This window comes from Ursus maritimus, unplaced genomic scaffold (genome assembly GCF_017311325.1).
Source record: "Ursus maritimus isolate PB19 unplaced genomic scaffold, ASM1731132v1 scaffold_35, whole genome shotgun sequence".
NCBI classification, from domain to species: domain Eukaryota; kingdom Metazoa; phylum Chordata; class Mammalia; order Carnivora; family Ursidae; genus Ursus; species Ursus maritimus.
The window spans coordinates 5,252,734-5,317,067 of NW_024426119.1; the positions used below are offsets into that span (position 1 = coordinate 5,252,734).

Genomic DNA, 64,334 nt, shown 5'->3' on the forward strand with positions numbered 1-64,334 from the left:
TTGTTCCGAGAAATGTTAGCTTGGTTTGTAAAATGGAGAACAGCAAGAAGATAAACTGGAATTACTGCATTTCGTGGTGAGGGGGGAGGGAGAGGTACGGGAGATGGGCTGCATCCTCCCCCGGGGGGAAAGAAGACCGGCAAGGAACCCCCAGGGCTGTGAGGGGGGCATTTACAAATCTGCGTTTGATTTCATTCTCTCCCTCTGCCTTTCCCACTGGGGATTCCTGGGTTTCTGTTGACATGTCCATTCTTCTTGCTCTCAGGAATCAGAACCAAGAAGTCAGGAGGCTGCCTGTTAGGGGACCCCTTACTGCCCCCACCTTTCTCCTTTCTTTCTTGGGACATAACACCCTTGACTCCCTAGACGTGGTCCTTACTCTCAGACAATAGGCGCCAGCCTGGATTTTTAACTCGATCTTTCCTGGTGAACCAAGCTGGACAAGCTGGAAGGAAAGGTGGTGCAAACTAAGCCGCGTCCCTCAGACGCCTCTCCCTGGGCTTCACCCTCTCCAGGTGCGCTTCTAAATGCCTTCTCTTCACACGAGTCTCTCAGAAGGCCCAGTCCTACCAGCTCTCTGATATTCACAACCCCTCACGTCCCGTACGGGCTCCACTCCCTGATATCTTGATGGCTTCATGTTAGAAATGCGATGTGGGGAGGCTTAAATCATATGAGCTCCTGCAGCCTCTTCTCCCCGAGCTATTGTCTCATCTACGTCTAGGTTATCCGTGGGGAAGTGAGTACTACCCACGTTGCTCTGCTCGGGGAGAGCAGCCTCCGCCATCACTCTGTGCTACGATGTCCTGATGACCGGGTCTTCACCCAGAGGAGGTTGGAGCCAGGAGAATAGGCTTGGTAGTGACCAGTGTCACATGTGTGACTTTGGAAAACTCCAAACTCTGGAACTGACACCTCTCTTGCAAAATTCCCAAGCGCTCTTTAGTTTAACAAAAAACGGTGCTACTTCATCTGTGATTCTTCCTCCTTCCTTTCCCTCCTATTGTATCAGTGGTCACCTCTTCCCCCATTTCAGTAAGTACATTAGCTGTCCCCTGCCCTTGCCTTCCTGCCTCTCCGAGGCTCATCCACAACTTCGTCACCTCCCGTGTAGACAATAACAACAGGATCCAGTGTTCTCCATTTTCTTCCCCAGTCAGGAACTTCAAATTGCCAAATACGTTTTTCTAAACACCTCTTTTAGTTTTGCTATTACTCTAATCAGAAATCTACAATGGCTTGCCAATTCCTACCAAATAAGACATTAATCTTTTGTCTGGTATCTCAGAGTCTCAGCAGACTGATCTGAACTTTAATTTCCAAACTTATGTTCCATTCCTCTCCCATGAGGCGCTCTTCTCCTGGTCCAAACCGTTCTAGTCATTCTTTCCATAATTGTTTTCACCTCTTCCTCTGAATCTCTTCCAAAATCTCTTCTTTCTCACCCATGATTAAATCTTACCTTCAATAAAGCCCAGCTACCATCCTGTGCTCGATGGAAAGTTCCCCCCACCTCTGGCAGTCTGTAATGGTCTTTGGTCCCACTGAAGTGCTGTTAAGTCTCGCTGCCCACATGACTTTTGGCTTTGACTAAGACTTACTAGATAACTATATCTTTGAAGACCTGGATGATATTGGATTATTATTCCTCCTCAGGGCATAGTTCAGTACCTTCTACAAAATGTGTACTCAATTAACATAATCTGTTGACTATTGGATGCTTATTTATTGGTTACTTAGAAATACAGCCACATGTAAATGTCAGGCGTATGTGGATTGTAATGATAATTCTACACCAAAGCGAAGCATTGCACGTACTGTGAAATGCACACCCGTCTATGCACGTGTGCATGCATACACACCCATACACACATGCCCACACACGCACAGACTGCAGGGGTCTCTCTGGGGTCAGGTNAAAGAGTGTCAAGAGATCAGTCTGATTTGTAGAACCTTAGGAAAAGTTATTAGTCAGGAGTAGCTCTTAAGGAGTAACTTAAAGTATATGTATTGGCCTCTGTGATGGGGAATTCAAAAGAGAGATTTCAGATGCAGCTGAATTTAGGGATTCCAGTGTGTCCCAGCCCTGATTTAGTCCATGTCGATTTCTTCTTCGGAGAAGTTCTTTCCACATTATGATAAAATCACCCTTGGCAATTCCAGGCTGAAGCAGTCTTAAAATGAGCAGTCTCCGAGAACAGCTGCTTTCCAACAGCACAGTGATCTGCTCTTTGACCACGGCTTTCTTAGCACCGATGCCCCTGGACCTGCCTCACTACCCTCATGTACAGCAGGGGACAACTCATGATGGCACCCAAACACTTGGCAATCCCCATTTTTCCTAGTCCCACCTCAGATACAGCAACCAATCTAGAACTCACTTCCTAGACCAGCGTCAGAATCCTGTAATGGGACCCATACCTTACATAAGATGTTTTCTTGCTGAGCAGCATGTCACAATTCCTGTGATGGTTCATTTTATTAGTCGATTTGGCTGGGCTAAGGGATGCCCAGATAGCTGATAAACCATTATCTCTGAGTGTGTCTGTGAGGGTATTTCCAGAAGAGATTAGCATTTGATCCAGTAAACTGAGTAATAAAGATGATCCACTTTCACCAATGTGGTCAGGCCTCATCCAATCCATTGGACACCCAAATCGAACAAAAAAGCAGAAGAAGGGCCAATTCTCTCTCTCTCTTTTCTTCAACTGGGACACCATCTTCTCTAGCCCTTGGTCATCAGATCCAGGTTCTCAGGTCTTCAGATTCAGACTGAATTATACCACTGGCTTTCCTGGTTCTCCAGTTAATAGGCAACAGACTGTAGGACATCTCAGCCTCCACGACTGTGTAAGCCAATTCCTGTAATAAATTTTCTCTTCTATGTATCCACATAGAAATCCTATTTTGTTTTTCTGTAGAATCTCGACTAATACCGTTCTTCTGCAGTGCACTCCCTCATTGCAAATCCATACATCTGATTTTGTCAGACTATAAGTTTGTGCTTTGTGGTCTCTAGCTAATTAAATTTTAACAGAGACATGGGAGGAACGGGTCTACGTCAATAACTTTTACCCTAAATTAGTTCTTAAAGGATGTTTTCTGATTATATTTTCTTGTGGGACTTTGACTTCTTGTGTTATGCAGCATCTATCCATTTTTACTGGAAACTCTCCACATGGATCTGAATGCTTTTAACCTGTGTCACCAAGGACATCTCCCCTTGATATCTAGCCTCATACAAAAGCCAAGATTACATTGTCCTACGAGTCCCAATTTTATATAACTAATTTTCAACACAAAAACTAATGTATATAGGAATGTGGAAAGGTAGGTATTACAGGTCAAATGAAAAGTGAATATGGCAGACTAAGAGTGACTGTTGGCAGCCCACTATATCTTATCCATTTGATTATCTTTCTTCTAGAAGGTTTTCCTTTACTACTAAGTTCAAGTTATCTATCCTGCTTATCAAACCAATTTAGCAGCTTAAAGTAATTATTTCATCATCTTTATAAATTCTGTGCATCAAGAATTAGGAAAGAATACAATGTGAATGGCTTATCTTTGTTCACAGTATTTGGGGCCTCAGCTGAGATGACTCAAGAGCTGGGGGTAATGATTCTAGGGAGCAAACATCAGCTGCAGGTTTGTCATTCACACGTCTGGCAGTCAATGCTGGCTCTTTGCTGGAACATCTGCTGAGGCTCTAGGCCAGAATGCCTCTTCAGGTGAACTATGCTCCCTTTTACCGTGATGGCCTCAGACTTCTTACATGGCAGATGAGAGCACTAACGTTCTGTGTCTCAAGAAGACAAGTCATGAACTGTGTTGCCTTTGATGGCCTAGCTTAGAGTATATCGCAGCATTCCTTCCAGTGGGCACTATTGGTCTATCGGTCACATGTCCTCCCACATGCAAGGGAAAGCTATAGATTCCACCCCTTGGTGGTACAGATGTCAAAGAATTTGCGGGCATGTTTTAAAATTGCCACAATTAATGACTAAGATAATTATCTCCCATCCCTTCACCCCACACCTCCACCTTCTATGTGTATCCTGGTGATTTCTATCATGTTCAATACATGGTTAAATATACTATGTAAATTACAGTGGTATTGTGGTGTCCATCCAGGGATTCCTTCTGGAACCCATGACTCTTTTGGGACATACAGACCATAGTTTGCATATTTTTACATTTAGATTCAGCTAAAACTGATTTTACTGAGAAAAGTATTCTTTCAAAGAGTTGAATTTAATTCACATTAACTTTAACTGGGGACTGAAAAACAGAGTTGTGTCCCATAGAGCAACTTGAGTAATGGCTTTGGCTTCCATTGCGAGCTGCTGCAATGTCTTTTTAGTTGAGCAATGGGATGCAGTTTAGGGAAAATGAAAGTCTATCTTTGTTTTTAGAAAAGTACTAATGAAAGAGAAAAGTGCTTACCTACCAGTAGCTCTGACAATGGGAATCTCTGCACAGTGGGAGAAGATTTTTCAAAGATGGAACCAGTTAATAAGTGGTTTTGGACTCTGATCACACAAGAAAAAAAGAACAGTAACTAGATTCCAGCAGAGACAAATGAGATTGAGTCTATTAGTCCAAGTATATTTATAATGTCAGAAAATTTTTTTGAAAAGGAATATTTGGTGAACTTTCTAGGGGAGTGTTTTACTGGGAGACTCCACTTTAGTGTTAAAGGAATTTTTATTGGTCTTCATCCAAAACTTTTGGAAGCATAAGACTAAGCAGTTTGGTGGCAGCAGAAATGACAGACTTTTGTTTTTACAAAAATAATAAAATTATTTCCTTCTGGGAAAACCAAATATTATCAGATACACTATTTCTGAAATTGTTTTCCTTTTTAAATTACTTGTTAGTATTGCTCACAAGATCAGCATCACAATTCACCAAAGTTCCTCGTGGAAGGGCAGTTACACAACATAGTCTATGAAGATTTTTTTCTGAAGTTGAACCAACACAGGGAAGAATATCATTCACTATAAAGGCAGTGTTGAGATTTGGAGCCGGAGCAAATTATGTGAATTAAAATACCAGGTCTTCAAATACTTTATGTGTTTTACGATCATGAACATGACCTTCTTCCTCAACATTGAAACTAAAAACCAATCCAGTGTTAAAAAATTAGATATCTAATTTAGCATTTTTCTTTCCACAAGAAGAAAAAGTTTGTAACTGTTTTGTAATGAATGGTAATTCAGCTTATTGTGGTAATCATTTCATAATACATACATAAATGATTATGTTGTACACCTAAAACTAATACAATGTTTTATATCGAATCTCAATTAAAAAATACAGTAAAATGTTTAAAAATTAAAAATGGTACTATTTCCATGATCCAGCAATCCCACTTCTGGGTATTTATCCAAAGGAAATGAAGACAGGATCTCGAAGAGATATCTACACTCCCATGTTCATGGCAGCATTATTCACAATAGCCTAAATATGGAAATAACTTAAGTCTACATCAACAGTTGAATGGATAAAGAAGGGGTGTGTGTGTGTGTGTACATACATATGTATTTCAATATTATTCAGCTGTGAGAAAGAAGGACATCCTGTCATTTGCCACAAAATGAATAGACCTTGAAAGCATTATGCTAAGTGAAGTCAGTCAATCAAAGATAAATCCTGTATGATCTCACCTATACGTGGAATCTAAAAAAGCCTAGCACATAGAAACACAAACTAGAATGGTGGTGACCAGAGTCTGGGGGGTGAGGGAAATATTGGTCGAAGACTACAAACTTCCAGTTATAAGATGAATACGTTTTGGAGATTTAAAATACAGCATAATCATTAGAGTTAATAATACTGTTATATACTTGAAGGTTGCCAGGATAATAAATATTAAATGTTCTTATCACAAAGAAGAAAGTATTTAGGTGATATGATGCAGGTGTTTGCTAATGGTGTGGTCATAATTACTTTGCAATATCTAAGTGGATTAAATCAACACATTGCACACCTTAAACTTGCACATTATAGTATGTCAATTATATCTCAATACAGACGGGGGAAACCTACAATTACCTACATGATATTTACTCATGTAATGCTTGCCTTCGTGTATGAATATCTATCTATATATATATATATCCTATATTTGCACTATAATTTGACAAAAAAAAAAAAGAGTAAAAATGATACCATCAAGGTGAATCTTTGGGTTGCCCAGTATTTATTCTCCTTCCTCTCAGGAACAGTTCCCTAGTTGTTTGGGTCTCCCCTTTCCATGTCCACACAGCCCACGTGCTCAGAGGAAGCTAACTCTACTGTCAGCTTCAGGGGTTGTGCCTAGTAGGTTTAAATCAATCAGCACAACCTGTCTGGGCTCAGGGATTAGGACAAGAATGGGCCCAGGACCCAGATGGGACCAATCAGAAGCAAGGAGATAAGGCTGAGAAATACTCTTTCACGGGGCACTTCGCCTTTCTGAGAGCATCCCCAGAAGAAACCCTCCTTTGTGATGGAAAGAGGCAAAAAAAGGAAGCTGAGGACAAAGCCGCCCTCACAGAGGTCAAAACAGAGCAATAGAGCTAAGTCCTCAATACAGCATAAAGCCTCTGGTTCGACCCATCCCCCAAACCTTGGACTCTAAATTTAATTTAGCCAACACATTAAGCCAGTTTGGATTGAGATTTTTGTTTCTTGTTCCACAGAGTCCTAAATATGGCCTGGGCTAAAAAGTTCAGTAGAAGGAAGAGCAAGATATTTTGCTGAATTGATCATTCTATTTAAATAGAACGTTCGTAAGCTAGAACTCATAATATTTCAATTATCATCTTACACAGGCAGCTTTCATTCCTCCCATCCCTTGCCTTTGTTTGCTCTCACAGGTTGACAGAGCTCAGAAAAGGAGCTGTGTTAAGAATGATGAAGTCTACCCTAGGCTTAGACGGGGTGACGGTCCACTCCTGGGAAAGTCATAGGTGCGCAAAGAGGGCGGTGATAGCTGCCATGCTATACCTGTGTCACCTAAATTAATTTGTAAATACAGTTTCATTAAAGTGTAATTGACAGAGTAAATGGCACATGCTTGAAATATACAATTTAATCAACATTGACATATTTACACGTATGTGAAATCATCACCACAATCAAACGTTTGTGTTCCTCTGTAATCCTCCATCTCACCCCACCCTGACACCCCTACCAATCTCTAGGCAACTAGTGATGTGCTTCCTGTCATTCTAGATTATTCTGCATTTTCCAGAATTTTATGTAAGTGAAATCATACGCTGTGTATTCCTTTTTTGTCTGGCTTCTTTCGTCATATTTATTTTGCGATTCATCCATATTGCTGCGTGTATTAGTGGTTCATTTCTTCATGCTGAGTAGTAGTCTATTTTATGGGAGTATCACGATTTGTTTATCCGTTCTCTTCAACTGTGGATTGACATTTGAATTATTTCCATTTGGGGGCTATTACAAACAATGCTATGAATATTACCCTGCAAATGTTGGCTGTACCTATGTTTGCCTTTCTAGTGGGTAAATGTCTAGTTGTGGAACGGAGGCTCAGATGGCAGATATATATTTAACATTTTAAGAAGCCACCACACTGTTGTCCAAAGTAATGGTACAATGTTACATTCCTACTGGTGGTGAGAGTTCTAGCTGCTCCACATTTGGTACCATCAGTCGTTTGTTTGTTTTATTGAAATTCAATTTAGTTAACATATAGTGTATTATTAGTTTCAGGAGTAGAATTTAGTGATTCATCAGCTGCGTGTAACACCTGTTGCTCGTTATATCAAGTGCCCTCTTTAATGCCCATGACCCAGTTACTCCATCCTCCCACCCTTGCTCCTCCAGCAACTCTGTTTGTTTCCTATAGTTAAGAGTCTCTTATGGTTTGCCATGATCAGTCTTGTAAATATTAGCCATCGTCAAAGATACAGAGTGGTATCTTACTGTTATTTTAATTTATATTTGTGACAATGATACTGAGCATAATTTTATGTACTTATTTGCCATCCATATATCTTCTTTGGTGAGGTACCTATTCAAATCTTTTGCCCATTTTTTTAAAAAAAGATTTTATTTATTGGGGGGGGGCGCGCACATGAGCCTGTGAGGAGGAGGAGGAGGGACAGGCAGAGGGAGAGAGAGAATCCCAAGCAGACTCCATGCAGAGTGAGGAGCCTGACTCAGGGCTCAGTCTTACATCCCTGAGATCATGACCTGAGCCGAAATCAAGGGTTAGACATTGTCCTAACTGAGCCCCCCACGTAGGTGCCCTTTGCCCATTTTTTAGAAGTTTTTATTTTAATTCCAGTTAACATACAGTGTTATATTAGTTTCAGGTGTACAATATAGTGATTCAGCAGTTCCATGCAGTACCCAGTGCTCATCACGCCAAGTGCACTCCTTAATCCCATCACCTCTTTAACCATCCTGCCACCCACCTTCCCTCTGGTAACCATCAGTTTCTTCTCTATAGTTAAGGGTCTGTTTCTTGGTTTCTCTCTTTCTTTTTTCTCTTTGCTCATTTGTTTTGTTTCTTAAATTCCACATACGAGTGAAATCATATGGTATTTGTCTTTCTCTGATTTATTTCACTTAGCATAATACTTTCTAGTTCTATCCATATCATTGCAAATGGCAAGATTTCATTCTTTTTTATGGCTGAATAATATTCCATTATTTGTGTATATGTGTATGTATATACACAGACAACCTCCCCACATCTTTTGTATCCATTCATTTATCAGTGTCCACTGAGATGTTAGGTTGCTTCTATATCTTGGCTATTGAAAATATCTCATTTGTGTTTAAGATTTGCATTTCCCTAATGACTAGTGATGCTCAGCATCTTTTCATGTATCTGTTGGTCATTCATGTATCTACTTTGGAAAAATGTCTGTTCAAGTTCTTTGCACATTTTTAAAGGATTTTTTTCTGTTGAATGATATGAGTTCTTTATATATGTTGGATATTAACTCCTTATCAGGTGTATGGTTCACAAATAACTTCTCCTATTCCATATGTTATCTTTTCACTTTGTTGATGATTTCTTTTGCTGTGGAGAAGCTTTGCAGTTTGAGGTAGTCCCACTTGTTTAATTTTGATTTTGTTGCTTGTGTTTTTGACATGATTTCCAAAAAAATCACTATATATCAGGGTCTTTTGTGGTTCCATACATTTTAGGAGGGCTTTTTCCTATTTTTGTAAAAAATACCACGAGAATCTTGATAGAGTTTGTGTTGAATCTATAGATGGCTTTTGGTAGTGATTAACATTTTAACAATATTAATTCTTCCAATCTATGAATATGGAATACCTTTTCATTTATTTGTGTCTTCTTTTATTTCTTTCATTAGTGTCTTATGGTTTTCAGAGTAGAAACTTCCTTGGTGAAATTTATTCCTTGGTATTTTATTCTTTTTGAAGCAATTGCAAATGAGACTGTTTCTTAATTTTCTGATAGTACGTTATTAGTGTATAGAAATGCAACATATTTTTGCATGTGGATTTTGTATCCTGCAACTTTATGAATTTGTTGATTAGTTGTAACAGTTTTTTGGTTGGGCGTAGGATTTTTCTATCTATAAAATCATGATCTGCAAATAGAGACTACTTCTTTCTTTCCAATGTTGATAACTGTTATTTCTTGTCTAATTGCTCTACGAAGACTTCCAGTACAATGTTGAATAAGAGTGGTAAGACTGGACACACTGTCTGGTTGCTATATTAGCTGTGTTCTTTCTGAAGTTGTTTTGGCTATTGGTCCTTGTACTTCGTATGGATTTTATAATCACCTTCTAAACAAAAACACCTGCAGGGATTTTGCTTCAAATTGTATTAAATGTACAGATCAATTTGGAGAGAATTAACATATGAATGATATTGAGTATTATAACTCTTGAATAGAGTATTTGTTTCTACTTACTTAGGTCTTCTTTATTTTCTGTCGGAAATATTTTGTAGTTTTAATGTACAGATCTATATACTTCTGTCATATTTCTGTCTAAATATTTTATATATTTTAATGCTATACAAATGGTAGTTTTAAATTTTAATTTCTGATTCTTGTTATAGAAATATAATTGATTTAAAAATTGTTTTTATTGACATGTTAGTTTCAGGTGTACAATGTAATGATTCAATATATGTATATATCATGAAATAGTTACTATAAAGAGTCTGGTTAAGTTCCATCACCAAACATAGTTACAATTTTTTTTTCTTGTGATGAGGACTTTTAAGATTTACTCTCTTAGCAACTTTGAAATGTACAACACAGTATTATTAACTATAGTCATCGTGCTGTACATTACATCTCCAGGATTATTCATTTTATAATTGGAAGTTTATACCTTTGCATCACCTTGACCTATTTTGCCCCGCCCCCCACCAACACCCACCTCTGGCAACCATGAATCTATTCTCTGTATCTATGAGTTCATTAAAAAAAAGTTATATTCCACATACAGGTGAGATCATACAATATTTGTCTTTCTCTGAGCTATTTCACTTAGCATAATGCCCTAAAAATCTATCCTTGTTGTCATAAATAGCAGGACTTCCTTCTTTTTATGGCTGAAAAATAATTCATTGTATATACCCCATCTTCTTTATCCATTCATCCGGAAATGGGCATTTAAGTTATTTTCATGTCCTGACTATTGTAAATAATGCTGCAGTGAACAGGGGAGTGCAGATATCTTTTTGAGTTGGTGTTTTTATTTCCTTTGGATAAATACCCAGAATTGGACTTGCTGGATGACATAGTAGTTCTATTTTTAAACTTTTTAAGGAACATCCATACTGTTTTCCGTTGGGGCTGTACCAGTTGTCATTCCCACCAACAGTGCACAAGAATTCATTTTTCTCCACATCTTTGCCAACACTTGTTATCTCTTGTCTTTTTTTAATAAAGCCATTCTAATAGGTGTGAGGTGCTATCTCATTATGATTTGGATTTTTATTTCCCTGATGATTAGTGATCTTGAGTATCTTTTCATTTGCCGGTTTGCCATCTATATTTCTTCTTTGGAAAAAAATGTCTATTCAGAGTCTGTGCCCATTTTTAAATTGAATTGTTTGTTTGTTGGCATTGAGTGGTGTGAGTTCTTTATGTATTTTGAATAGTAACCCCTTATCAGATGTATCATTTGCAAATATCTTCTCCTACTCAGTACGTTGCATTTTCATTTTATTGATGATTTCCTTCACTGCGCAAAGCTTTTTAGTTTGAGGTAGGCCCACTTGTTTATTTTTGCTTTTGTTGCCCTTTGCAGAGGAGACAGATCCAGAAAAAAATATAGCTAAGACCAGTGTCAAGGACTGTATTGCCTATGTTGCTTTTAGGAGTTTTATGGTTTCAGATCTTACATTTAGGTCTTGAATCCATTTGGGGTTTATTTTTGTTTACAATGTAAGACTGTGTGGTCCAGGTTCATTCTTGTGCATGTAGGTGTCCAGTTTTCCCAGAGCTATGTATTAAAAAGACTGTTTTTTCTCCATTTTATATTATTGCCTCCTTTGTCATAGGGTAATTGACCATGTAAGTGTGGGTTAATTTCTGGACTATTATGTTCTATTGATCTGTGTGTCTGTTTTTGTTCCACTACCATACTATTTTGATCTGTGTACAGTTTAAAATCATGAAGCATGGGGACATCTGGGTGGCACAGTCAGTTAGGCTTTTGGTTTCAGCTCAGGTCGTGATCTCAGGGTCATGAGATCGAGCCCTGCATTGAGATCCATGCTCAGTGTGGAGTCTGCTGAAGACCCTCTCTCCCTTGCCCTTCCACTTCCTGCTCTTGAATAAATAAATCTTTAAAAAAAAATAAAATAAAATCATGGAGCATGATATGTCCAGCTTTGTTCTTCTCTGTCATGATTTCTTTTGTTATTTGTGGTCATTTTCGGTTCCATACAAATTTTGGGATTATTATTCTATTTCTGTGAAAAAGGTCAATGGAGTTTTGGTAGGGATTGCATCGAATCTGCAGACTGTTTGGAGTAGTGTGGGTATTTTAACTTGAATTCTTCCAATGCATGAACATGTTATGTCTTTTAATTTGTGTCATCTTTAATTTCTTTCATCATTGTCTTACAATGTTCAGGTAATAGTTTTTTTTTTCACATCCTTGATTAAAGTTATTTCTAGGTATTTCATTCTTTTTGAGCAATTTAAATAGAATTATTTTGTTAACGTCTCTTTCTGATAGTTCATTTTAGTGTGCAGAAATACAACCAATTTCTGTATGTTAATTTTGTGTCCTATACCTTCATTCTAGTAGTTTTTTGGTGGAGTCTTTAGGCTTTTCTATTTATGATATCCTGTCATCTGCACATAGTGACAGTTTTGCTTCTTATCAATTCGGACGGCTCTTACTTCTTTTTCTTGTCTGATTCCTCTAGGTAGGATTTTCAATACTGTGTTGAATAAAGATGGCAAGAGCGGCATCCTCGTCTTGTTTCTGATTTTAGAAGAAAATCTTTCAGCTTTTTATCATTGAATATGATGTTAGTTGTGGGATTGTTATCTATGGCCTTCTTTATGTTAAGGTGGTTTCCATTATATACACTTCATGAGAGTTTTTATCATAAATGGATGTTGAATTTTCTCAGATGCCTTTTCTGCATCTATTGATATGATATGACTTTTAGCCTTCATTTTGTTAACATGGAATACCACACTGATCGATTAGTGATTATTGAAACACCTCGCATCCCTGGAATAAAGCCCACTTGATCATGGTGTATGGTCCTCTTAATGTATTGTTGAATTAGTTTTGCTAATATTTTGTTGAGGATATTTCCATCTATGTTCTTCAGGGATATTAGCCTGTAATATTCTCTTTTGTAGTACCTTTGTCTGGTTTTGGTTTCAGGGTAATGCTGGCCTCACGGAATGAGTTTGAAAACATTTCTTCCCCTTCAATTTTTTTTGAAATAGTTTAAAAGGGTTTGGCATTCACTCTTCTTTAGATGTTTGGTAGAATTTACCCGTGAAGCTCTACGATCCTGAACTTCTGTTGTTTCTGAGTAATCATTTGATTACTGATTCAATTTCATTACTTGTAATCGGTCTGTTCAGATTTCTTATTTCTTCCTGATTCAGTTTTGGAAGATCATATGTTTCTAGGAATTTATCCATGTCTCCTGGATTGTCCAATTTGTTGGCATATAATTGTTCGTAGTAGTCTCTTCCAATCTTTATTCCAGCAGTGCTGGTTCTCACTTCTCTTTCAGTTCTGATTTTACTTACTTGGGCCTTCTCTCTCTTTTTTTTAATGGGTCTGGCAAAAGGTTTATCAATTTTGTTTATATTTTCAAAGAACCAACTCCTAGTTTCATTGATCTTTTCTATTGTTGGCTTTTTTTTTTTTACTCTGTATTTATTTCTGCTCTAATCTTTATTTTGTCCTTCCTTCTCCTAATTTTATTTTTTGTTGTTTTGTTCTTTTTCTATTACCTTTCATGTGAGGTTAGATTGTACACTTCAGACTTTTCTTATTTCTTGAGATAAGCCTGTATTGCTATAAACTTCTCTGTTAGAACGGATTCTGCTGCATCCCAGAGACTTTGAAACATCGTGTTTCCATTTTTATTTGTCTCAAGGTATTTTTTGATGTCCTCTCTGATTTCCACATTCAACTCCTTGGTTGCTTATTAGCTTGTTGTTTGTCCTCCGTGTGTTTGTGTTTTTTTCCAGTTTTTTCTTATAATTGATTTCTAGTTTCATACTGTTGTGGTCAGAAAAAATCCTTGATATCATTTCTATCTTCTTAAATTTATTGAGACATATTTCATGACCTAACATGATCTATCCTGGAAAATGTTTCATGTGCACCTGAATATACATTCTGCTACTTTTGAGTGGAATGTTCTGTATATATATCTATTAAGTCCATCTCGCCTAATGTGTTATTAAAGCCACTTTTTCATTATTGATTTCGTGTCTGGATGATCTATCCATTGATGTATGTGGAGAATTAAGTCCCCTGCTGTTATGTTACTACTTTCAAGTGCTCCCCTAGTGTTAATATTTGTATTATATATCTAGGTGCTCTTATGTTGGGTACCTAGACATTTACAATTGTTATATGGTCCTGTTGGATTGATCTCTTTATTATTATGTAATATTCTTCTTTGTCGCTTTTTACTGTCCTTGTTTTAAAGTCTATTTTGTCGGGGTGCCTGGGTGGCTTAGTCATTAAGTGTCTGCATTTGGCTCAGGTCACGATCCCAGCGTTCTGGGATCGAGCCCCACATCGGGCTCCCTGCTCAGCGGGAAGCCTGCTTCTCCCTCTCCCACTCCCCCCGCTTGTGCTCCCTCTTTTGCTGCCTCTCTCTCTGTCAAGTAAATAAATAAAAATCTTTAAAGAAAAAAAAGTCTATTTTGTCTGTATAAGTATTACTACCCACTTTCTTTTCATTTCCATTTGCATGTAATACCTTTTCCGTCCTCTTACTTTTTTTTTGTTTTTATTTAAATTCCAGTTAGTTAACATGCAGTGTAATATTAGTTCCATCCTTTTACTTTAAATCTGTGTGTCTTTCAGTCTGACGTGAGTCTCTCGTAGGCAGCATATAGTTGGGTCTTTTTATTTTTATCCATGAAGGCATCCTAGTTTTAAAAAGTTCTTTATTAGAATTCAATTTAGTTAACAGATACTTCACAGAATGACTTACATTCTTAATTAATAATAATTATTAATATGACAATATTGTCTTGATAAGGGGCATGTTTTACGGCAAAGACGGTGAGACAATTAGTGAAACACCGAAGTGTTTGCGGTGCTACCTGCCGCGTACCTGATGAGAAGCAGCTGTCCTGATAGAATGGCAAAATGGTCTACTGAATACCAGTGAGCTTAGGCTCTACATCCTGCAGGCTGACGTGCTGGTTTCCAGTAAAAGGTATATGAGGTTGAACCAACAACTGATGTGTAGTGGTGCACCCATCAGCTAGAGTACATGGGCAGGGACTAAGGGGGGAAAGTAGGTTGGCTCCCTGACCAGCACTCCCAAAGACATACTTACAGAATTTGTGCTTAGCGTTTCCTCAACCATAGGCTCTTAGGGACCCTGGCTCCCAGGGTAGGAGGCCGTTGACTGAGGGTAGCAATTAACTCATTAAAATTTGGGCTCCTCATGCCCATGGACTTGGAGGCAAATAATAGTTACTTTAGGGCAACCCTGTTGGGACCCCTCTCACTCTTGAGAGCTTTTTCTGTATCTTCATTTAATAAACCTCTCTCGCTTTACTCTTCATTGTCTGCGAGATCGATTCTTCGACTCCACGAGACAAGAACCTAGCTCTCCCACTTCATTTGGTGCCGAAACCTGGGATCACTTCCACAGAAGGGTGAGTAAAAGCAGACTCTTCTTTCCTAGGAGACGTCTCTCCCTTGGATCGTCTCTTCTCATCAACAGCAAAATCAGGCACCTGTCAGCCAGTTCAAGGCAAATAGTGTGGCTGCCGGTCTTAAGATTCAGGTGACAGGCTCCTGGACAAAGGTTTGGTCAATCCCCCTTCCTCAAAAGAAGGGCATGTTGGTCTAACTCTACCCAGTTCTGCTTTCAGTTCACTGGCTTTTCTCCAATGGCTTTCTCCCCCCAGGACTTTGCCTATAGTAGGGCCCTTTAAATCTCCGCGGATCACTATGCCGGTTTAATCGGGGACTCATTTCAGGAAGTGTTGCCTATGTAGCTACAAGGCTTTTTCATTTAAAGATGTCTTTCATTAGAACTTAGGAGGAGAGGGGCGCCTGGGTAGCGCAGTCGTTAAAGCGTCTGCCTTCGGCTCAGGGCGTGATCCCGGCGTTCCGGGATCGAGTCCCACATCGGGCTCCTCCGCTGGGAGCCTGCTTCTTCCTCTCTCACTCGCCTGCTGTGTTCCCTCTCTCGCTGGCTGTCTCTCTGTCACATAAATAAATAAAATCTTTAAAAAAAAAAAAAAAAAAAAAAAAAAAAAAGAACTTAGGAGGAGAATCTTTTCCTCATTTCTGCTCCCTGCTAGGACATGTTTTTCTGTTAGATGCCCCTTAGGTTTTCATCCCTGGCCCTGATTAAACCTAAGTTATCGGCAAGCAGGATGAGAACTATCTCTTTACATGTGAAGTTGGAGGGAGCCAAATATTTCTGGGTATTTACTCCCCTTGGAATACTTTGGGCATTAAGGAGGGAATCACAACCCCCCAGCCATTTCCTCGATTGGTTGCATTAGCGACTGCGACTTTAATGGGTCATATAATTGAGGCTTTCTTGTTTCAGCAACAGAAATAAGAAATGATGATGATGGTAAATGTCGGGGTCTGTACCCCTCAACAGGGCAATGCTTGCAGATGGGATCTCAGGTATATGGACAGAAAAAGCGCCTGGGGGTAAGGTGAGGGAACATAATTGGGTCAAAGTTTAAGCTGTTAACCTTGATAAGCCTTTATGATTGGGCCAGATTTTTTGGGGTGGGGGTGGGGTCCAGGGGAGAAAAGGAAGATCAGGTGACGGACGGGTAAGAGTGGCTACTCCCGCTGGCCTGAGCCCTCCTCAACGTTAGACGTTAGGCCACTCTTTCACCCTGGGGAGGAAACCATGGGATGCCTTTGCTCACAAGGGAGAGCTGACATGTAGGGACATCTCATAGTCACCTCTCTACAGCAGGTACGGGCTAACTCCTACCGGGATCGCGAGATGGGAAACAAACCATTCTCCATGGGGACTCCTCTGGATTGGGTACTGCAAAATTGGGTAATTTCCCCTTGAAAACTTTCTACTGTTTTCCATGGGTTAAACACGGTAGGTTCTCCAAGGCAAGGTAAAATAAGGCGTGGCCTTCGAGGCAAGGCATGGTCTCTTCAGTTCCCAAGGACTCTCCCTTGGCGTGACTTTTAACCCACTGGAAACAATTTGGATTGCAAATTTAGAAAAGGATTGAGCTCCTGTAACGCTCACTGCATGGCCACAGTGGGATCAGGTGTCTCCTGCAGGAAACAGGGTGGGTAGACTGAGGTACCCTAGATCCATTCAGGCTTTCAGGGCTCTCAGTCAGGACCCCGATGCAAAGGCCTCTTGCAGAATGCGTTTACCCAAACACGTTGGCTAGTAAATTCCCTCCTGACATATTGGATAATTGTCTAAATAGGCCTCCTCCAAATAAACCCAGGTTGCTGGAGGAAGCACAGGCCATCCCAAGCAATGGGGATGCTGACTCTCTCACTGTTCCTCCTAATAGATGTGGGGGCTTCTCCCTCACTCATTTCCTGGGCTAATGGCTATAATTGGAGCCAACTGTGGTTAGTCCACCTCAGGACAGGGACTTCAAGGAATATTCCCAAGCAGCTGCCAAAACTCCCTTTGTTTCGGGGAAGTTCCCTGCCTTCTCCAGCCTGACATGGACTGCCTAATCCCGCTTGTTGGTGGAAAAGCATGGTGTCTACTCGTCTGTCCAAGTGTCTGAGCTTTAGAACTGGGAACCCTTTTTCTCTGTCTTCTGGCAGCACTCTGCCTCTTCTGTCTGCCCCACCCCCTGCTGTTCTGTACCTTGGCTGGGGCCAAGTACACTGCTCACTTCAGATTTCCCCTCCAGGGTCTCAGGTAAAAATTGATAATGGGGAACAAACTGACTTTTTAAAAAGTGGACCCAGGTGGAACATAAGTTGGTATTTAAATTAAGTTTGTTGTCTGTTTAAGATGGACATGGCTTTAAAGTTATCAGCATTAAATGTGAAACTTTTATTTTGCCAAGGTTTGCTGCAGATCGAATAAGCTTGTATTATCTCTGTTGCAATTTGTTAGCAAAAAGATGGCTAAAATGATGGTTGTCTGTCCAATCAAAGTTTTCATATGACATTGTTAAAATAGTTTTCAGAGTCTTCAGGATTAAATGCATTGGACATCTAGGTCTTTTCCAAATAGCATAAGGTACTAAATCATGATTACTGGACGTAGGCTTGTGCTTTTGACTACTTATGGCAAAGAAACTAAGGGTATTTAAATCTGCGGGTAAGCATGCTTTGTGCTTAACCAGTTCATAAATTTGCCATGTAAGGAGTTCCGGTGTGACGGTTCACAATCGGTTATTACTTAGTCTTCACCGGAGACGAAGATTTCTAAAAGCGCAAAATTCGGCAACTCTGTATGTAGAAAAGTAGGAGATGTGTAAGAAAGATAAAGGGAATGGGAATACGTTTTTGTTGAAGGTAAAAGAAAGCAATTTTGTCCTAAATGAGACTGGTTGGTTGCAGAGAAATGACTTGGGACAAAATCTGAATGCAAAAGAAAGTTGTAGAAGGTTTGTGGAGGCAAATCTTTGGAAAGGGATTTTAGGTGTGGTCAGGACGGATTAACATTAAAATCAAGGGATTTTACAAGAACATTGGTTTAAGATCGAAAGTCTGCTATTTCTCTGTTAAAAAGACGGCGTTTTCTTGAATTGTTGGTGCTCTTGATAAAATGTCAACAGCTGTTTTCTTTTCGCCTGCCCAGAAAAAAAAGTTTCTATGTTTTGCCTTTATCAGGTCTTTGACAATCCCTAATCCTATTTCGGCACGTGCTTTAATAAAACTTTCTAATGTCTTAACAAACTTACCCAAGATTTAAATTGTGAACAAAGGCCCGTTGACTAATTAGGTTGGTTGGTTTGGTGTGTTACGTCCTGGTAGGTCATCACCACTGCTGTTCTGGCCACTGAAGTGTTACATGACACAGAAACAACTGAGTTTCCTTGTCAATTGCATCATAATGAACTCACCTATCATTAATAATGTCCATCTCTGAGTTTTTGTCATTGATCATTGTTCTTATTCTCTTGCAAAACGAGTTTCATCTTCAAGGAGGTTCATAAAAAGGACTTTTAGGACAAATGCAGTTATTCAATATCTGTAAGATCAAAACTGAGATGGGTAAAAACTTTCAAAACGAAATCAAGTGGCATTTTATTTATTTTTTTTAAATATATTTTTTAAAGATTTTATTTATTTATTTGACAGAGACAGCCAGTGAGAGAGGGAACACAGCAGGGGGAGTAGGAGAGGAAGAAGCAGGCTCTTAGCGGAGGAGCCTGATGTGGGACTCGATCCCAGAACGCTGGGATCACGCCCTGAGCCGAAGGCAGACGCTTAACGACTGAGCCACCCAGGCGCCCCTCAAGTTGCATTTTAAACAAGAAGAGTAACATGGGACTAAGTGAACTGGGAAAAAAAAAAGATTATAGTTTTTTGTAACTCTTGGTTGAAACACTGATTCTCTAATGTTTGCTCTCCCAGATTAAGGAAACTTTCTCTTAAGATATCTATGACTTACAAAAGTATGATAAAATATTCATTTGTAAACAAATTAAAGCATTTAACTTTTTTCTCTCCCTAAACCCTCTAAAATTCAAAAGGTCTCAGTAAGCTTTCTTCCATGGGAATCATAGTAATTTGCATAAGTTCAATAAGAATCTGTTCTCCTTGTAACAGGACATCATCGGAAACATTGGTTATTTTACCAAGGCTTTGACTGGAATGTCATATTTGAGAGACATGCGTAGACTCAGATATGACCAAACAGCTTTCAGGAACTAAGGTTGACTTTATGAAACCTGGAGCCATAAAGCCCCTTGGAACTGTTGGCCTGATACCTGGCTTACAGAGTTCCCAGCAGCCTCACCAGGTGAGTAAAGAATGTCACTTCCTGGCAGGTGCAGGAACCTCAGGATGTACTGGGGACCTCGGGAAGAGGAATCCACCCAATCTACAGGTTTGCAGGCATGTCTGATGACAACTACTTGGCTTGGCTTCTGGCCTGGAGAAGCTACTAAAAGTTCGACCTGGAGATTCCTTATAAGAAGTTCCAGCAAAGCAGTTTCTAAAAGAGCTATGTGATCAATCGTTCTTGCTGAGCTTATGCAAATAATTATGCCGTTTGTTAAAACTGGACTTGTTTTTCAAACACCGTAGTCTTATTTGGCTGTCTCTGGAAATGAGGGTTATTATAGAGAAAATGTTTCAATACCATACTTTGTGGATGCTAAATTTTAGTTCTGATTGTCTTTGAATGTTGTTTACCTAAGCTAGACAACTTGAGGTAAACTTCAGAAAAATTACCACAATAGCTCATGTACAGACAATCTCCTTGCTTATCATTCTGTGGGGATGACAGGACCCCATGGGCATATGATTACTTGAACAACTGGGAAATGGCATAGATTTCCCAACAATTACATAACTTAGCTATCACCTTGACCAATTCTATGCGGCTGGGATGATGAAATCGCTCTTTAAAAGCCAGAGCGTAACCCATGGAGATAATGGATGGCCCCGCTTTCTTTATAATTAGATTGGATGATGCACTTTGGGATACCCTTATCTCCTGAGACAAGTCTCCTCCCATTTGCCAGTGATTCCTTGTAATTAGGATATTGTTAAGACTGGACCTCAAACAAAAAGGGCTTCTTGATGGTTTCATCCCTCATAGCCTTTGATTCTAGAAGCCATGTCTACTGACGTAAATTGCAAACAAATGCTTTAACCAAGCATACAACAGCCCTCCTGGTTAAAAGAGCCTCAAAGCTCGCTGTGGGACTTCCGGGACTTACGTTAGGACTGCAATATAAAATAAGTGAGACAGTATGCTTGTTCAGCAGGCCTCTAAATGATATTTCCCAGGCATAAATGCACTCAGCCAAGAGTTAAATAAATTCAGAGAAGGATGAGAACCACTATTGACTGTCTACAATTGCTACACCATTTGGGGTGTGAAAAATTTCTTCATATGTGTTTTAACATTACAGTTATCTCCTGCCAGGTGGCCCAATTAATAGGGGACATTTGTGATCAATTAAATAAGATCAAGATAGCCACTGATCTATTTGACAAAATTGGTAATTGGGGATCTTATCTAAGGGATGTGATCATAATTTGGGGCCTAATACTTTTTTTTTTTTTTTGGTTGTCAAATGAACTTTTACTGAAATTTTCCTTTATAGTTCTTTCTTTTTATTATTAACATATAGTGTGTTATTTGTTTCAGGGGTACAGGTCTGTGACACATTGGTCTTACACAACACACAGTGCTCACCACAACACATACCCACCCCAATGTCCATCACCCAGCCACACCATCTCCCCACCCCCTTCTCCTCCAGGAACCCTCAGTTTGTTTCCTGAGATTAAGAGTCTCTTATGGTTTGTCTCCCTCTCTGGTTTCGTTTTGTTTCATTTTTTTCTTCTATTCCCCTATGATTCTGTCTTGTTTCTTAAATTCCACATATCAGTGAGATCATATGATAATTGTCTTTCTCTGATTGACTTATTTTGCTTAACATAATACCCTCTAGTACCATCCACGTTGTTGCAAATGGCAAAATTTTTTTTCTTTTTTCTTTTCTCTTTCTTTCTTGCTTTCCTTGCTTTCTTGCTTTTTCTTTTCTTTCTCCTTTCTTTCTTTCGCGCGCTCTCTCTCTCTCTTTCTTTTTTTCTTTCGATGGCTGAGGAGTATTTCATCTTTTACCCATTTTAAAAGATGTTAAAAACAGAGCTACCCTATGACCCAGCAATTGCACTGTTAGGCATTTACCCCAAAGATACAGATGTAGTGAAAAGAAGGAGCACATGCAACCCTGGTTAGCTTTCTATAAAAAGCCAACCCTGGGGGCCCTTGTTGGCAACCCTTTCGGGACCCCTCTGGATTGTTTCCAGTCTTTGGCTGCTATGAATAGTAGTGTTCTGAGCATTCATGTACGTGGCTGTTGGTGCTGGGCCACGAGGATTGTATAGATTTAGCTTTAACAAATACCGTTTAATTCACTGACCCCCCCAAGTTTACATCCCCATTGTATGAGAGTTCTAGTTTTTACATTCTTGCTGACACTAGATATCATCAGTGTGGGTGTGTGTCTAATTCTAACCATTTTCTGTGTACTCAGAGATTGTCCATAGAGATCTCTACGGATGCAGACAGTATTGTTTTAATCTGTGTTATTTACCGACAGTGAGGCTGGGCACTATTGCATATAGTTACCGATCATTTGCACACTCTTTTGTGAAGTACCTTTTCACGTCTTTTGACCACTTGTCCCTTTGAGTTGTCTGACTTTTTAAGTGATTTGAAGAATTTCTTTACAGAATCTGAATATCAAAGCCCACCAAATGTATGTATTGCAGATATCTTCCCTCACTTGTGTAGCTTATCTTCTCAATTTTGTAATGGGGTATTTTTTCGAACTTAATAAAGACCAAGTGGACCATGTAATGTAGAGTATATTCACATCCTGTAGAATTAGGCAAAAATTTCCCAAGACAGACACAAAAGCTTTAATCAATAGGCTTGAGAAATCTTTGCCTATCACAGGTACGTGAAGGTATTTTATGTTATTTTCTAGAAACTTTGTGTCATCTTTTAATTTATACCTACAGTCCATCTGGAATTAGTTTTTGTGTGTAGCATGAGGTACAGGTCAAGATTTGGTTATCCCACTGGCCCGGCACACGTATTGTAAAGATCTAAGCTATGATAATGACTTGAGCCTACCTGAATGACTAAGTGCAGCTCTCTGTTAGGAAGAGCAATTGGTCTACAGATTTTCCTTCTTTCTTTTTCTTTCTTTCTTTCTTTCTTTCTTTCTTTCTTTCTTTCTTTCTTTCTTTCTTTCTCTCTCTCTCTCTCTCTCTCTCTCTCCTTTCTTTCTTTCTCTCTCTCTCCTTCTTTCTCTTTCTGTTTCTCTTTCTCTCTTTCTTTCTCTCTCCCTCCCTTCTTCCCTCCCTCTCTCCCTCTTTCCTTTCTTTCCTTTCTTTCTTTCCCTCTCTCTCTTTCAGATTTATTTACTTGAGAGAGGGAGAGAGCACACACGCACAAGTGAGTGCATGGAGTTGGGGGAGGGGCAGAGGGGAGGGGAGAGACACCGAATCTGATGTGGGGCTCCATCTCACGACCCTGAGATCACGACCTGAGCCGAAATCAAGAGTTTGTCGCTTAAACGACTGAGCCACGCAGTCGACTCCCGATTTTCTTTTTAGTAATGTCCTTATTATGTCTGTGTTAAGGTAATTTTGTCCTGATAAGAAACATTGCAAAATGCTCTATGTTCTTCTAGTCTCTGGAAAAGCTTGTATAAGATAGGTGTTCTTTCTTTCTTAAATGTTTGGAGATATTCATCAGGAAAGCAATCCAGGCTTGAAGTATTCTTCATGGGTGAACTTTAATTAGTAACTTGATTTCTTTAATAGATAGGAAATCATTCATATTTAAGTTTTTACTTATATTATTTCTGTTAAATTGTCTCTCAAGGAAATGTGTCAGTTTCATGTAAATTTTCAAATTTATTGCATAAAGTTGTTCCTAACATCCTCTTATTAACTGTCTAATGTCTCATGAACAGTAACGATGTCCCCTTTTTCATTTTGAATATTGATTATTTGTGTCGTCATCTTTTATTTTCTTTATTAACTTGACTAAAGGTTTGTTGATATTAGTTTTTGCAAAAAAAGATGCAAATTTGATTTAATTTTCTCTCTTTTTTCCCATTTCAATTCTGTCTGCTACAGATGTCTCTTTGTTATTTCTACCTGTTTGTTTTCTGGTATTTAATTTGCTTTGTTTTTCAGCTTCTCGAGATTCACACTTAGATAATTAATTTTCAGTCTTTTTTTCATTTCTAATATTTACATTTAATGTGATCTCTTTTCTTCTTAGATTGAGTCTAGAATCTCTTCTAGCATCTGCCCTTTTATCTTTCCCACATATCTGTCATGCTTTTTTTTCTTGTATTTTTATCTTTTTTTCTGTGCCTCAGTTTTGCTGTTTTAAGAAAAAATCGCAGAACACTCAAGATCAACATTAATGAAGAACAGTTACCTCATTTCTTTTTTTTTTTTTTTTAAGATTTTATTTGTTTATTCGACAGAGATAGAGACAGCCAGCGAGAGAGGGAACACAAGCAAGGGGAGTGGGAGAGGAAGAAGCAGGCTCATAGCAGAGAAGCCTGATGTGGGGCTCGATCCCGTAACGCCGGGATCACGCCCTGAGCCGAAGGCAGACGCTTAACCGCTGTGCCACCCAGGCGCCCCCAGTTACCTCATTTCTATTTGATGTTTGTAAAGACTTTTTTTTGCCAAGATTACTAAGAATAGTACTTCCTATGATTCTGCAACTGTTTGAAGGAGGCAGTAACCACTCAACATACATTCTCTCTCTTTGGTTTAGAGATGAATTCAGATACATTAAACTGCAAATAATTTTATATTTAAGCCTGGGATATATGGTAGAGCAGTCATTATAGAATGGATTCAAATTTATGGGTAAGCATCCCTCAGAGTTTTATAATTTTATGGGTAAGCTTTTTATATGTAGCAATAATAGGTGCGGGCATTACTGTTACTGAACTGGGGCAAGGGATGCTATATTCTGCAAGGGAGGGTACAGCCCCTTACAAGGGCCAATAGTTGTGTTTCTGCACAGCTTTCCGTAGTCTCACTGGATATTCATGTAGGTGATGTAGCTGGTTTTTGTTTTGTTTTGATTTGTTTTGAGGGGGGGGGGAAGGGGCAGAGAGACAGAGAATCTTAAGCGGGCTCCACGCCCAAGGCAGAGCCCTACACGGGTCTGGATCTCAAGACCCTGAGATCCTGACCTGAGCCCAAATCAAGAGTCCCACCCTTAACTGGCTGCGCCACCCAGGTGCCCAGTGCTAAAACTGACTCTTTTACATATGAACCCTAAAATATTTTTTGCATGGTTTAGATAAAGTCTGAATTCTCCACGAGTAGTACACAGAGGAATATTGTTTTGTTTGGAACTTTATGGAGAGTTAGTCACAACTTTGGAAAATCACATCAACTACCCTACTCTGCCTGTGGTATTTTTGTTTCTTATACAACTCCCCTACACTTCGTCAGCAATACAAAGTCTGTATGTGTGTTTAAGAGGATTCCACACATAGGTGCAAGCACCCGATCTATCACTTCGTTGATCTACGTTTCACAGTAACAATATTGTCATCCATTACTTCCCCTTTATTTAAGTTGGAGCACTGCCATGCAATTGTGTAGATATATAGTATTATGTACCAATTTTAGCCCAAGATGATGGTTTCATTTCAGGACTTCTGTTTTTAAAAGGGAGGTCCCGAGCCTGATAGGTTGAGAACAACTTGGGTAGAATCACGGTGTTTACTAAGATTGATTTCAACACACAGACAAGACCCAGCACAAAGAAACCTTTTTATTACTATAATTTACTGTTGTCTTAACAACCTCGCATTGGTATCTAAAGCGGTTTTCGTTCCTGCGAGGCGATTGCCTCGGGCCGGAACGGTTACGCCCCCGGTCAGAGGCGCTCCTAGGCAGTCCCGGCTGAGACTCCGCCCGGAACCTTGGCGCCGTGACGCAGGTTTCCGGCGGGCTTCTTAGAGCGCTGAACAGCTTTGGGCCGAAGGACCATGAGAGGGCCGGAGTCGGGTCCCGAACCTACGATGGAGGGGGACGTGCTGGACACCCTGGAGGCGTTGGGGTGAGTATTCCCGGGGACGCCCTTCCCCTGAAAACGTAAGCTCCTTCTCCGCTTGGCTGCCGCGGTCTCCTCTCCGTGGGTCTTCGCGGGGCTCCGGCATCTCGGTGGAGGCCTCCTTCCCCGCCGCGCTCCCGCCGGCGCCGACGGAGTTAAGAGGGAGGCGGGAGAGAAATCCGTTTGGGGGGTGGAGCAGGGCCGGAGAGCTGGGGCGCGTGGCCCCCTTTTCCAAACTCCTGGCCTCGAAACTCCGTAGCCGAGAGCCGCGGCGTTGGCGCGAAGCAGCCGGGCTGGCACCAGCGCTTCGGGGGAGTGTGTCCCTGCCCCGCGGGTGCTGTTTTTGTTGACGTAGTTGTCGCGCCCGGGGTTGGGGGATGCTGGCACCCCGACTGTGGCTGGGGACTGTTGTCACCTGCCATGTACAACCTGTGGCTTAAATTCGCTCGGGAGCGAATTTCTTCCTTAACTGGACGAAGTGTCCAAGTTAAGTGTGGGTCCATTCATTTCAACCGTTTTATCTGTTCCTTAACCACATTACCGTGGTGCTGTGCATTAATTAATGTATATTTATGTGCTAGGCAGAGGAAGAAAATAGTTTTCAGATCGCTAGTAGCTCACATAGTCGTTGGGGGCTACAAAGAGTCTACCGGCATTTACAACGCAGAATGCTAAGCGCTGTGAGAACTCCTGGAATGATGTTAATACTTCGAAGCCCGGATATCAGTTCATGCAAAGTAGTCTCCCTCAGCCCCAGCCTGTTTTTACTCACAGCTGTTGTCATCCCAAACTGTCTTGTCCTGTATTTATTTATCCTCTCTTGCACTGCCCCCCTACCCCGCAACTCCAGGAAATAAGGTGCCTTACCTGACTTGTCCCCAGCAACATCCTACAGTGGGGTCTGGCAGAATAAATAACGGTTGAATGAATGGGTGAATGAAGAGAAGTTCAAAGAAGAGCGTGCATAGAGATAGACGTAGGGCCAGATAGTTTAGGATGAAAAAATACACGTTACTTAAAGAGATTGGAGCCATCAGCACAATTGTTTGCCTTGCCACATGCTGGAGTTTCTTGAATGGGATAGGCTGTGCCTTTGCAGTTCTATTGTGAAACTTGAAACCCCCACCCCACTTTATTTTTTTCTACAGCTGCGTTTGGCTCTTCTATCAGCTGCTTCTTTTGGACCCCAGTAATACCTACTTTGCGATGTTACAGAGCCTTGCATTTAGTAAATAGATCCAGGATAAAGGTTTGTCAAATGAAATAACTGAGCCAGTGATTATTTAAGGGACATTTTTATTCTGTGAAATCTCTTGGAAATTACCACTTAACTTGGTTAAGGAGGTAAGCAAAACAAGAAGTTAAAATACTTAGAAGTGGGTAGATACCAAATAGTTTGAGATCCCAGGTTCTCCAGGTAAAAATAATATGATTCAGTAAATAGTTTATGAAAAAGAGAAAGTCAGTGCTTTTTTCTCTTCCTTCATTACTTGAATTTGTCCCCCCCCAAAAAAAAGATTTATTTATTTATTTATTTATTTATTTATTTATTTATTTTAGAGGGGGTGGTGGTGGAGAAGCAGAGGGAGAGGGAGAGAGAAACTTAAGCAGACAGTGCCCTGAGCACAAACCCTCCTGAGGGGCTCAATCTCATGACCCTGAGGTCACCACGTTAGCCGAAACCAGGAGTTAGATGCTTAACCAACTGTGCCACTCAGGTGCCCCGAATTTGTTTCTATTATAGGTGTTTTGAAAAATGAACTTTGCTATAATCTTGCTTTTTTACCAAGGAAAATTAGTTTCAGATGATCCAATATGGAAAGTAAAACAGTTGATATCTTCAGAATCAATTTTTCCTGGAGTAACTGAGGACAAAATTTTGAAGTTTGATTTTTCTTACAATGATAATGAAATGTGGAAAGTAGTATTTACTTAAAATATGTGGTTGTAATTGAACACTGTTCTAACATTGTGAGTAATGCATTTTCTGTTGCAAATGAAACATTTAGGATATTAGTGAAAGTACTTTAGATTGTCAGGTAAAATTGGAAATTAAAGGGAGGAAATAAAAAGGAAAATCTATGTGAAAGAAGAGTTCAGTGATATACATGAAACGGTGGGAATAACTTTGTTTCCTCATCTGAAAAGAGGAGGCTGGAGCACATGATTTCAGAAGTCTTTTTTTAGTTCTGACCATCGTATGATTTTGTAGAGTGGATCTCAGCCCTGGTTTTGCATCAGAGTCATGTATGGAGCTTGTGAAATAAAGTGTTCCAGTCTGTTCTGTACCGTATCGACTGGATCATGATCTTCAAGGGTGCAGTGTGGCATACATATTTTTTTTTAAAGATTTTATTTATTTATTCGACAGAGATAGAGACAGCCAGCGAGAGAGGGAACACAAGCAGGGGGAGTGGGAGAGGAAGAAGCAGGCTCATAGCGGAGGAGCCTGATGTGGGGCTCGATCCCATAACGCCGGGATCACGCCCTGAGCCGAAGGCAGACGCTCAACCGCTATGCCCCCCAGGTGCCCCCCATACATATTTTTAAAGAGCTTCACAGCCTAGTTGAGAATCAGCATTATGGAAGGAAGTTTATTTCAGTTATTTATTGAGCACAACTGTATGTGAACACTGTTCTGAGAAGTCGTTGCTGAGCAAAATAGAATTGATCCCTGTACCTGTGAAGCTTACAGTCCAGTGGAGAAACAGACGTGATCACACAAACATCATAAATCGTAATAAGCTCTTTAAAGGAAAAGAGTAGGGTGACATGACATGACAGGAGGACCTCTGTGAGGATAGGACAGCAGGAGGTGGACAAGAGTAAACAAGGTGAGGTTGATAGGAAAGAAGGATGAGGGTGTCCTTAAAGTGAGAACAAAATATGGAAGCTCTTAAAGTGGAAAGGACCTTGCTGTATGAGAATAACTGGAAGGAGGCCCATGTGGCTGGTGAGCAGAGAGCATGGCCAAGACTGTGGAAGATTTGATGGAAGAGTTAGGGGAGGACCAAGGCATGCAGCACCTTTTAGGCTGCCTTGTGGATTTTGTTCTTTGTCATAACAGCAGTGGGGCATGATTAAAGGATTTTAAATAAAAAAGGGAGAGATCAGATGTTTAGTTTGAAAAGTTACTTTGGTAAGATGGAAATGGTTTGGAGAATTTAGTAGTCAGGGCAAGAATCGATGACTACTCAGTGGAAGTGGATATGGAAAAAATTGCACACTGTCGAACTTAGTGATTGGATATTAGAGCTGAAGGGGATGATGGTATGAAGGATTCATTTCTTCAGTAAGTGTTTATTGAGCACCAAAATGAAATGATACACCTTGGAATCTAAATTGGAAAGGAAAGAAAATGAAGACAGCAGGGAGAGAGAATATGGAGTGACCAATGGAACGGAGGTAGAGATGAGATCCAAGGATAGGTGAGTGGTCAAAAGAGCAAGCTGAAAGGATAGGTAGTAGGTTGTGGTCGGGGAGTGACATGTTTGATTTAGTGATTTCAGAGGTAGAGTAGTTCCCAGTCATGGCGAGATCTAAGGGGTGCCTCACTGACATGTCGTGGCAAAGGTCTGAAAAAGAGGAATTTCAGGAATTGAGAGCTCAGGGTATTGCATAGGGTATGTATACAGGCAAATGGCAGAAATAGGAATGGAGAGGAAAACTGAGCACAGGGAATTTTGGGGAGTGTCCAATGAATTAATAGGTGAAACCACAGGAGGGAGAATGGCAAATTTGACTGGCCTGAGCTAAAGAGAAAAGGAGGTATTTATAAGATGGTGGGGGAGCAGTGATGAGGATGCTGTTTTGGGAAGCAAGGAGGGCAAAAAACCCTACCATCTGCCGTTGAAGAACTTCGGAGAGTAAAATCACAAAAGCTAGAGGTGGTAGGGGTGATCTTTCTGATTATCAGTCTAGGAAAGTTGTTGTTTATAGATGAAACATAGCAGAAGAGCTTGGGTCAGGAAGTGGAGAGCTGGATCAGAGGCAAGCCGGTAGGGTGTATAAATGACAGGGGGAAGGAAAGGGTGTCATTTTGTATGTTGGCTGATGGAAAAGAGAAGATAAATTAGGTACCAGCTGTGTCTTTGGGGGGGGGTTTGCCAATAGCCCTAGTGGATTGAAGATTTGGATCACTGAGAGCTTGAAGCGGTGTCAGACCAGCAGCTGTGGTTCTTATATAGATGGCCCTGGGGCAGTCCAGGCCTAGGGGAGGTGTCCCCAGTGTTTGGAATAAGAGTAGCGCTTTCCTAATTAAATATAAATACCTAGGATGAACTAAGAACATAATAATAATCCCTATCTTATAGGATATTGTGGCAATTAAGTGAGGTAATATACATAAAGCACCCAGCACTGGCCTAGTGTAAGAGCAGTTTCTGGTGTTAGTTGCCATTATAATTGTGGTTGTTATTAGATGTTCAATTTTGTTAAATGCATTTTTTCTTCTTTTTATTTTTACCTGATGTGATTAGCTGAGGCATTAAGGTTTGTGGGGGTTTTTTCCCTTCTAAATTCAGTATTTTTGGTGATTTGAAAAATTTTATTGAATTATATAATTGGCATTTCAGTTAAAAATAACTTATCACCAATGACATGAATTAATTAAATTTATTCAAGAGTTTATGATTATTTCTTTACTGTAGAGATGAAAGCAAGTCAGCGGAAAGACCGATATTTACTATTAAATCTCAGTAAGAGGCACTGTAAGATATGGAGGAAAGGTAACATATAGAAGAATCAGTCTTGCCCGTAGGAGCAGAGACAGTAGTCTAGTCCCAGCTTTCCCTTTACCTGGCTGTGTCATCTGGCCAGGTTATTTGCTTAACTTGCCTTATTAGCATAGACAGAAATTGGAGTTCGTATGGAGTGTGTGGGTTCAACTCTGGATTTAAATCCTAGTGTCATCACCTAGTTACTGTCTTCTGATCCTGCAGAATTAAGATCATGCCGACTTCAGAGCATTGCTGTGAAGACTAAGTGAATTAATATAATTATCAGTATCTCTAGCTATATCTGTATCTATCTGTGCATGCCTTTTTTACTGTGCCTAGCCTGCTACTTAGGGCAGGTATCTTAACCTCATTAAGCCTTAATTTACCTGCGAAATGAGGATTTGAAAATACTCCCCTTTCATGAGCTATGACAAGAGAATTCAGAGAAAAAGGAGTGCAAGTGGTCTTTAAACATATGAAAAGAAGTACAGCTTTGCTCTTAAGAGAAATGTAAATTAAAACTATACTGAGATACGAGATGGTCAAAAGTCTAAATGTTTGACGACTTTGGTCAGTTATGGGGGAATGGGTACTCTTACATCTTGATGGTACAACCCCTGTAGAGGAGTATTTAATAGTATCTAGCAAAGTTACATATCCATTTACTCTTTGACCCAACAGTCCCACCTCTAGAAATCTATCTCAGGTACAAGCTGGCAAAAATTTGCCAGATTTTTTTTTATAAGAGCAAAACACTGCAAATAACCCAAATATCCTTCACTAGGGGCATAATACTCCAGACAGTGGAGTACTGTACACCTATAAAATAATTGAGTAGTGTCTCTGCTGATCTCCAGTACAGCTGACCCTTGAACAACGTGGGTTTCAACCATGTGGGTCCATTTGTATGTGGACTTTTTTCAGTAAACATGTACAGTACTGTAAAACTCTTTTATGATTTTCTTTAGTTTATCGTTAAGAATACAGTCTATAGTACATATACAAAGTATGTGTTAATTGGCTATTTATATAATCGGTAAAGCTTCCAGGCAGCAGTAGGATATTAGTAGGTAAGTTTTTCAGGAGTCAAGAGTTATATGCAGATTGGCGACTACGTGGGGATTGACACCCCTAACCCCTGTGTTGTTCAAGGGTCTGCTGTATATGTAAATGTATGTGTGTAATGTGAATGTGTATTGTTGAAAGCAAGGAATAGAAAGAACAGTGTATAGTAGACTATCTAAAAAAAGAAGTATATGTATGTTTATATTTAAAAACATGAATGCCAACCCCAAACTAATAAACATGGTTACCCGTGGGGGCGGGTGGCAACAGAGTAGAGGGAACAAGATTAAGATTGCAAGCTAAATTTGTTTGAATGTACCTTGTTTTTAAATTATACTTTGAAACAATGTTAATGTTTTACATAATTATAAAGCAAAATTAAAAAATCAAAACAAATTGCTAAAAGTTGAAAGCAAAATGAAACAAATGTTTATCAGTATATTGAGTAGGTAGTTTCATCACATGGAAAGGAATTTTTTTTTAAGATTTTATTTATTTATTTGTCAGAGAGCACGCACAAGCAGGGGGAGCAGCAGGCGGAGGGAGAAGCAGACTCCCTGCTGAGCAAGGAGTGCGATATGGAACTCGATTCCAGGACCCTGGGATTACGACCTGAGCCGAAGACAGATGCTTAACTGACTGAGCCACCCAGGCGTCCCTCAGCTTTAATTTTTTAATTTAAAATTTGCATCTGTTCTTTTTTCTTATTTTTGTTACTAGTATATGGTTATTAGACTCTGCTCTATTTGACTTCGTGTTGTAATATTTATCTTAAAATTGGTTGATAATTTTACTAAGGAATGATAAAGGAAAAAAGCCAGATGTCAATTATATAGGGCAGAAATTGGCAAACTTTGTCTATAACAGACACAATAATAAAAATGATAGGCTTTGCTGACCATATTATCAACTCTGCAATTGCAGTGTGAAAGCAGCCAGAGACAGTCTGTGAATGGATATATTTATTGGCTGTGTTACACTAAAACTTTATTTGCAAAAATAGTCAGCAGGCCTTAATATAGAGTACTATCAGTTGTTTGTTTTTTGTAAACCTTTTATGTCTTCCTTTCTAGGTATAAGGGACCACTGTTAGAAGAGCAAGCCCTTACCAAGGCAGCAGAGGGTGGACTGTCTTCACCTGAATTTTCAGAGCTCTGTGTTTGGTTAGGCTCTCAGATAAAATCATTGTGCAACTTGGAAGAAAGTATCACTTCAGCTGGTATTGCCATTGTGTTTTTTTTACTTTTGTGTAATAGTAAAGTGAAATGATAGCTTATGATTTATAGTTTTGCCTACAATGTGTCTATGAAGAAAAATCATTACTGTTATGAAGAACTACAGTATGTGATATTAAATATCTTTAGATTAAATTTTATATTAATTCAAAATTGGTTCTTAAATTTATATAAGATTATAAACAGTGACTGTTTACAGTCTTAACCTTAATATTATTCTTTAGAAAAAGTAGAGTCTGAATTTGATTAAGCAGTTTAGTTTTTGAATACTGCTTATTTTAAATTAAGGTTTTATTTTTGTTTTTTTAAAGTAATTAAAGTTGTATTAGCAAGCCTGTAACTCAGGACATGGATTCACATAGGAATACCATAAAAAACTTTCCTGTGCTACCTCAGAAATGTTTATTTAATTCATTACTGTCTTGGTAACTGGAGTCCTTGTGGGTCTTTAATTGGTAGAATTTCAGATAGAGAACTAAACTGAAAAAATTTTTTATGATTGAGCATTTGATAGGGTACAGTATAGCCTTCCCTTCTGAAGCTGTCCTTACTTCTCAGTTGTTTGCTTTTCTTGCCACATCCAGTAGAATTCACTTGAAGCAAAGTAAAATTAGCTGAATTGAAAACATGTGGCACAAATTCCTGCATAATAAGATTATGAAAGAAAGATAAGCAATGAGGCTTAATTAGATGATTGCATTTATTATCTGAATCTGTAGAAATACAATAGAAATAGATCATTTGCTCTGAAGCCAGTTAATAATTACAGCCATAGTAATGCTTTTAATATTTCAGTTACCGACATAAGGTATTTCCAATTTGTCTGTTTTTGTGGAAAGTCCGTTGGAAAATATTCGTCAGGGATTGAAATAGAAAAATATTTATGTCATGATTAGATACTTAAGTTCTTAAATTTAACTGTTACTTTATTTATGTAGAAGTTGTTTGATCACCTTTACCTAAGCATTGGGGTCACACATGTAAGGATTTAATGTCAAATTGAAAATGTATAATTGAATGTAAAATTGAAATCAACTAGTGGTAGATTTTATAGTTTCAGATTATATGGTAAATATTCAGTAAGTGTTTTATGATTTTTCTTCTTTAAAGGGAGAGATGATCTAGAAAGCTTCCAGCTTGAGATAAGTGGGTTTTTAAAAGAAATGGCATGTCCATATTCTGTACTCGTGTCGGGAGATATTAAAGACCGTTTAAAAAAGAAGGATGACTGTTTGAAGCTTCTATGTAAGTTATCTTTCTTTGAACATTTAAACTCATATGTTTGTGGTTTTTGTTATTTTCAAGATTTATGAAATTTCATTAGTGAAGCTTTAGAAATTTTGTATGTTGAAAAGGTTTTAACCTTTGACTTAAGATCCGAAGCTGACTTAGAGATACCTATATAAATGTAGTATAAGTTCTAAGGTGCTAAGATTTCTAATACTTATGATTTATTTTGCCAATATAGAGTGCCCCGTGTTTGTGATTTATATCTTATCTTAGTTACTTTTCCTTCATGTAATTAATTTCGCAGCATTTATGACTAAATGACTAAAGTTGGTCATTTAGAGTCCTATTTATTCTTAAAACTCTCTGAAACTAGGCAGCTAAGTTGATTATTACATCTTGTTTTTAGTGATAGGCATTGAATGACAGTAGGTTCAAAAATATTTACTGATCACCGATTATTGTACTAGAAACTACTGTAGGTGCTAGCATTATATCAATTTTTTAAAAAATTATGTTCTGTGACATTTGAATTCTAGTGAGTGTGGGCTGTTTTTGTCAAGGGTAAGTTTGGAGTATTGATTACCCTACGTCCAAACAGTTACCATAAATAATAAGTGTATTTGTATTGGGGTCCTTTAAAATTTTTTAAAATTCAGTTAAATTTCATGCTGTTTTGAAAGTTCTACAGACAATGGCCATTTGAAAGAATTTTTCTAGCATCCTTATTATTGAAGATTTCTATTATTTTAGGTTGTACTGTTTATAAAGAGATCCATGTGATATATTCCTCCTAGGCTGTAGTGTTAGTAATGTTTGTTTCATTGGTGCAGAAATCATAAATGTTGAGTGGTACTGATAGTAATGTTGACATTCGAATTACCTTGTATGTGTTTGGGGGATGAAAATTATGTGCTCCCCTCCCCCGTTTCTTACACTGTTTCCTCATCTCCCATTTAGTATGAGTCACTGATTTAATGAACCATTGTTAATAATGGTAGGTCACAGTAACCCTTAGATATGTTGGGACAGAAAGGAAGCTAAGAAGCAATGGCCTAGAGGAACCTGCATGCTCTGTCAGTCAGTGCGAATGGTTAACTCCATTGTGTTTTGCTGTTTGCATTATCTGCTAAGAATCGGAGCAATAATAGCAATGCAGGCTTATGATACAAGTAAAAGTAAAGAGGAGATGTAAGAGAAATTGGTATAGCTTTTTCTGATTATGAAAATGCATGCCTGGAAGGTGAGGCAAAACCGGGAATTAGTGTTAAATGGGTACAGTATCTGTTGGGGAAGATAAAAATGTTCTTGGAGTTGGTGGTGATGGTTGCACAACAGTATGAATGTACTTAATGCCACTGTACGCTTACAAATAGAATGGTAAATTTTATATGTTAAAAAATTATATACTCATCATAGAAATGTTACAAAATAGAATTGTAAAGAAAAAAATCATTGATAATCACACTCCCCAGAGAGAGTCATTAATAATGTCTTGGTGTATTTTCTTTTCCATCTTTTTCCTATATACACATACATTTAAATAGATTGGAGTCTGTCGTAGATACAATTCCTTCTCTTTTTTCTTTTCATTTAATGTGAGCATTTTCCCATCACTTAAAAATTTTTTTTAAAAAATAGTTTAAATTGGCTACATAACATTCTATGCTATGTACGTAACATTTTTATATAATGGGTATTTAGATTCTTTTTTTAATTTGTTCATAATTTTGGTTACTTTTACTTAGACAAAGTTATAAATATTTAAAGGTAAATATTCGGTGTATATTGCCATATTTTGCTCCAGAGATATTATACCAGTTCGCAGCCGTACCACCATCTCTTCCATCTTTATCTTGAGTTTGACTGTCTTTAAAACATACTGATATAATAAGCCTCTTCATATTTTTCTTGGATGTGTTTGCAACATGTATAAAGTAAAAAGGGCCAAAGTCCTTACTATGCGAGGAGCTTTTATAAATCAAGAAGAAAAAGTTAACTCACTGGAAAAATGTGTAAATTACAAAAGAAATGAACTGGCACTCTACAGAAAAAAGTTTTTAAAAAATGACTTCTAAACATGAAAAGATGCACAGTATTTCTTAGAGTTAAAGAGTTATAAAAATAAAATGACAGGGTACCATTTTTCACTTAACAGGTGAGTAAAAGCAAAAAAAAAAGAGGTCATTGTATTTAGGGGAAGTAAGCAGTCTCATATACTATAGGCATGAAAATGTGGGAGAATAAATAACTGGTACAGCCTATTAGAAGGGCAAATTCTCAGTATCACAGTTAAAATTCTTCTATCTTTTGACTTGGAAATTCCATGACTAGGAATATATACCTATTTCCCTAAGCGTACAGAGATATGTAAAAAGGATGTTTATTATGGCATTATTCATAGTAGTTAAATAGAAATGGTCTATCCTTGCAGTGATACCATTATACAGCCATTAGGATGAAAATAGATCAAATGTGCTGATACGGAATGATTTCTGATGTATTGGTAAATTAAAAAATAACACAGAATACGTGCAGTATGCTTTTGTTTGTATGAAAGAAAAGTGTGTGAGTGGTAGATATGTATTCTCTGTATACATACACATATGCCTAAAAAGATACCCAAGAAGTTAATATTGATTGCCTCTGGGCAGGGGGAATCTGAAGATCTTTGGTGGGAAGAAGACTTTTCACTGTGTTGTTGGCCATCGGCATGCATTAGCATTTTAAGTATTAGACTGAACTCTTGTTTGTAGTATTACATAGAACACATTTCCCAAAACAAAGGCAGACCAGCTTAGGTTCTGTCCACAATACAAATTTTTGAAGAACTGGTGATCTGTTTAAATTAATTTTTAAAATCAGAAGGACCTTGTCATAATCTTCATAAGCACAGTTTGATACATACTGATCTTAACTTTTTGTGAGCTCTTTTGACTGTCACGTGTAGACTTTGTGGAAAAGTCTTTAAGTCACTGGCTCTCAATCCTGCCTGCCTATGAGAATCACCTTGGGTCTAATACCTTGCAGGTGCTTAACTCCAGCTTCAGATCTGCTGGTTCAGAATCTGTGACGGTGGGACCCTGGCACCGGTATAGGCATATGTCGGAGATACTCCGGGTTGATCTCCAGACCACTGCAATAAAGTGAATATCACAGTGAAGCGAGTCAAATGAATGTTTGGTTTTCCAGTGCACGTAGAAGTTATATTTACAATATACTGTGGTTTACTAAGTGTGCAGTAATAGTATTACGTAAAAAAATGTACATAGCTTAATTAAAAAATGCCTTATTGTTAAAAAATACTAGCTATCATTGAGCTTTCAGTAAGTTGTAATCTTTGCTGCTACAGGGCCCTGCCTCTGTGCTAATGGCCGCTGACTGATCCAGGTGGTGGTTGCTGAGGGTTGGGTGGCCGTGGCGGTTTTTTAAAATAAGGCAACAGTGAATTTGCCACATCAGTCGACTCTAAACGATTTCTCTGTAGCACTCGCTGCTATTTGATGGCATTTTACCCACAGTAGAACTTCTTTCAAAACTGGAGTTTATCCTCAAACCCTCCTGCTGCTTTATCAATTAAGTTTATGGAATATTATAAATCCTTTGTTGTCATTTCAACAGTCTTCACAGTATTTCGCCATGAGTGGGTTCCATCTCAGGAAACCATTTTCTTATCCCTAAGAACCAACTCCTCATCTGTTCAGTTTTGTCCTGAGATTGAAGCAGTTCGGTCACATCTTCAGTTCTCGTTCTCTTACTACTCCCACCACATCTGCAGTTACTTCCTCCACTGAAGTCTTGGACCCCTGAAAAGCATCCATGAGGATCGGAGTCAGCTTCTTCCAAATTCCTGTTGGTAATTTGATATCTACCCATGAATCAAGGATGTTCTTAATGGCATCTAGAATGGTGAATTCTCTCAAGAAGGTTTTCAATTGACTTTGCCCAGATCCACCAGAAGAGTCATCTATGGCAGTGATAGCCTTAGGGATTATATTTCTTAAATAATAAGACTTGAAAGTCGAAATTAGTCCTTGATCCATGGGCTACAGAATGGATATTGTGTTAGCAGGCACGAAAACAACATTAATCTCATTGTACATTTCCGCAAGAGCCCTTGGGTGCATTGTCAATGAGCAGTCCTATTTTGCAAGGAATCTTTTTTTCTGAGTAGTGGGTTTCAGCAGTGGGTTTCAAATAGTGAACCGTGCCGTGAACAGAAGTGCTGTCACCCACGCTTCGTTGTTCCATTTATAGAGCACATGCAGAGTTGGTGTGGTGTAGCAAAGGTCTTAAGTGCCCCAGGATTTTTACAGTGGTCAGTGAGCATTGGCTTCAACTTAGTCCCCAACTGCATTAACACCTTACAAGAGGGTCAGCCTGCCCTTTGAAGCTTTGAAGCTAGGCATTGGTTTGTCTCTAACTGTGAGAAGTCCTAGATGGCATCTTCTTCCAATAGTAGGCTGTTTCTCTGCATTGAAAGTCTGCTGTTTAGCATTGCCACCTTCATTAATTATCTTAGCTGTGGCTCTTCCGGATAACTTGCTGCAACTTCTGTATCACACTTGTTGCTTCACCTTGTACTTTGATGCTGTGGAGACAGCTTCTTTCCCTAAATCTCACAAACCAACCTCTGCTAGCTTCAGACTTTTCTTCTGCAGTTTCCTCACCTTTGTCAGCCTTCATAGAATTGAAGAGAGTTAGGGCCTTGCTCTGGATTAGATTGGTTTAAGGAATGTTGTGGCTGCTTTGTTCTATTCAGACTGCTCAGACTTTCTCCATATCAGCAGTAAGGCTGTTTCACTTTCTGATTTGTGTGTTCACTAGAATAGCACTTTTAATCCCCTTCAAGAATCACTAAAATGTGACACAGAGATAGGAAGTGAGCAAATGTTGGGAAAATGGCACTGATAGACTTGCTTGCCACAGGCTTGCCATAGACCTTCCAGTTTGTAAAAAATGCAATTGTCTGTGAAGTGTAGTAAAGTGAAGTGCAATAATACAAGGTATTACCTTGTCTGTACTTTTAAACAGTTTTCTCAGATAGTACTTCTCAGCTGAAGTTGAAACTACTATGTTGTGGAGTGTGTTTGTAGTGTGTGTGCATAACTTCAAACAAAAACAAAATCTAGTATTTTAACTACTATAGTGAAAATTAATTTAAAACAAAACTGTAACCATGTGAGAGTTCTGAGTAATTTTCTTATATATGGCTGTTGAAAGGATTAAATGAAATGATGGTAAAGGCACTTGTGAACAGCCTGGGGTGGTCTGTCCCGAAGGCCAGTGGTTATTCAGATTGCTCTATCAGCTTATAGATCCGTTAAAGCTATACATTCTCCCCTGAGTTGAACACTCCGTGCATATGAGAGAGAATATTTTCAATTTTATACATTCTGCATTCTTCAATTACTGATTTACTGGTGGGTCTCTCCTACTGGATTTTAAATTCAGCAGTAGGCATGATCTCTAAAGTTTCCTCCTGCCCTCTTTATTATTTGTTTTCGTGATAAGAACACTTAACATAATGATCTCCTTAGCAAATATTTTTTAAAGATTTTATTTATTTATTTTCAGAGAAAGCAAATGCGGGAAGAGGGGCAGAGAGAGAGGAAGAGGGGGAGAAGCAGACTCCCCGCTGAGTGGGGAGCCTGATTTGGGGCTTGATCTCAAGACCCTGCGATCACTGACCAAAATGTATCAAACTTTGCTTATGAGTACTATGCCAAGGTCCTTCTGATTTTAAAACCTTATTAAAACAGCTTACCAGTTTTGTAAAAATTTATGTTTGATAACTTCCCGTTTTCCCCCTCCCCCAGCCCCTGGCAACCTCCATTCTACTCTCTGCTTTATGAGTTGGACTGTGTTAGGTTCGTCATAAAAGTGGTATCACATAGTATTTGTCCTTCTGTGTTTGGCTTATTTCACTCTGCATAGTGTCCTCCAGGTTCATCCATGTGGTTACAAGTGGCTGGATTTCCTTTTTTTAAGGCTGAATAATATTCCATTGTGTATATATATACTACATTTTCTTTTTTTTCTTTTAAAAAATATCTTTGTTGAAATATAGCTCACATATCATAAAATTCAGCTATTTAAACTACAATTCAATGGTTTTTAGTGTATCCACAAAATTGTGCAAGAATCACCACAATCTAAGTTTCCAACATGTCCAACATCTCAAAAGGAAATCCTATATCCATTAAGTCACACCCCATGCCTCCCCAACCTATCCCATGCCCCTAATCCTACCACCCACTACCATGTTCTAGGAAACAACTAATTTACTTTCTGTTTCTATGGATTTGCCTATTCTGGGCATGCCATATAGAATCATATAATATGTATACCACATTTTCTTTATTCATCTATTGAAGGGCACTTGTTTCCCTCTCTTGACTATTGTGAACAGTACTGCAGAGGACTTGGCAGTGTAAATCTCTTTGAGCTCCTGATTTCAGTTCCTTGGGATGTATACCTAGAACTGGGATTTTTAAGTAGTTCTTGTATATTTTAACATTATGTTTTCCCTTTTTTTATTATAGTATTTTTAAGTACAGAGCTTCAAGCTTTACAGATACTGCAGAACAAGAAACGTAAAGATTCTCAATTAGATAAAAACAGTGAAATTTATCAGGAAGTTCAAGCTATCTGTGATACTCTTGGTGTACCCAAGTCAGCAACTTCTGACATTCCGCTTATGCTAAACCAAGTGGAATCAAAGGTATTGTATTTGTTTTATTTTTCATTTCCCAAAAATGGAATTAAATGCTAACATGTAAATGTTATATTAAAAATGAAAATATTTCCTTTAAAGCTATATTCCATTTCAGGAGAAGTTTATCTTCTATAAACTAAATTTTGGATTTTGAATTAATATTGCATGTGACTTAATTTGCCTATAGCTAATATTCAGGAATTAGTGAGTGAGGGCCCTTAGGCCTTTCGAGAATTTTCCGTGCTAGAAATCACTTGGCAAGTTAAAGGATCCCTGTCCTAAATAAAGTTGTATTGTAATATAATGAAAGAAGTAGAGTAATCCTCCAAAGTGAAAGGCAAACTACATTTAAAAAAAAATTGTTAATAGAATTGTAATGTGGTTGTCTTTGGCAGTGAGCAAGCACAGTTTCTGGTGGATAGGTGTTCAGTATGTTTGTTGTATAGAGAATGAATGGATGAGTACCCTGATGTATTAAAAACAACCACAGACTGTATACCTTAAACTTTCTGAAATTTTCTCTTCAGTCATTAAACTACTGTTCTTCCCCATTGAGCCATATATTAGAATGCTGCTCTTGTACACCAGGTTCCGGCCTAGTTCCTACGAGTCCTCGGGGGGCTAATACAGGATTTATTTTAAAGGAAAAGAACATTCGCACTGTCAAGAATAGGTATTAAAACTCCGTTTTTGGACATGTTGTGTTATGCTAAATCCTTGAATAAAATACTTTTGCTTTGGTAGTTTATGAACTGAAAAAAGATTTGTCTTCATTGAACATAGAGAATTTTGGTATCATTAAGATGAAAATACAATTTTAAAGACATTTTTTTTCTTTTTGTGAAACCTGCAGTCCAAAGAATAACACTGTGAATTGCTCAAAAACATTGTTCTGTAATTAACAAGTTACTCTTCAATGCTTATTTTCTCTTTTCATCTGGATTAAGAATGATCTGGAATTGGCTAAAATGTCTTGGAGAATTTCACATTGACAGATTTCTAGGCTCTTGCTAATCTTCCAGTGCTTCTACGTGTTGATCCCAAAGAGGCTTTTCCCTTTTATGGCTCTCATTTAGTATTCAAAATATCTGCAAACCTCTTGTTTCTTTACTTGAAGTAGGGCAGTAATGCCCGTGTTCAGATGTTGGCAGGTTAATTATAAGGTAGTTGTTACTTGGCCATTGTGGCCAAATACTTACTTAAAAAGATTTTTTTCTCCATTCAGTTCCTGTCAAAAGCAAAAATTTCCTTATTGTATGGGTGATGTGTCCAGAATACACTTTGTCACCAGTGGGGAAGAAAATTATTATTTTCTAACTTGAAGCTGTTCAAATGTGAATCTAATGTAATTATAGTAATATTAATGACAAACATACAGGATTTACTGTTCTAAATGTTTATATATAATAACTCATTTAGTTCTCACATCACGTATAGTGAGGTATTACTACTATTCTCTGCAATAGCCATATGAGGAAAGATTTAATAAATGGGACAAGCATGTTTCTGAGTAGTAGTGGTGGACCTGAGGTTGGAGTACAGGCAACCTCCAGAGTCTGTGCTCTTAACTCCTCTCTGTCTATTTGGATTTCATTCTTAAACTTACTAAAACACTGTTGTCCAGTGTTGAAATCCTGGGAGTGGAGCTGAATGTGATTATGTGTAAGAAACTATAAGTATGCATTCAGAATCCTACTTGAATGAGGAGTTACAAATCATGCTTTTAGTAATATATGAAATGATCAAAGTTGGAGGTACTTAAATAGTTGGGAAATCTACAGAAGTTGACTCTCTTAAAGTAATTCTTTATAATATGTAAGAATTGTACAGGCATATTTGCTGTGAAGCTAGTAAAGCTTAAGCTTTGGGGCCACTCATTTGCACAGGTTCTTTCTAAGCTAATTTAAAAAAAATAGCTTTCTGAAGATATATTCTACATATCAAATTCACCCATCTAAAGTTGATAAATTTTAGTATTTTTAAATTATATTTAGTGTATTTAGAGGTACAACCATTATCCAAATAGAATTTTAGAACATTTCATCACCCTCAAAAAAAACCTTGTACCCATTTACAGTCACTCGCCTTCACCACCATGTTTCTAAGCTAATTTTCTGTTCGCAGTTTTTATTTTTCTTAAAAAGTGCCCCTAACGTAAAATAAGCTTCATATTCCTCAAAATCTCGATTATTTTCTCTAGTTACCTTATAACTAAGACACTGTAAATAGGCCATTTGGTTTTGAAATTGTTTCTTTAGATAATGGAAGTTACTTCAGATCGGAGGGTGAGCCCAACTTAGGCTGTCATTTTCAGCCATTTTCTTCAGGATAAATTACTGTTATTGGAATGGCTGGTATTGCTAAAGCAAAAACAAATGTCTGATATTTTGTTCACTAAAATAAAAGTGTTGCTTTGCAAAAGTAACTAAATGTGTATGTGGTGACTAGAATTTAGAGGGCTTGCTCACCTAGGTTTTCTTCTGAACCGTGAAACCAGAATGCTTAGAATTGTACTCTGTATAAGAGTGTGCATAATAGTGTGCCATTTCACGGAGAAATTCCCAAAATTATTTCACATAAGACCATACAGAGTCTCATTGTAAAACCTTTTAGTAGCTGCTTCTGTAGTTGTCTGTGTATATTGTTTCTTATTCTGGAAAAGAAGGAATTCTGGAATATTGAATTAATATAACTAATGCTTCTTTAAAAAAGATACTCTGCATTGTGGTGATATTCTTTCTTGGTTTGTGAAGGTGAATTTCAATTATTTCACTTTAACATTTCATTTATTTTTTAGCATTCAAAACATTTTAAGAAAGAATAAGATTGTGAAAATGTATATCCCTAATTTAAAACAATCTTCTATATTTCCTTTTAGGTGAAAGATATTCTCTCAAAAGTCCAGAAAAATCATGTGGGAAAACCACTGCTGAAAATTGACTTAAATCTGGAACAGGCGGTAAATTCCCTCCCTTTATTAGATTAGTGAATATGGCTTAATTTTATTAGTGGACACCTAATTTTACAGGGGGTAGCGTGTGTTTATTATTTTGGAGAATTAAAATGGATTGATACCCTAGAGAAATAGGTCCTAACATTTCTTCAATCAGATAATTCATTAGTTTTAACAATACCTGGCCAAGAGTATGTATAGCGCCCAATATGTTAGCATAGTTGTGATTTGAAAAGTAGAGTAGCTCAAAGTCAATAAGGTAGAAATTTGGGGTATTTTCTTTCCTTATTGGTCCAGACCACTGAGCAAGTAGATGTTTTACTTAAACGTGCTTGATTGAAGATGAGGTAAACTGTCCCAATGTAGAGTTTAATTCATATATTTACTGTCTTCTGAATATCATAAATGTTCTATCAGATACTCTTTATTATGTAAAAAATTTTACCATAAAGTCTCATGGGATCAGAAAGTGGCCACCAAGTACAATATATTTTGAATCAGTAAGAAGTATTGACTACAGTTTTCAAATTTCTTTTCTGGACTCTGCCAGAAAGAGTGTAAAGTGTATGATTTTTATTTCTGAATTCTTTAGGAACAACTGGAAAGAATCAATGATGCTCTTTCTTGTGAATATGAGTGCCGCCGGCGGATGCTAATGAAACGGTTAGATGTGACCGTGCAGTCCTTTGGTTGGTCTGATAGAGCAAAGGTAAGACTGTTTTCCCATTTGTGTCCTGTAGGTGGTACTCTCTGACAGCTCTTCAGGCTGTCGCTGTCTTGTCTGTTGTTGTGTAACTGCCACATTTGCACTTACCATTCCCGTCTGAAGCACATGCCCAGGCCAACTACTGGTCTTATATAATGATCCTAGTCTTTTCTGAATTCCTGTCTGCAGATATCTTAATTTCTCTCCAGAACTTTCACATTTATTTTAAACTCCTAGATGTTGTGATTTATGCAATGATATGCATAAAGAAAAGGACATCATATGAGACAGTGAGATAGATAGAATGAGCAACTGGTCAGGAAAGCAGAATACTGGAATAAGTACAGGCAGTACTGATACCAGTACAAGTCTTCTTAAAAGTGTCCTAAGGCTCTGGGCTGTGTTCTAGTTGAAGAGGTTGGAGGGCAGGGGGCATTCCGAAATGATGAATCTCTTCACATAGTCCTAGAGAGCTGTCTCCCATCCCTCCCATTTTATGCCTTTAATCTGTACCCACGCTTCATCTGGGTACCCTGCTCCACTCTGCATCAGAGTCTAGAAACTCTCCAGACAATAAGCTGGGACAATTACAGGGTTCACCACATTGCTTTCCCTGTTTCAGGGATTACTGTTTTGGGCTCCTTGATGTCCAGTGTCTGAAAATCATTGGTTCATATGGGTTGTCTACTTTGCTAGTTTCAGGTCAGAGGGTACGTTTGGTGCCTCTTACTCTCAGGTATCATCACATCATCATCATCATCATCACTATTATTATTACATTTTTTGTATTGGCCTGGCAGTTCTTCTGTCCCACGTTGTATTAGCTGGGGTCACTTGTGCAGCTTCATTCATGCTTGGACTAGGCTGGAATATTCAGGATAGTTGTCTCATAGGTCTGGGTTCTGATTGCTGGGGTGCTTTGGTTGTCCTCTTGGTTTTTATGTGGTCTCTGTCTCCATGTGGTGTCTCGTATTGGTTTTCTATGGGTGCTGTAACAAATTAGCATACACTTAGTGGCTTAAATAATAAACATTTATTCTCTTACAGTTCTGGAGATCAGAAGTCCTAAAATGAAGGTATTAGCAAGGTTAACTTAAGGTTAAGTTAGCATTCCTCCCAGATGCCTCAGGGGAGAATCTGTTTCATTTGTATTTCCTAGCTTCCATATGCCACCTGTGTACCTTGACTCTTGACTTCATCCTCTTATCTTCAAAGCCAGTAGTGTAAGATCTTCCATTCTCTCTCGCCCTGTTTCTATTGTCACATCGCCTTTTGTCTAATAAGTATTCCTATGATTATACTGGGCCCACTTGGATAATACAGGATAATCTTTCCATCTAAAAAGATCCTTGAGTTAATCACATCTACATCTGCAGGGTAACATAGTCACAGGTTCCAGGGAATAGGATATGGACATCTTTGGGTGTCATCTTCCTTCTATTGGATTTTGTTTTTTCTTGCATTGTATTTCTCTATTATATGCTGCTGCTGCTTTTTTCTTTCTGAATATACTTTTTAAAATCAAGTATTCTAATGAGTTTTCCATTTTTTGTATACTTTCCCTCCCAAAAGGTAGTATTCTCCTGTTGCCATCATGGGCTTTTTGCATGGCTATCCTTGGCTACTCCACTATTTCCTGGATCCTGTGGCCCCTTTTTCATTGCTGCTTCTCTCATTTTGCTATAATAAATCCATAAATAAAAACCCTTCCTGGGGCGCCTGGGTGGCGCAGTCGTTAAGCGTCTGCCTACAGCTCAGGGCGTGATCCTGGCGTTATGGGATCGAGCCCCACATCAGGCTCCTCCACTAGGAACCTGCTTCTTCCTCTCCCACTCCCCTGCTTGTGTTCCCTCTCTCGCTGGCTGTCTCTCTCTGTCAAGTAAATAAATAAAATCTTTAAAATAAATAATTAATTAAAAAAATAAAAACCCTTCCTGACAAAGGGTACATAGGAGGTGATTTTTCTGAATCCTTCCGTTCTGAAAATATGTTTATTCTGCCACATTTGATTGATAGTGTGAATAAATATAAAAATCTAGGTTGAAAATATTTTCCCCTAAGAGTACTGATTGCTTCATTGTTTGCTAATGTTTGGTGTTGCTGGTGAGAAACCTGATGTCATTCAATGTCTTTTGGGTGACGTTTTGTTTTTCTTTGGAAGCTTTTGGGCTCTTTTCTCTAGCCTTGGAGTTCTGAAATTTCATTATAAGTTCTGAAATTTCATATGGGTCTTTTCCATTTACTGTGCTGAACACTAAGTGGACCTTTGAATCAGCAGACTCTTAGCCTTTATATTTTTCTTCATTAATTTCTTCCCTTTTGTTTTCTCTTTCTGAAATTCTTGTTAGATTTTGGACATCCTGGGTAGATCCACTTAAGTTGCTTTATTTTTTCTCTCATTTTCCATCTCTTTTCCTTTTTTGATAAACTTTCTTAGAAATGTCCTCAATTTTGTTTTGTTCTTGGTATTGAATTTTTGTTTCTGCCATAGTTATTTTCCAGGGAGTCTTTTTGGTTTTTGAGTTTTCCTTTTTTCATATTTTTTTCTTGTTTTATGGATGTATTATCTTCTTAAGTAAAGGTGAAAAATTAAAAAAAAATTTTTTTTTGTCTTCAGTTATCTCTGTTTCCTCCAGGGTTATTTTTTATTGGTTTTTCTTAGTTTCTTTCTTATGGTGATTTTCTTCAAATGCAAGATGGTTCGTGGTTGTTCATATTTAAGAGCAAGACACTGAAAAGCTCTGTGTTTGCTTTTTTGATTTCACATCTAAGTGAAATCATCGGGTATTTCTCTTTGTGTGGCTTATTTCACTTAGCGTTATACCCTCTAGATCCATCTAGGTTGTTACAAACGGCAAGACTTCATTTTTTTTATGGCTGAATAATGTTCCATTATTTGTGTATATGTGTGTGTATATACACGGACAACCTCCCCACATCTTTTGTATCCATTCATCTGTCCGTGTCCACTGAGATATTAGGTTGCTTCCATATCTTGGCTATTGTAAGTAATGCTACAGTGAACATAGGGATGCATATATCTTTTCAAATTAGTGTTTTTGTTTTCTTTGGGTAAATACCCAAGAATGGTATTGCTGGATTGTATGGTAGTCCTATTTTCAATTTTTTAAGGACCCTCCGTACTGTTTTCCACAGTGCCTGCACCATTTATGTTTCCACCAACAGCACACGAGGGTTCCCTTTTCTCCATATCCTTGCCAACACTTGTTATTTCTTGTGTTTTTGATAATAGGCATTCTGAGAGGTGTGAGGTGGTATCTCATTGTGGTTTTGATTTGTATTTTCCTGATGATGAGTAATGTTGAGCATCTTTTTATGTGTCTATTGGCTGTTTGTATGTCTTTGGAAAAATGTCTATGTAGGTCCTCTGCCCATTTTTTAATCTAATTTTTTTGATAGGAGTTGTATGAGTTCTTTATATCTTTATATCTAACATCTTTTGGATGTTAAACTTTTATCAGTAACATCATTTGCAAATACCTTCTCACATTGATTAGGTTACTGTTTTGTTGGTTTTCCTTTCTGTGCAAAAGCTTTCTTGGTTGATGTCATCTCATTCGTTTATTTTTTTGCTTTTGCTGTCCTTGCCTGAGGAGACAGATCCAAAAAAAAAATACTGCTAAAACTGATGCCCAATAGCTTACTGTTTTCTTCTAGGAATTTTATAGTTTCAGTTCTTATTTTAAGTCTTTAATCCATTTTGAGTTTATTTTTGTGTATGATTTCAGAAGGTAGTCCAGGTTCATTCTTGTGCATGTAGCTGTCCAGTTTTCCTAGCACCATTTATTGAAGGGACCATCCTTTCCCCCCTTGTATAGTCTTGCCTCCTTTATTGTATGTTAATTGACCATATGAGCATGGGTTCATTTCTGGGCTCTCTGTTGTGATAAGGTGATCTATGTGTCTGGTGTTTGTGCTAGTACTGTACTGTTTTGATGTCTGTAGCTTGTGTATAGTTTCTAATCAGGGAGTGTGATATGTCCAGCTTTGTTCTTTCTCATAATTGCTTTTGCTATTCAGTATCTTTTATTCTTACATATGAATTTTAGTATTTTAGTCATAGTATTTTGGTTCTGTGAAAAATGCCATTGGTGTTTTTATAGAGCTTGCTTTGAATCTGTAGATTGCTTTGGGTAGTATGGATATTTTAACAATATTAATTCTTCTAATCCTTGAGCATGGTACATCTTTCTATTTATTTGTGTTATCTTCAGTGTTTTTCATCAGTGTCTTGTAATTTTCATTGTATAGGTCTTTTCCCCTCCTTGGTAAATTTATTCCTAGGTTTTGTTTTGTTTTTATGCAGTTGTAAATGGAATTATTTTCTTAATAACTCTTTCAAATAGTTTGTTATTAGTATATAGGAACAACAGATTTCCGTATATTAATTTTGTATCCTGCAACTTTACTGAATTCATTTATTGGTTTTAATAGTTTTTTTGTTGGAGTCCTTAGGTTTTCTGTATATAATATGTCATCTACACATAATGACAGTTCTGCTTCTTTTCAGTTTGGAAGCCTTCTTTTTTATTCCCCTTGCCTAATACCTGTGGCCAGGGCTTCCAGTACTGTGTTGAATAACAGTGGCAAGAATAGGCATCCTTCCAGCTTTTCACTGTTGAGTGTGATGTTTACAATGGGTTTGTCATATGTGGCTTTTATTATGTTCAGGTACGTTACCCACTTTATTCAGAGTTTTTATCATTAATGGAGGTTGAATTTTGTTATATGTTTTTTCTGCATCTATTGAGATCATCGATCATATGATTTTTATCCTTCATTAATGTGATATATCACGTTTGATTTGCAGATGTTAAATATCCTGCATCTGTAGAATAAATACCACTTAATTATGTAATTTTAATGTATTGTTGAATTCCTTTTGCTAATCATTTGTTGAGAAGTTTTGTGTCTATGTTTATCAGGGATATTGGCCTGTAATTTATTTTTGTTGGTGTCCTTGTCTGGTTTCAGGGTAGGGGTGGCCTTTAAAAATGAGTATGGAAGCATTTCATCCTCTTCAGTTTTATGGAATAATTTGAGAAGGATAGCTGTTAATTCTTCTTTAAGTGTTTGGTAGAACTTGGCTGTGAAACTGTCTGGTCCTGGACTTTTTTTTGTTGGGAGTGTTTTGATGACTGATTCAGTTTCACTGCTAATAAGTGTATTCATATTTTCTGTTTCTTCATGGTTCCGTCTTGGAAGGTTGTATGTTTCTAGGAATTAGTTTCATCTAAGTTGTCCAATTTATTGGCATGTAATTGTTCAGTAGTAGTCTTTTATGATACTTCATATTTTGGTACTATTGATTATAACTTCTCTTTTATTTCTAATTCTATTTGGGCTCTTTGTTTTTTTCCAGATGAGTCTGGCTAAAGGTTTATCAATTTTGTTTATCTTCAGAGAATCAGTTCATTGTTTCATTGCTCTTTTTTTTTTTTTAGTCTCTAGTGCATTTATTTCTGTTCTGATCTTTATTTCCTTCCGTTAACTTTGGGCTTTGTTGTTCTTTTTCTAGTTCCTTTAGGTGTAGAATATTTGAGGTTTCTCTTGTTTTTTGAGGTAAGCCTGCATTGCTATGGACTTCCCTCTTATAACTCCTTTTTTGTATCCCATAGATTTTGGAATGTTGTGTTTCCATTTTCATTGTCTTAGTATTTTTTAATTTTATCTTTGATTTCTTCATTGACTCATGGTTGTTTAATACATGTTGCTTGGTTTCCACACGTTTGTTTTTTTCAGTTTTCTTCTTGTATTTGATTTCTAGTTTGGCGCTGTTGCTGGAAGAGATGCATGGTATGATTTCAGTCTTCTTAAATTTATTGATACTTGTTTTATGGCCTAACCTCTGTTCTGTCCTGGGGAATGTTCCACATACCTTTGAATAGAATGTGTGTTCTGCTGCTTTTGTATGGAATGTTCTACGTATATTTTTTAAGTCCATTTGGTCTAATGTGTTTAAGGCCAATGTTTCCTTGTTGATTTTTCTGTTTGGATGATCTATTTGTAGTTGTAAGTGGGGTGTTGAAGTCCCCCACTATTATTGTATTGCTCTCGATTTCTCCTTTTATGTCTGTTAATATTTGCTTTATATATCTAAGTGGTCCTATGTTGGGTACGTAAATATTTAGAAATGTTAAATCCTCTTGTTGGATTGCCCCCCCCCTTTCATGATGTAATACCCCTGTTTACCTTTTGTTATGGTCTTTGTTTTTGTTTTTAAGATTATTTATATATTTGAGAGAGAGAAAGAGCGTGGCTGAGGGAGAAGCAGGCTCCCTGCCAAGCAGGGAGCCCGATGGGGGGCTCAATCCCAGGACCCCAGGATCACGACTTTAGCTGAAGGCAGATGCTTTAACTGGCTGAGCCACCCAGGCGCCCCTGGTCTTTTAAAGTCTGTTTTGTCTGATATAAGCATGGGTATCCAGCTTTCTTTTCATTTACATTTGAGTGTAATATCTTTTTTATTCCATTATCTTCAGTCTGTGAGTATCTTTAGATCTGAAGTGAGTCTCTTGTAGGTAGCATATAATGGGTCTTGTTCTTTTATCTGTTGAGCCATCCTGTGTGTTTTGACTGGAGAATTTATTTCATTAACATTTAAAGTATTATTGATATGTGTGTACTTAATTGCCATTTTGTTAATTGTTTTCGGGTTATTTTTGTAGTTCTTCCCTGTCTTGTCTTCTTGCCTTGCTCTCTTTCCTTGTAGTTCGATGCCTTTCTATAGTGTTATGTTTGGCTTCTCTTTGCTTTATTTTTTGTGTATCATAGGTTTTTGGTTGTGGTTACTATGAGTTTTATATATTACAACCTGTGTATATAATGGTCTCTTTTAAGTTGATGGTCGCTTAGAATGAATTGATGAATGCATACTAAAAGCACTACATTTTTACTTCCCACCCCCACCAATATTGTATGTTTTTGGCATCTTACATTATGTCATTTTATTTTATGTATCCCTTAATTAATTACTGTAGTTATAGTTGATTTTACTACTTTTGTCTTTTAGCCTTCATACTAGCTTTATAAGTGGTTGATCCACTGCCTTTATTATATAATTGCCTTTAACAGTGCAATTTTTTTTTCTTTCATATATTATTTCTAGCCATGGCTTTTCATTTCTGCTTAAAGAATCCTTTTAACATTTCTTAAAAGAAATGTTTAGTGTTGATGAACTCCATTAGCTTTTGCTTGTCTGGGAAATTCTTACCTCCCTGTCAATTCTGAATGATAACCCTGCCAGATATTCTTGATTGTAAGTTTTCCCTTCGGTACATTGAATAGATCATGTCACTCCCTTCTGGCCTGCAAGATTTTTGCTGAAAAAATCAGCTAACAGATTTATGGGAGTTTCCTTGTATATAACTAGTTGTTTTTTCTCTTGTCTTTAAGATTCTCTTTATTTTTAACTTTTAATATTTTACTTATCAATGTGTTGTGGTATGGATCTCTTTGTTTGGGACTCTTCTTGCTTCCTGGACCTGGATGTCCATTTTGTTCCCCCGTTTGGGAAGTTTGCAGCCATTATTTTTTCAAATAAGTTTTTTGCCTCTTTTTTCCTCTTTTCTCCTCTGGGGCCCCTATTATGCGAATATTAGTACATTTGATGTCTTGGAGGTCCCTTAAACTATCCTCAGTTTTAAAAATTCTTTTTTCTTTTTGTTGTTCTGATCAGGTGATTTCCACTACCTTGTCTTCCAGGTCACTCTCGGTTCTTCTTTATTATAATCTAATATGCTTTTGATTCCCGCCTTTTTTATTTCATTTATTGTGTGTTTCAGCTGTGATTGGTACTGTCTTATATGGTTGAAATTCTCACTTCACCCGTGCTTTTCCTGAGTTCGATGAATATCTTTATGCACGTTACTTTGAACTGTTTCAGATAGATAACTTCCATTTCATTAAGATCTTTTTTGGGTTTTGTTCTGTTCTTTCATTTGGAATATATTTCTCTGTTGCCTTATTTTGTCTGACTCTCTGTTTCTATGTATTAGGCAAATCAACTACCTCTCCCAGTCTTAAAGGAGTAGCTTTGTGTGGGAGATGTCCTGGGGGGTCCAGAAGTGCAATCCCTCCTGATCACCAGGGCCCTGTGCTCAAGGGGCATTCTCTGTGTGAGCTGTGTATGCCTCCCTGTTATGGGACTCTGCCAGGGAGTGAGGCTCTCAGTGGAGCACCAGCAGCATTAGCAGATTAGATTGAGAGTTCCAAGATGGCACCTGCAAGCATCAGCACTAGCAAAGTAGGATGTGATCTCAAAAATGTCACCTGATAGTGTTTCTGTCCCTAGAGTGTATCTCAGCAGTTGCCTGCCTCTCTCGCAGGTACCCCAGGACTAATGAGTGGATGCCTTTACCTGTGGTGTGGGTACTTTTCCAACCTGTATTTTATCACTGGGTCTTGGGGTCAGTGAACCCTTTAAGAACAAGTTTTCTGTTCCCTGTAGCTCTGTGGTTTTCCTGGATGTAATCTTTGTTTTCAAAGTCTGACTTGTTGGGGGCTTATCTCTTTTGTGCAGAATCTAAGGGTTGGAGTGCCTGGTGTTGAGCTCTAACCCTTCACTCCTCAGGGAGAAATTCCATGTTTTTGAGATTCTTTCCCAGCTGTGGATCGCTGTGCCTGGTGTGGGTTTTTCCCTTTGGTGAGAGGAGGTCTCTGCCACTCCTGCTCCTCTTGACGCTGCCTCTTAGTTCCTCCCTGCGGAGGCTATATTCTTTCAGTTTTCAGGGCTTTTTCGGAGGGAATTATTCCATGCAGCTGTGTATATGTTTTGACCAGGGGAGGAGTTTTTGGGATCCTCTTATGCCACTGTCTGAACCCTCCTCTGAGAAAAATTTGTAGCATAGTAATAGAATAGCTATAAGGCAGGGCTGTAGCCTGTCAATGATGTATTCTCTTTCAGTAAACGTTTATTCAGCACCTCATATATGTCAAGCTTTATGATGTACCTGGTTCTGGATGAACATTTCAGTACTCTGTATGATCGGGTATAGAACAGTTTTAGAATATCTCTGTATCCACAGTACCTAATCAGCTTCTCAGATGGGGTAAGCCTGTTTATATTCTCCGTGTGTACCAGGATAACTCCAGAGGTGTGTGTGTGTGTCCATGTCACTGGAGTGACTGTTGTATGTGAGAAACCTACATACTCTAAGAGCTGTGAGTTACCAAGAAGTAGATGACATGATTGGGGACCTCAAGAAATGGAATAAAGTTCAGATGTATGGAAGATATCAATTTTTATTGACTTCTGGAAACTTAATAGCGTTGGTTTATGTTTAATCTGATAGAATTTTTTTTTAAAGATTATTTGAGAGCGAGCGAGAGAGAGTGTGTGCACATGAATGTGGGTGGGGTGGAAGAGCAGAGGAAGAGGGAGAAGCAGACTCCCTGCTGAGCCAGGAGCCCGATGCGGGGCTTGATCCCAGGACCCCCAAGATCATGATCTGAGCCAAAGGTGGACGCTTAACTGACTGAGCCACCCAGGTGCCCCTTAACCTGATAGAATTTTAACGGGAAAAAGGAATTTGAGAATATAAGGAAAATTGTGAAATGTAGTGCATTGAAAGTGTCTTAACATACTAACTTAGGGTGTTTTTGCTATTGACCTTAAATTTACACAGAAATCCAAAATGAGTTTTAATATGTTGTTTTCGTTAAACATTTGGAGCAGCAGTTCTTTCCAACACCATTTAAAACACCATGGACATGTTAACTCTTTCCTAGCCTTTAACTGGGGGACTTTGAGAAATATGCCTTTAGGAAATACCTTGTTATTTATCTTCTCAACTTGGTCTTGTCTTTTCTTTTTTTTTTTTAATCATGTTTTAGGTCAAAGAGGTTGTCTTTTTGTTCTTTATTCCTTAGTCTGGATGATTTCTAAAAATTCTTTTTCTTAGGCTGTTTTTAGGTCAGTTTTGTCCTTTCAGTTGATCCTTTTCAATTAATTATATGAATACATGCAATTGTACCCTGAGTTTTCTTGTTAAATTTAATATATCATTATCATTTCCCCCCATTTCATGTGTCTGAGATTGTTGAATGACTCATAAAATACTGTTCTACAGCGTTTAAACTCTTTGCAGAATATTTTATCATATAAGTATATTCTATTGTTATTAAGGTTTTCTTTGATTTTATCTGACCCTTTAATGAAATGCTCAGCAGCTGAATTTCTGTTCATGTCCATAATATATTCCTAAAATGGAGTTTCTTGACAAAACAATATGTATAAATTTTTTTAATGTTTTGGTGCATTCTCTAGAGTTGCCCTTCGGACAGATTATGTTTGTTAGTATGGTTAATCTGATTTCTTCATTATTTTGCTAGTATTGAGCTAAGACTGTGTATAATTTTATAGTTTGCTTTTTTCACTGATTGTATTGTGATCATTGTCCCATACTCTGAAAGTTTTATTTTAATATTCTTTTTAAAATTAATTTCTAATTAATTTTTTTGTGATAAAAATCACCATCTTAAAGTATATAGTTCTGTGGTTTTTATTATATTCACTATATTTTTGTAACCATTACTAATGTCTAGTTCCAGAACATTTCCATCACCCTAAAAAGAAACATGTACCCATTAGCAGTCATTCCCAATATTCCCTGTCTCTCTTCCCTGACAGCTACTACTATGCTCTGCTTCTGTCTTTTTGGATTTACCTATTCTGACAGTTCATATAAGTGGAATCATACAGTATGTGGCTTTTATGTCTGGCAGCTTAGCATAATGCTTTCAAGGTTTATGCATTGTTGCTGAATGTAGCAGTACTTCCTTTCAGTGTCCTTGTTATGGCCGCATTATATTTTATCATATAATGCATAATTTCTTATTTTAGACATTTTTTCCTGTATTAACCACTACTAGGAATATTAATGTATATAATTTTTATTTGTGAATTGCAACTATATTCTTATGGTGGATTCCTAAGTGGAAATTTACTGTGTCAAAAGTTGTGACTCTTAACGGTCTTAATTCCCATGGCCAAATTGTTTTCTGGAAAGTTTTTATGAATTTAAACTCCTGTCAGTAGGGTAAATAAAATTTTGTCCTCACTTTAGCTTTTTTAATATTTAGAATATTAACAGTTTTATTGCTAACTTGATGATTAAAAAAGACTAAATTGTTTTAAATTGTATGTTTTCATTATTGGTGAAGTTCAGCTTTTTTCCATAAGCTTGTTAGTCATTTGAATTTCCTTTTGTTTCGAAATTTCTTTTTGCATCTTGCTTTTTTCCCCTTAGGATCTTCCCTTTTTCCTTTTGATTGAGTTTTTTATATATTAAGGAAGTTAGCTAGTTGCTTTGTTGAAAATATTGTCACCAGTTTTTTTTTTTATTTTATGTTGTTGTATAGAAATTTTAATCTTTATACTAAAGGTTTTCAATTTAAAATAAAACCTTAAACAACGAATTCTTTATTGTATTTGGAATTCTCTTTGTTATATGGTATGCCTTATTATTGTTCCTCTTTTTTATATAAATAGCAGTTCATTCCAACACCATTTAAAAATTAATCTATCCCTTTTTTACTGATTTTTTTTTTTACTTCCCACCCCCCATTTGTCACTGATCTTTGATGTCTCTTCTCTTATTTATTGCATTCATATATTTACGAAGCTCTGAATTTTAATTGCCTGTTTTGTTTCATCAGTCTGTTTTTTCCCCCAAGTTCCATTTAATTAGACTGAGGTAGGATAGTATGTTGTTATCTGTACCTTTGCCTGGGGGTCAACTAGAACCTTTATTAGTATGTAAGCAAAACTGGGACTCTGTGTATTTTGGGGAAACTGTTTAAGCTTTCCAGGTCTCATTTCTTTTTCTATCTGCAAAAGGGGATAATAAAAGCAGCCACTCTAAAAGGATGTTGTAAGGATTAAAGAAATGACTATTAAGTGGACAGTATCCTGGCACATTTAATAAGTACTCAAGGAATGTTAACTGTTAAAACAGTGATGATGATTTCGTATTGCATATTAATATCTGATAGAACTATTCTTTTTCAAAATTCTTTTAGTTGTATTTACATATTTAGCTTCTGGATTAACTTTAGATTACCTCCCCCCCCCAATCCTCCAAAAACCATTCCAGTAGTATTACAATAAATCTATAAGATAATTTGGGGGAAAAAGGACAATACTCAATGTCCCTATCCAGAAACTTGGCATTTCTCTCGATTCATTCAAGTTTTCTTTTTGTGTTTATAAGCTTTACTAGTGTTTCCTTCTTAAAGGTCCTGTATGTGTTTTTGGTTAAAGATTTTTTTGGGTATTTTGTTGTTAGCTAATATTGATAGAATCTTTTTTGTGTTATTTTTTAATGACTTTTTATTGGTAGTTATGTATTCTTTTGGCATCTGTTGGTCTCTCTTCTTCCATGTTTTGCTCTTTTCTGTTTCTTTGCTTGTGCGTTATCTCTTTTCTCTTTCTGAAGATGATGGTTGCCATTGTTCTTTCATTGAAATGTTCTTTGGCTTCTTTTCCCCCCTACCTTTTGTTATTTAGGTAAAAACAGATGACATAGCAAGAATTTATCAGCCTAAGCGTTATGCTTTATCACCCAAGACAACGATCACACTGGCACATCTACTTGCTGCTCGTGAAGATCTGTCCAAGATCATCAGAACGAGTAGCGGCTCCAGCCGAGAGAAGACAGCATGTGCCATTAATAAGGTTGGTTTTTCTTTCAGTACGGTGGAGAATGAATTTATAATATCCTCGTTTGATGTTTTTACAGATTTCAGTCCATTTTTCTCTTACACCCTGGTAGACTCCTAGAACAGAGAGTGGCGAACGTATTTCAGTTCATCCAGGCTTAGTTATGTTTTGTGTGTGCTTGTTCATTTGAATTTTTATATTCATAAATCAAACAGTTTTATTTGAATTAGAGGAATTAAGAATTGATTTTATCAGTAGCTTTAGCCAGAATTATTTGCCTCCTTTCCAAGAATTATATATTTTTGTCAGTAAAAATCTGTAGTAGTTGTTTCAGGTAGTGACAGGTTCCTTATAACCTTGGTATAAAGGAAGAGTACATGTTTTGGAGACCTACGGATCTGGATTCGTATCCTAGCTCTTATCATTTACATAGAGGAGTCACCTTGGGCAGGTTACTGAATCTTTTGGAGGTTCCGTTTTCTGATTAAGAGTATAGTTCCATTTCTCCAACATTGCTTTTAAGCAAGCTCAAAGTGATTGAATCTTTCACAACAGCAGCAATGGCAGTAATCTAGATTTGTCATTTTGACTGGCACGTACTTTATATTGAGAGCACTTTATGGCAAACTTTATTACAAAAGAGCAAAAAGTCAGAAGGGATTTGGGCAATTTTAAAACACTGTTACTCGGTGAAAAAAGTGTCCTTGATACGGTGTATCTTGCTAGAGAGATGGTTGTATATAAAGTCAGCTTGTAAATTATTGCTAAGTTAGTCACCAGTGTTTGTTCCTCCCTCTTCTATTTTAGATCAGCCTCCTCTATCTTTTGAAAGTATTCTGTCTTTAAATATGTTACTTAGTGTCTTATATCTGGTTATGATTTAGTTTTATGGGATTAAGAGTTTTACTTTAAGCAGCATTGCCCGTGTCTTTTCTAAGTTTATAATTTATAATCTATTTGAAGGCAGTCTTCTCCGTTCTTGGAGAAGTGTCCCCAAGTGGCCACCAACACAGCATGTTTGTTTGGTGGAGAGACCAGTGAAAATAACAAGAAAACCTATTTTTTGCTTTTGGTAATTAGGACATAATTGGTGACTTTAAGAGAATGTTTGCATTCTTCGAACATTGCCCCACAGTAAGGATGTTGTACTTTTTGTCTTTAATTTATGATATAAATGACTAAAACATGGTTTTGAGTAGAGGATCAATGGAACTAGAACACAACTGATTTGTAGGTCATTTTGGTTGAAGCAGTTACGGTTTTACCTTCTTTCCGGAAAGAGATGAGCAGGAAGCTAGTCTCGGTAGCTTCCTCCCTCAGCACTGTCTGTATTTATGGACATATAAATTAGCTCCTTTCTACAGAAGGCTGGGGACTTAAACTGCACTCTTCCCTGGCTTATCCTTTAAGTATTGTGAAGCATGGTTAGGAGAGCCTATCAAGACTTCATTTTCTCTGATAATATAGTAACTAGTGTCATCATTGAAAGTTAATGAGCTTAAGTTTCATAAGAAAGGAATAGTTCATTGCAAATCCTTGTATCTCTAGAGGGATACCTTGGATTATAGTCCTCTTCATCTCTAACATCTCATTAAATTCACATGTTACCATATATACTTCATACTTTTAAAATAACACGTGCTTGGGAATATAGTTTTTTATTGGATAATCCATGACCCAATGAATGGCAGTGGAAAGTCCAGAGTTGTATAAATAGATAATGAAGTTAATGAATATAGGGTATATAATTTATGTATATTGAAAATGTTTGCTAAAAATATTTTAGTATAGTGGGTACTGCATTTGTTCCAGAATTTTGAAACAAATTTGAACGAGAAAATTAAGAAGCCCTTAAGTTTCAGTAACGTTCCCCAGATTGTTTAAACATAATCCACACTGTAAGGAGTTTGTCATATATCGCATTTATATTTTCAGTAATAATTCGTGCTGCATGTCTGATGCTTTCATGTCCTTAAATATTTGGCTTCCGTTTCTTTATTAGAACAGTTAAGTTCAATATCACTTGAATCCTTTATGTAAATGTAACTTCTAAAATATTAGAAACTGAAGGACCATGTTTCTTCACACAGGTGCTGATGGGAAGGGTGCCTGACAGAGGAGGACGGCCGAATGAAATCGAACCACCACCCCCTGAAATGCCCCCTTGGCAAAAGAGACAAGAAGGCGGCGGAAGGGGTGGTTGGGGTGGTGGAGGGGGTGGGGGTGGCCGAGGAGGGGGTGGGGGTGGAAGAGGTGGCTGGGGAGGTGGGGGAGGTTGGGGAGGTGGTGGAGGAGGAGGAGGGGGTGGAGGAGGAGGGTGGGGAGGAAGCGGGGGAGGGGGTGGTAGAGGAGGAGGTTTCCAAGGCAGAGGAGATTATGGGGGGAGGGGAGATTACGGTGGAAGAGGAGGGGGCTATGGTGGAAGAGGGGGCTATGGTGGAAGAGGTTATGGAGATCCATATGGAGGAGGTGGTGGTGGATATAGAAGATATTAAAAACTACCAAAATTAGCAGTGCTTACTTCTTGGCAGAGACATTAGGTGTAGTGTTCTAAATAACATACTTGAATGTCATCTTTGAAGTAAACACCATGTTAGATTCCCTGATACCATTCTTGAATTGGGTTAATCTGTAAAAGCATTGTTTTATACTACCATTTGATCTCTTAGACAAAGTGATGATTTTTCCATATTCTGTATACCCTTGAGCATGTCTTTTTAAAAAACAAAAAATGAGCAAAAATTATTTTTAAAAATGTAAATATTTATTACCATCTAAACTTGGAAAATGGAAAGTATTTTATTGTCATGATTGAATTTAGATTGTTACCTGTATTTTATTCAGGTTTGAAACACATAAATTACCCGACTTGTAATGGTAAGGAATATAGACTGTTGCCTCATCTGTATTCCTGTGGCCTGTTTTGTATTTGATGATTATACTTTATGAAATAGGGAAAGGGACTGATCTGATGGTTCAGTAGGCAGTTGTCATGAGTTGTTTGTTCTTTTAAAGGCAGCGATTCTTCTGACCAGGATTCTGTTAAAGTTCCATTAATTGAAGCTCAAGCTTACTTTTTGCTATGTGTATTTGATTTATTTTCCAGGTGGATTTGAAATCTGTGGTTTTGTTTAACAAAGCAAAGTTAAAGACTGAGGTCAGAATTACTCTAAAGGGATGAGGACAAGTAATAATTTTACATGGTGATGTAAAAAATATTCATATAAACTGGTCTCTTCATCTGTGCAGTCACCATAGGTGTTTGAATATAAAAAGGGAGGCTGAGCTGTATTGCTCAGGATTAGGGCAGTAATTGCCAGTTTCAGTCCATCAGAGGTAGGATCAGGGCATCCCTTGGAAATTCTGATTCATAGCTCGATTTCGGAAACAGGGTTAGGGAACGGTTACATGTGGTTTGGTGGTTGGAGTAGGTAAAGGTTTAGAGATCAAGAGTTGTGAATTTGAATCATGGCACTAGCCCAGGGGTGCTATGGGCTGAAATGACCATAGCTCTCAAGGATTGATTTGTCCTCATTTGTCAAGTGAGGAATGTGACACTTGCACTCTTCTCAGACTGTTTCATAAAGACCTAAGTACAAGTGCCATTTATTGAGGGCTTGTTGGGAATGGTTTAAGAAGTGGGCCCAGTAATGCTTTCTTCTCTTAGTATAGACAGATAAGATAGTCACATTTTTTCATTCCCACTGTAAAGTGTGTATCCCAGTATGGGCTCTTGTTTGACACCTGTGCGTAACAATTTTCTGTGAACTAGCAAACTCAACAGATAGAAAGCTGATTACCAGTGGACACATGGTATTTGATATTTGGCAGTTTCATTGTTGTTGTTTTGTTTTGCTTTACAATAAACCCTGTAGTGAAAACTAAACAATGTTAAAACTTGAAAAGTTAAATATTGTGTATACTGCAGTCTTTGCCATGTATTTTTCAAGCTAACTCTTCAAAGAAATTTGTTCAGGATAGGAAAACATAAACTTTAGATTATTTGTAAAATAGATTTTAAAAAATACGTTTATATTTAATGAAGATACTTAATTTCATTTGTGATAGTTAGAAAAAAAAAGGCTTTCCGTAATTAAGAAAAACGTTCTTTTCAGTAGCTATAAACTCTGAAAAATAAATAATTTTTAAAAATATGTAATCAAAGACTACTGGAGTATAGTTGCTGATATAGAAGGTGTTTACAACTACTTTCAACTTTTATCCCTAAAGGTCTGTGGCAAACCTATGGGAGAAACATTAACTGACCCATTTCTGTAAGATTTCCTTGTACCTTCATAGGAGTGCTGTTGAGTTATCCACTATACCCACTGTCTTACCCAACTTTATCACTTGCTCTTGGAATCGTATTAGAGGTAGAACCACTCCTATTTACACATTCCTATAAACTTCACTTGAATGAAAAGCAGGGTGATCTAGACCCTAATATCTTATTCTTCCCTGGAAGGTAGGATTTTCATGATACTCTTTTGTTAAGTAAAAATTTCTTTTGTAGAAGAGTGTGCCGAGCAATATCTAGACTAGCAATGGCCAATTTGGGGCTTTGATATCAACAGCCATAATGTGAAAATGTTTTATAAATTGAGTGCAGTACAAGTGCAGACTGTAATGAATGGTACTTTACTGCTTCCTACAATCTAAATCTTTTTATGGGCCTCTTCATTCCTTTTTGCCTGGTTCTCAGTTTCATTTTTTCCCTATTACCTCATTTATCCCCTCCCCCCCCTTTTTTTCCTCCCTGCCTTTGGTATCTTAATAGCACCTATAGATGTGACTGTACTGAGGTTCTGGGTTGGTCTCTTATCTGGACCTTATAAAGAATATGTGTCCCCATCCATTTGACACATAGCTCTCAGCAGAAGAAGGATCAGGTGTTTTCTTGGAACTGATGGCCTTGTGTTCTGCAGATTAGGGAGAACTTGCTTCACTACAGAGAAAAAACCTTTTAGATTAAGAACACTTAATTACCTCTATTTATGTCAAAAGAAGGTATGATAACCCAAAAACGGTTTGTGACACGGACTGTTTTGATGAATGACATTATACCTTAAAAGGAGCACAGGATAGGTAAATTTGGGATGGAATCTGGGGACGGAAGAAAGGAGGCAGCTTAATCTCTCCGTCAGGGTCAGGTTGTCAATGTGACTTATTTTGTATGAAGTGTTAAAATTGCCAAAATGATAAATATACCCACATCCAAATGTACCAGAGTGCATTCCGTAGAGGAATTTGCGTGATTGGAATTTACCCCCACTCTTCATTGGTCTGGTTAAACAGAAGTTGGCTGAGGATTAAGAGAAAGTCGTAGCTATCTCTTAATCACTCTGAGTAGTCATGAGCACAAATGAATTGCTCTGGGTGGTCTACGTTGGACTGAACTCTACCCATTTCACGCACAACTTCAAAATTCTTTACCTGCTAGTTTTCTTAGAACTGTTGAATTAAAGACAAAAGCCACAGAGAAATGACAACCTTAAATCTGTCGTCTTCATTCTTAAGTATCTGTAGACTTAATATTTGGGGATCACTGTAAGTCCTTATGCAATAAGAAAAGGTTGAATATTTCTGTACTGTTACTTCATTTCACAAAAAGATTTAGAAAACTTTACACTGAATAATTAGTTGCTTTGCTTTTCCTTCCAGGAAAACCCAGTTTGGTTAATAGAATAGGGGAGTGGTATCAGCTGTGGATTATAGTAAAAATTCAAGAGAAGCTTCTACATATTCATCAACTAGAAGAAACACAAGACAGCTACGTGGTAGGGATCCTAATGTCTTTTATCATATAAATATTACACAAAGAAAACTTACATTAGGTATCAAAAAAACCCCACAAAAAACCCTTTACAATCTGTACACTTGTTTTTTCCTTGCAGTTCTATTACATTATACATCCTTAGACAGAAAGTCACAAACGGTCAGTAAAAAGGCATGTCAGTTACCAAAGAAAATGAGAAGTGATGTTGCTGTTGACAAAATAAGATTTGTCCTTGTTTTGACAGATAAATATATGCTCAAACTTACTTCAAGTACGTTTATAAGACATAACAGTTTGTATCCTAGGCTTGACAAACCAAAAATTTTTTCCACATTATTTCTGTAGATTCTACTAATCCCGTGTAGCTCAGTGCAAATATTAATTTACATGCTATTTGTCTTTGGCCCTTGCTGGACTATAAAAACTTGTGATAAAACTGCTTCCTGCCCATTTCAGTGATAAATTCTGTAATACTTGAGACCCTCCAGCCATATTAATTTGACTGATTAAGGGAGGTCTGACCTTTGGAATTCTAGTATTACAGATAATGTACACAGGAATTAACCTTGGGTCTGTATTTTGGATGGAGGGTAAGGAGAAAAAAAAAATTTGTGTTACATGACTATGTTTATAAAGAAATTGAGCTGTACCACCTTTGGTCTGTTATCAGAGGGAAAGAATAATAATGAACATGAATTTTAAAGACTGTTATAAATTCACGTTTGCTGCTTACTTATATGGACAAAGTGCTTCTTAACTTACATACCAGGTGATGGGCCTAAGCAGCCTGCTGTGGGGATTTCTGAGCTTGGAATTAGGAAAGGATAAATTTGTGTATAAAGTAATTCTTTAAAACACTAACTGAAAGCTGCTCACTAGTTTTGTCAGTAAAGCTGAGCACTAGGAGATATGCAAATGGAAACTGGTCTTTCATCAAAGAGACTTCCTAAATGGTTGGACTCCTTCAAGGAAGTCACACTGTATATATACTTTGTATTCTGATTAAGATTTGGTGTTGTTGGCTTTAGGTTTCGAACTTTTAATAGTTGAGATTATGAATGAATTTCAAGTCTGCTTGGTACCAAGCTTTCCAAGCGTGGAAGGTAAGTTCCCCTCAAAAAGAAAATGATTCTATGAACTTTTTAGAGAAATCAAGAGTCTGATAAATTTTATAGATTGGGAGTTTGTAAACTGTTGCCCAGACAACTAAATGAGCCCATTTATCATTAACCTTCATTAATAGAAAACTCACAGGACTCTTATATGTGATTTTGCTAAACAATACATTTTACATTGTGAGCAATTTTTTTAATCTTTAACTTTATATTTGTGGATTTGTGTAAGTGACAAAGTTGTTTAATTCACTTCCACATTTTCTGAAGGAGGAAACAAAATCCAAGTCAAATGCATGCTTGATATTGTATATACATAATATATACACATATACACGCTCTCAGGTCTTATTGAAGCCTCTGATCCAATTAGCTTATTTCTAAATAATATTAATAGTGAAGACAGTATAGCACAAAATCAGTTCAAAATAGTTAAAAAAAAAAAGATGGCACATGAAAAGTTAAACAGACTTTCAAAAAGCCATAAATTCCTAATTCTCTCCATTGTAGATATATGAGGACAAGTACCATGTTTGCAGTATGTTTTTCTTAGCTACCTGGCCAGTCATGTATTAGGTGGTATTAGCTGTTTCCAGGTGTTTAGTTTGGCTACTTATGACTGTGGGACTAAAACTGTGAGTTGACCTGTAATTGGATAATGTCTTAGTCCCCCCC

At 37.7% G+C, this 64,334-nt stretch overlaps 1 protein-coding gene across 1 annotated transcript; it reads left to right on the forward strand.

The window, feature by feature from the left end:
* The first annotated feature begins 25,330 nt into the window (after positions 1-25,330).
* On the forward strand, positions 25,331-60,682 carry FAM98B (family with sequence similarity 98 member B). Its single transcript, XM_008702263.2, has 8 exons — positions 25,331-25,473; positions 32,324-32,469; positions 33,596-33,730; positions 40,258-40,436; positions 43,309-43,389; positions 43,976-44,092; positions 56,619-56,786; positions 58,862-60,682. Exons 1-8 carry the CDS (start codon positions 25,403-25,405, stop codon positions 59,264-59,266), a joined length of 1,302 nt encoding a protein of 433 aa, XP_008700485.2. The 5' UTR covers positions 25,331-25,402; the 3' UTR covers positions 59,267-60,682.
* The last annotated feature ends 3,652 nt before the right edge of the window (positions 60,683-64,334 follow it).

Bases quoted from the DNA above. Each gene is read 5' to 3' on its own strand.
- FAM98B (XM_008702263.2), top strand. From the start codon at position 25,403: ATGAGAGGGCCGGAGTCGGGTCCCGAACCTACGATGGAGGGGGACGTG. The intron at 44,093-56,618 runs GTAAGACTGTTT...TTTGTTATTTAG, and splicing joins GTTGGTCTGATAGAGCAAAG to GTAAAAACAGATGACATAGC. The intron at 56,787-58,861 runs GTTGGTTTTTCT...TTCTTCACACAG, and splicing joins CAGCATGTGCCATTAATAAG to GTGCTGATGGGAAGGGTGCC.